Raw genomic sequence first — 70,573 nt, forward strand, 5'->3', positions numbered from 1 at the left:
ACTCAGGCCCCGGCTCTCAGACTCACTTCTATACAAAGAAGCGCCTTCCCGGGCCCTCCTAGCTCTGGAGACTTCGGTCAATGTGTGCGCACGCACAGGCACATGCAGGTGTCTGTTAGAATGAGATCTTTGTTGGGGCGCCTGGGTGGCTCAGTCAATTGAGCGCCCCACTTCAGCTCAGGTCATGATCTCGCACTCCATGAGTTTGAGCCCCGCGTCGGGCTCTGTGCTGACAGCTTGGAGCCTGGAACCTGCTTCGGATTCTGTGTCTCCCTCTCTCTCTCCCCCTCCCCTGCTCATGCTCTGTCTCTCTCTGTCTCTCAATAATAAATAAATGTTTAAAAAAATTGAAAAAAAGCGTGAGATCTCTGCTGAAGTCCACAGACAACCTCCCTACCTGAGCGGTGTTTCTGGAAAGGACTTTTCTAGGGACGATTGCTCAGGACCACATACTGTTAGGCCACGGTAAGCCGCACAGTGAGTCCAGTGACTAAGGATGCTCAGAAATGGCACGATACTGAAGGGAAGTGATTTTAGGTACCCGAGAGCCAGGACCCAATGACCACTGGTGAGGGGAGGGATCTTAATGGGGGAAGGAGGGGGAGGGATCTTCCCGCACACCAATTAAGCTTCAGTACTCAGCCTTGGTTTTTCTCTGTTGCACTCCTGTGCGCCTTTAGGGAGAAATCCCCTTTACAGCAAAATGCTTTTAACATCTTCCATGGGGAGCGGCCCAGGAGGGGAACACGCACAGGCCGGCCCGTGAGCCTGGCCGCCAGCCTCTCTTTTCTTGCGGGAATGGAAGCTAGAAAACTCTGCCCAAGGGACGAGCAATTGCAGAGAACATCTAGGCTATGCCGCTGTTCCCCACCCCACCCCTGACTGCCGGTCTCCTCTAAGGCCCCTGGTGCCGTGATTTCAGCTGAGAAAGAGAGGGGAGAACCGAATTTCCCACGGCCTTTGTAAGTGACTTTCCAACTTTTCTGATGGCAATCCATGCTGAGTGCGTTTGTCAACGTGTCCTAGCCCACCCACGCACCTGCACACACACACACACACACACACACACACACACACATCTGAAATGAGTAGGACACTACTTACGTACCCTTACTCTCCAGTGTGATGTGTCCTGACAGTTTCTAGTCTATTACATGTTTGAAATGTTTATTTGTTTTGAGAGAGAAAGAGAGAGTGAGCAGGGGAGGGGCAGAGAGTAAGAGAGAATCCCAAGCAGGCTCTGTGCTGCCAGTGCAGAGCCCGACGCAGGGCTCGAACTCAGGAACAGTGAGATCACGACCTTAGCCGAAATCAAGAGTCGGACGCCTAACCGACTGAGCCACCCAGGCGCCCCTATCCTATTACATTTTAAAAATAACTACGTTTTAAAAATAATGACCTACTAGACTGATTTTACAATGCACTCGCGGGTCCCAGCCCACAGTCTGAGAAACACTGGGCCAGTGCCAAGGCGTGCTGACAAGCAGAGGGTTGGGTTGGCGACCAGGGAAAAAAACCCTCTAAGACCCACAGACCTCACACTTGTCTAAAACAAGAGACAGCTGGAAAATTAGGAAAGGACAGAGTAGCTGGATGTGTTGGTGCTATTCGGATTTGGGGCACAGCACTGAGTGGATATGAATGGTAAGATTTCTCCTGCACGGGACTGGAAAGACTATTGAAGAGAGTCAAATTCGGTGTTTCCTATTCCTTCGAAAACAAACATGCTTAAGTTTTTAAAAGGGAGTAACTTAAATGAAATCATCAGCTAAGTAAGAGGAGAGGCGGAACTCTGATAATGTGAAATGGGGAACATGGTAAAGAGTCCGATGGAAGCTACTGGAAATATTGATGGAAATCGTGGCGCAGGTGGGGAAAGTGGCCCAGGGAGCAGGGCAAGTCAGACCTGCACCCTGGAGCTGGTTATCAAGCAAGTGACAGCTCCAGGTCTCCTGGGGTCCAGCTGTTCCCTTCTCTACTCTCTGGGACTCAGTTTTGTCATCTGGTGACAGTGGCCACGTAGAAGCACCCCCACATTCTGAATATGGAAGCAGTGAGACAGGCTGCTGGCCCTTACAAGCAGGAGTGGGGCCCTGCCACGTGTACATGTGTACCCACGTTTGTAAGTGACTGTGCAGGCCTCATACTGGACGTGGCTGTGGTTACACCAAGATGATGGGACCTCTGACCTCTCCGCATCCGGGCCCTAATCACCCGCGCTGCATCGGGATTCAGCTGCACTTGGCAAGCTGGATGGGGTCCTACCCTGGGTCTTACAAGGAAGGATTCGTTTGTGGGGCCTCTAACACGGTCTTCAAAGCCCTCCACGGATGGTAAGTAGCAAGCCGATCCTGCATTTGCCCTCTGCAAGGTGAGTGGCCACAGGCCCCACACATAAGACGGCCTGTTGCTGGTGGTGTTTATAAAGGCCTGTCACACGCCCCACCCCCGTCGTCCTGGCTTTAGAGGGGGCGGACAGGCGGTCCCTGAGTCTTTGTTAAACTTGAGAGCTCAGATGGATGTAGAAACACAAGTGGAGCCAAATCATATGTTTAAACAGTTAAGAGGAAACCAGGCTCAGCAAGGAACTACAACCCAGGATTTAGCCTGGGTGAATTTTCCTTCTCTGGGATTTCCTGTCCCGTTTCTGGATGTTTCTATCTATCAAATGTTCGCTGGCAGTTGGTTTAAGGCGATCAACTCCGCTGTGAAAGAAAGCCTTACACAGTACTTGGGCTTAGCTGCTAAAATATGAAGGGCTGCTGAATGGTGTGGCCCCAAGCCTGGCTTCTAGGACAGAAACTCGTAGTCTCTGTCTATCAGCCCTCAGTGGAAAGAGCCCACACTCAGAAGACTGGCCTTAAAGAACCATCCGTAACAATAAAGGCCAGCATGGGACCCCCAACAACTGCCTGGGGTGGGGGCAGGCGACAGTGGGGTTAGTGGGGGGTAGGTCCTTAAGGAATGTAAAGTAAGTGAACCCAAAAGTCAGCCTCCTGCCCATGCTTTTAGACCACAGTTAAAATTTAACAATTTTTTATGTAAATCATCTGGTATACTCAATTGCATGGGTTGTGGGGTGGGGGTGGGGGGGGCGGGGAGAGGACAAACAATAGGTTTGAGATTAGATAATTTAGTTAGTGCGAAAATTCCAGGAAGTTTGTGTTGATCTGGGGCCTGGATCTTGTTACTTTTTAGCTCAAATCTAAATCTTTATCTTCCTATTATAGTTGAGAGGACTTTTTTTTTTTTTACTTAGTCATTTTTACAGTTGTGATTTTTACCCCCCCTGTCATCAAATACAGCCAGTTAGATTAGCGGCTCTTAGCACGGACATGAAAATATTGGTAGGGCCCAATGGGCCCTGTTTTGTTTATTCTAACGGAGCAGGCTTTGATCTAAACATATTTCCTGGGGTCTGGACGAGATGACCTAATTCCTGTCTTATCCGTCGTCTCCACTTTCTGTGAATCTCAGATTGCGCTTTACTGGGCAACCCTTTGAAATTCACTTTGCATTTTTTCCCACTTTGTTACCCCTCTGACATTTGTTTCACTTGGGGTAGAGTGTGTGACTCTTAGTTAAGGTTCTGATGCTTTATTTTTCTAGCAGGGCTGCTAGATTTTAACAGAGTGGGACCTTTTTCTTTTCTCCCACCTTTTTTTTTTCCCTTTTAGGCTCTCTCATTCTTGACATTCACAACACGCCAAAAACAATAAGCAAATAATCTACGGCGAGAAGTTTATGTCAATTGCAAATCATTTCGGATTTTCTGTATGAACCCTTTTTCTAATTAAAAAAAAAAACAAAACCCAACAACCGTCCCCTGTCCCCCTTTCCCCCAATTTATGAAAGTCACTCGACTAAACCTGGCCCATGAGGACTGAGATAGAAAAATCAAAAACTGAGGGTTAGCTTCAGGTGTCTCTTAACTGATCTGCGGGAACCTGTTTCTTCCCTGACTCCACCCCACTCCCACACAGCCCCTGGGCTCCGGGGGGGTGTCTTGGGCAGCTTGGGTCTGTGATTGGTCTCTCTCTTCCTTATTCCTCCCCAGGTCCTTGTCAATCACTAAACTGCCCTTGCTAGAGTATTTGCTACAAAGAAGGAAGCCCACGAGCGTGCGTGTCTGTGTTGTGTATAGGGGAGCGCAGTGCACATGCAGGGGGGAAGAAAGAAGGAACACAAAGGGATATAGGAAAAGACCGACACAGGAAGAGAAGGGGCAAGAGAAGAAGGGAAGAGAATGACTGACACAGAGAGACACAAGGGAGAAAAAGAAAAGCATAGTCAAAAAAGAAAAAAAAAAAAAGAAGAAGAAACCCCGACAAGTTGCTAACGATTGCAAATTTGAGCCGTGGGCACAAGGCGGTTTGTTCCCTTATTCGCTGTACTTTCCTATATTTTTCCAATTCACTTTTTTTTTTTTTTTTTAGAAGGAAGTGGGGGGGCACATGTCACCAAAGTCAATATTTTTAGTTCAAAAATGTTGGGGACTTCGCTATCATCATTCTGGGCGGTAGCAACCCAGGGAATTCGGTCCCCCTTGGTTTCCAAACTGCCTCCACGCATCTCGAGTGTCAGAAGGGGCAGCGGGCGGGGTGTGGCGGCGCGTTAACGTGGGCCGCCTTAAAAGAAACTGTGTTGCTTTACAAATATGAATCCATTTCTCTTCTGCGGGGCTGAGCCAAAAGGCCGAGTGTAGTAGGGAAGGCAGAGTGAGGGGGCAGCAGGGCTGAGGACGATCCTCGATTTGGAAATGAATTGGAAATGAAGGGCAAGGCGAGTGGGCAGGTAATGATCAATAGGTTAGAGAGATAGTCCATAGATCGATAGATGGAGAGGCAGGGACAAAGGCGCAGGGAAGCGGGGTGGGGGGGGGGGGGGAAAGACCGGGACCCCAGGGCTCCGACCTTCCGTTAAGGGCTTCGGCTGCCTGGGGAAGTCTGTCTAACCAAAAAGTTATCTTTGCTCCCCTTAACCCCCTTCCAGAAAAACCTAGATGGGAGGAGGTTGGTGGTGAGCAGGGAAAAAGAAACAACTGCCCTGCTCCCGGCTCGGACCGCCCGCCTCGCGGAAACGGACGCGCAGCCCGGGGTGGCTCAGGGCCTTGACCCCGCCGGCGGCCGGGCGGGTGGGAGTCCCGGGCTGGGGGGCGGCGAGCGGGGGCCGCCGGCGGGCGTGCGCCTGGGACGGTTGTCGGGGCTCAGTCCGCGGCCCCCCCACCCCCTGGAGCGGAGGGAGGGGCGCAGGGGCGCCGCAGCGCAGTGCGCCCAGGGGGCACTGCGAGCCCGCCCTTTTTGGTGGCCCGCGGCTCCGATCCCCACAGCCTGTCCCCAGGCGCCGGCCCGGGGTGCAGGGGCCGCTTCCGGGAGGAGCGCCCCGACCCTGAGGCCACGCGGCCCGGGGCGCCCCCGCGTCGCCGCGCCCAGGCTTGGGAAGGGGAAGGACGCCCCCTCCGCCACGGAAACGTCCCCTCTGGCCCGCGTAGGACAAGAGCTTCTGGCCAGAACTGCGGCCTTCCCTGGCGTCCCCACTCTTGAGCAAAGGCGTCTGTCTTGGGGCGCGTGGCCGGGACCGCGGAGGCGCAGTCCCTCAGTGTTCGCGCGGCGAAGTGTCGGGCAGATCTCCGCACACCCGGACTCTGAGCACAGCCCCACCCGCACGCTCTCCTGCTTTGGGGGCGCCCGCCCCCACGTTGTCCTGCCCTGGGCCCCCAAGCTGAGTCACACAGCTTGGAGTGGCCTGCGTCCCAGTGCAGACTTCTAGTGGGAGGCGACCCGAAGCGTGTCCCTTACCTGGGTGCAGGGCCCCCGGCTGCCGGCGGCTCACCACCTCCCTGAAAGAAACAAATCGCCGACCCCTGTGGACACTAACTTCCACCCTGTCCGTTTGCTCACCCCAAAATAGTGCTCAGGAAGAAAACATGTTTCCCCTATAATAAAAGGGAGAGAGGAAGAATCAGGTTGAATTTTGATGATGAAATGCTCAAATCTTACTGGACTTTTTCTTTCAAATACTTATGTGTGTTTAAATGTTTGAAAGCCTAATTGAAGAACGTGTTGACCTCTCTGGGTTGAGGCCTAGTTTCAGAGTCAGATTATATAACCCCCCCCCGCCCCCCCCACTGCATCGCGAATTCTCCGGCCACGCTGCTCTCCCTGCCTGAAAAAAGCAACTGAATCAAAGGAAGAGAAATCAACATACTTGAAATAAACCTGAAGTCTAAATGGGCCACATGTCCCGGTTAACATAACCGCTTTTTATTTCCTTTCATTTTTCCTGGGGTTTTTTTCTGGGGGGGGGGGGGGGAGTGGGGGGGGGGGGATGTGAGCCGTGTGCCCAAACAAGCCATAGAGAACTGGGAAAATACTGAGATCCTCCAAATGAAAAAGAAAAAAAGGAAAAAAAGAAAAAAGAAAGGAAAAGAAAAAAAATCCACAGGTCATGCAAACCTGTTTCTGTGACGCCTTTTACAATTCCTTATTTAGAGAGAGAGAGAGAGAGAGAGAGAGATACACACTCACATACACTACTTACTAGTGCCTGGGGAAATGTGAAAATACATTTCGGGCCCTGGCTACATAGAAATGCACTCTAAAAACACAGACACAGTATTTTGTTTTATCTGTTGCAAAAAAAAAATGTATTTGATTACTTGAGTAAAATTACAGTATCTCTGTTGTTAGTAAGTATTAAATGTTAAAGAAATTGGACCCCCCCTTTCCTTTCAACTTTCCAAGAAAGTGCATGTAACAGTCCAATTTTTTCCTTCCATACCTAATACAAAATAAACGAACACTATACCTGCTCTCTTGATCAAGAAGAAGCATTTGCTCTTGTAAGGAACATATGTACATTTTAATGAAAGTGATATTTCTTATTGTATATACAAGAGCATCTACATTTTCTCCACTGAAGGTTGTTCAAGATGCTATACTTAGCAGCATTGTGAAATTCCAGCACAAATTTTCTATTGTGAATATACCTACAAGGCAAAATGTTACGTCTCAGTTTCAACTACCAAAACAACACTTGTATTTTCTCTAAAGAATTCTGCGTGCTTATTACTGTACAGAAACTTATCAACATTGAGGACGACTCAAGTAAAAAGCACAATACAAATCGCAGTTCAAAACGGAAATGGTTAAATCTACCAAAAAAAAAAAAAAAAAAGCAGGTTGAATTTTAGAGTAAAAAAAAAAAAAAAAACCCAAAAAACCAAAAAAACCATAAAACAAAACAAAAAAACCCCAAACCTTTCAAAGAACCACATTGATCAGTCTGTACTTCCAGTCCTTTGCTTAAATTTGTTTAGAAAGATTAGACAATGTGTTTGCTGATAAAATTTTCCAGCAGGATCAAAGTGTACATTTATATACAGACTTTATTAGAGATCTAATGCATCACTGAGGCATTGCATTAACACCAGATTCATATTAAACCGGATATAGAAAATAAGTTAATGCCAGATTAAGACCGCCTAGCAGGGCAACTTGTGATTGCCATAAATGTTACAGCGCTCTAGTCAATTAGTATTTAGTCCAAAATACAGAAGACCAAAGTTAACGCTTGCATTCTGTTTGCAAAGCAAGGTTATATCACTAATAAATAAGCTTTCTTATAACTCTAGAAGTTGAACAAAGTACAAAAGAATGTCTTCATCATGTTGTAGTTCATAGATCTGGGGGAACCAGGAGGGAAGGGGTAGGGGGGGGGTGGGGGAGGAGGCAACAGTGGGTCTCCTTCTGGAAGGGGGTTGTTATTTCTCCAGCCAGGGTTGCTTTAACTTGTGACAATCTCTTTGCTGTCCTCCACGAAGCGGGTGAAACGGAAGTTGGTTCCGTTCTCACTGCTGGCCATCTTCTCCAGGCCGGCCAGCGGAGCGCTGGGCTCTGAGTTCTGGAGCTTCTCCAGATTTCCCGTCAGCCCACTAATAGGTGAGCTGCTCCCGCTGCCGAGGCTTCCAGGAATTGGAGGGATGCCGCCATTCTGAATGACGGAGATCTCATTGGCCTTCATCGCCAGCCCGTTGGAGAGTGCCGCTGCATACTGATTCCAGAAGCTGGAAGGATCCCCGCTTCCTGACCTTGCCGCCAAATCCTTCTGGAACATTTCTGGGAACTTGACAGGATTGCCTCCTAGAAATGTCATGGGGCCATCCACAGAGAGCCGCCGACCCCGTCGTGCAGGCGTGCTATTCCACATGTGAGTGCCCATGTGTACCTGAGAGGAGGGCAAAGGGGCGGGGGTGGGAAGGGGGCAAAGAAAAAAAAAAGGGGGGAGAGAGAGAGAGAGAGAGAGGAAGGGAGAAGCTTAATAGTCGAATCTGTCTCCGCTCATATCCCAACACCCGACAAAGCAAGTGGCCTACATGTCTATTCTTATTAAGTGCCAGATAGTGGAGAAGGTAACGGGAGCTGTCCACTCCGGCCGCCTCCTAATAACGCGCTCGCTTCTCCCCAGCCCTGGGCCGCCTTCCCTCTTCCTGGGCAAAGATGCCGGCCTTACTTACTCTTTTTTTATTACCCGTATTTAGTTTATAATGGCCTCCAGCAGGCCAGTCTGTCGCAGATAGCTCCTTTCAGGGTTAGAATTGTTATGTCCACTCTCATTGCAATGGTAAGTATTGTATCTGACACCCTTTACCCTATAAACGTCCTCTGCAGATGGGAAGAAAGTACCCCTCGCAGATTGCCCATCGGAGGGCCCGTGCGCGGCGAGAAAGAGCCAGAAAGTAATTATTCATCTCACATTACTGGCAGCGATCTCTAGAGAGATACTCTGTCAACAAAAAATGTACACAGTGAGAGCACTCAACTGTTGCTCTAGAACCTAAGCATATTTGCTTTATTTCCAACACATATCGGGAGGAAATGTATAATCAATTATCATAATACCCATTTAGCCGAGCAGTGACGTGATGGTTTTTAGGAGAGCAAGCCACGCTGGGCTGCATACTTGCGAAAAACAGATGCATCCGCCGAGGAGGACTGTAATTATTAAGTGATACGGGCTGCTCGCAGGCCACGTGGAGGTCTTTAATCAATACCCCATGGCAACGCCGGGCTGTCGCACTTGGTAGGTGAGGCAATTCATTTGGTGCACTTAGCGAGACAGCAAGAGATGGGCAGCTGCTTCGCTGGGGCACCAAATTATTCAATGTGCTCTCACGTCCAGCAGGCTGCGGCCCGCCCCGAGACACCTGCCCCGACCCTGACCCGCGCGGGCGCCTGGCCGCGGTGGGCCACGTGCGGCAGGTGCCCCGGCGAGAACGCCCTCTGCCTGCGTGGTTATCGGGGCTGCTGGCTGGCTGGGTGGGTGGGGGCGGGGGGGGGGGGTGTGAGGGACAGACAGAGTGAGGTACCTTCAGATTGCCTTTTGTCGTGAAAGCTCTCCCACAAATAGTGCAAGCAAAGGGTTTCTCTCCAGTGTGAGTTCGCTCGTGAATCTGCAGGGCACTCGACGAGGAGAAGGTCTTGCCACACGTGTTACAGTAATGCTGTTTGGGGGTTCTCCTGGGCAGAGCCGGGAGCAGAACTGGGGACGTGGCAGAGGAGGACAGAGGCCCAGAGGGGACGTGACCGGTGGAGGTGTCCTTGCTGTCCTGAGGCGTGACATGCACGAAGCCGTTGACCTCTGTCTTGATGAGAGATGACAACGAGCTGGCGGGGATCGCCGCCGAGTTCTGATTGGGGCCGAGGTTGGGGCTGGGCTCAAAGAGCTGTGATGGTAGGTCCCGCATCTGATGTGTCAACATGTGCTGCTTCAAATTACCCTTTGTGGAAAAGCCGCGATTGCAAACCGTGCAAATAAATGGTCTCTCTTTGGTATGACTTCTGTAGTGAATGTCCAAGGCACTCTGACAAGCAAAGGTTTTGCCACAAATGTCGCAAGCAGTATTTTTAAATTTACCCCGGTCTCTGAAAGGGAAGAGGATCCCCAAAGAATCTTCCTTGATGATTTTCTCCGCGTGGCTGGACGTCAAATCCAGGGCCCCACCGTTCACCGGGGTGGGGGACGGGCCGTTGGCGAACTCGCCCGGGACTGGCCTCTGGGGCTTCTCCTCCGCGCCGGGGGACTTGCGGAGCTCCTGGGTGCTGTTGGACGGGGACAGAGCCTGCATGGAAGAGGTAGACTCTGAGATGGCCGGGCTGCCCGCACTCTGGCTCTCCATATCGCCGCCCACCGAGGACGAATCGTTGGTCAGGACGTCCCCCTCGACGGAGCCGTTCTCCACGGACTTCAGGCTGGCCTGCAGCTGCTCCGCCAGGCCGGCGCTGATCATCTTCATCTGATTTTCCAAAGCAGCGATGCTTGACATCTCTAGGGGCAAAGGCGAAGAAGATAAGCTGTCCTGGGACGCGTCCGCGGACTTGGGCGTATCGGGGATGCTGCCCTCAGGACAGTCCTCCATGTTTTCGTCGGAGAAGGTGTCCAGGTCGTCGAAATTCTTCTCGTCAAAGGAGCCCGTGTCGGACTCCATGGACTCGGGGTAGCTGTCGGGGACTGGGGTGTTGGGGATCTGACCTCCCATGTGCATTCGGATGTGCTGCTGCAGGACCACGGCGTTCGTGAACTTCTTCTGGCAGATGGGGCAGGAATGCTGGACTCGGAGCGGGGGCATAGCACGGTGGACGCTATAGTGGGTTTTGAGGTTCCCCTTCGTGGTGAAGGCCCGGCCGCAGATCTTACACTTAAAGGGCCTCTCCCCGGTGTGCGTCCGGTAATGCATCTTTAGGGCGCTCTGACAGCTGAGGACCCGGTGGCAGATGATACACTCGTTGGGGTCAGTGGCCTTCTTGTCAATGTTCTCTACCAACTGCTGAAGCTTGGAGGTCTCTGATGCCTGGGCCGAGTCCAGGAGCCCCCCAAAAGGAAACTTGGCCTTGAACTGCTCAGACATGAGCGGCAACAAGGGGTTGGTGAAAGCGGTGGCCCTCCCGGGGCCACCGTCGGCCGTCGCCACCGCCGGGGAGCTCAGAGAGCTGCCGCTGGCTGCCGGGGCGGAGCTGGGGGCCACGGTGCCGTCCTCACTTTTGCCACCGGAGGGTAGCACGGGGGGCCCTTCGGCCTCCTCTGCGAGCCCACCCGGGTTTCGCGTGGCCGCCTCGGGGGCCCCGGAGTCACTTTTGACTGAGCCCGGGGGGCTGCTGGCAGAATGGCTGATGGGGATCGGGGCTGGCTCTTCGGTCTTGATGAAGGGTGTGAGGCTCGGGAGGGTCGGGGGCAACGGCAGGCCGACCGAAGTGGTCAGAGTGGGCAGGACCGGTTTGGTGTCTAGCCAGCTGGTGACCGGCTTCTCCGGAGGAATGGACATGCCGTACGGGATGCCGGTGCTCGTGGGGATATTGTCCAGATGCTCAGGCACGGGATAGGGGTTCATCTGGATGTGAGGGTATTTCTCTTTGTGGCGCTGAAAGTGGACTTTGAGGTTCCCCTTGGTGGAGAACCTGTTCCCACAGATGTTGCACTTGAACGGCCTCTCGCCGGTGTGGGAGCGCAGGTGGATCTGCAAGGCACTGTCGCTCCCGAAGACCTTCGCGCAGAACCTGCACTTGTGTTTGAAGAACGCCTCATCCGAAGCGCTCTTGGCTTCGAAGGCGGTGACATTTGGTGGCTTGCTTTTTCTTTGCTGGGCCAAGGCGGACAAGGAGTTTAAGTCCTCCGCAGTCGTTCCGATGTTGGGCAAAGGGCTGGGGAAAACCGAGTTAGCGGGGGCCGGCTGAGGTAGAAGTGCACTGGACGCAGGAGTTAACAAACTGCTTATTGCAAAAGCTGGTGACGACGATGCCGAGGCTGCGGGGTGGCTGGCGTGGGAGGCGCCGGCGCTCGAAGCCGCTTTTTCCGAGGACGGGGTGGTCACCGCTGCCGCCAAGATGTTAATGCTGGGGGAAGCGCCGCTGTTGGGTGGGAGGGTGTGGCCAGAAGTGCTCTGAGGTAGCTGGAGGGGGGGCAGCTGTTTCACACCGCTGATGTTGGCAGACTGGCTGGCGAGGCTCTGTGCCAATCCAGCTGCCGCCGCCAGCTGCTGAGATAAATGGGAGCTTAGTGTGGACAAGGGGTTGGCAGATGTTCGTAAAGTACCTTGAGAAGGACTCGAAGATGTTGGCAAGTCTGCGTTCTGAGAAGCCAACAGCAATATTTGGTGACGGATCTGCTCGATCAGCTGCAGCTGGTGGATCTGCTGTTGCTGCAGGGCGAGGAGCTGCTCCATGAGGGCCGGGACGGCCGGCTTGCCTCCGGAGGCCCCGCCGCACCTCGCCTCCTGCGAGAACTGGGCCACCGCCACCTTGGTGCTCTGCAGGTTCTCGATGATGACGTTGCTGTTGATCACGGAGAAGTTGCCCAGTGTCGTCAGGTCCCCGAGTTGAGGTAGAGAGGTTGTGATCGCTGAGGTACCTGTGGAGGGGCCGCCGCTGCAGCCTGGGGTGACCCCGCTCCCGCCCCCCCCCAGGGCGCCACCGCCACCTCTGTTAGCCGCCACCGGGGCCTCCACCTCCATGGACTCTTCCCTGTCGCGTCCGCCGTGTTCCGGAAGGTCGCCGCCGTCGGCCTGATCCGTTTTGCTCACGGTGTCATTCATTTGTTCGTCGGGGTTATCGGGAGGGGGACTGGGAGTGAAGGTGTCGGGCGGGGTGGCCGGGCTCTCATTGACGATGAGAACTAATTGATTTTTAGTGCAGTTCTTCTTGTGGAGGAGAAGATCCGATAACTCAAAGAACTCGGCACAGCACCGGCCACACACGTGGGCGTCCTTGCTCTTGGTGGTGCGATTTGGTTGACCTTTCTCTGCGTCTCCTGCAAACATCAAAAGGGGCAGGGTTAGAAAGGGGGCCGGGCCACACAGGGTCACCCGCGCCTTCGCAACAAGAGGGAGGTTGATCCGTTGTTTTCGGTCTTCAAAACTCAACACGCTTGCCCCTGGAAAAGCAGTCGATATTACCCAAGAACGTTCATAATTAAATCTTAGGGGTGTGGAGGAATCCCTATCAATCCGGCATCTCAGAGAGCCACGGTCTTCAGATAATCCATCAAAATATAAAATACTACGAACTGAAGACATCAGTGCATAATGCAATTCCATAGGCCACTATTGATTTCCAATATTTTATACACCTTATTGTCTACTCATCCAGAGAGGGTCCAGCAACCATTCTGAGGACTTATTAGGCTCTTGAGTTTCTGTCAACCTTATTCATTTTCAACTGATTCAGAGATATCTGTGACAGTTTGTTCTGTCACTAAACTAATTTGTAGTCATTCAGATTCCAATCAGTTGTTGACAAGGGAGGGGAGAGAAATGCGTATCACCAAGCTGGAGACTGACAACTTAAAAATCACCTCCAGCCCCTACCTAGAACCTGAGCTGAGGCCTACCCGTGACAAACACGCTTTAGCCACACCAGTAACAAATTCTCCAGGCTGCTCAAGACTCAGTTGAATACAAACAAGAAGGCAGCACGCACGCACGCACGCGCACACACATGCACGCGCGCGCACACACACACACACACACACACACAGACACAACGAAGAGAAACACAGTGATCATAATCCGTTACAAGGCCTGCCTGGCACCTATATATCACCCCGTGGCATGTTTATTTTTAAAATTAAAGAATGCAACCCTGGCTACCATTCCACTGTTCAACTTATATATGCCATTGTGCTCCAAATGGCAACGTTACGCCTCTAAATATTTCATCAAGAGTGCTCTCTGTATCTATAAAAAACTGGCACAAGATTTACATTTCTGATTCAACGTCAACTTATAGAAGGATGTGCAGTTAAGGGGAAGGGAAGAAATAATTCTTGGTTTCGAGTTTGCAAATGCTGTGCCATTCTCCTTGTCTGAATGCCTTTAAAAACAGTTGGCTATTCGGTGTTATCAATTGTTTAACAGATTGTCCTGAACCTTTCATTATAAAAATCCCTTTATTTCATGTTTGTTTCCACTGGTTGCTCAGATTTCTTCTCACTAAGATCCATTTGTAAATTAAACATAAAAATCTCCAACTGCAAGCTAACATCCTATTCAAAGACAGGATGGAGCCTTATTGTTTGCCCAGCATGGGGAACACCAACTTCTGTTGTACAAATGGTGTGTGGTCATCTCCGAAGGCTGTGAAAAAAAAAAAAACTGTTTAATTCAAGGATTACCTCCCTGCATGCTTTTCTGCAGAACTGAATCAGATAATAGTTAGTTTCCATGACTTCCAAATTGAATCTCCCAAGAAAACTTGCAGGGGGGGAAAGAAAAAAACTAATTGCAAATATGAATAAATACCAACTCAAAATGTTGCTTCTTCGGTAAACATAAGAGGCAGCTCCTAAGGGTCAGCCATTTGCCTCTTTGTAGTAAACATCCTAAAAAGCTTCAGTAGTGTGGCATTCCGGAAAATACAATTAATACCTAAATACTAACTTCTGGAAATTCCTTTAACTCTACTGGCCTTGCGTGGTGCCCGCGTCGATGAGGAACCCGGGTGAAGTATGCCAAATGTAGGCACACTTTATTCACTGTGAGTGTTATCTGAGTAGCTAAGTTATACTCAACAAGCTAGCTTTTCTAATAACACCCATCTTTTAATCTCCACAAGGGTATGCAGCAAAATGCACTAACAATACCAAACAAGTCTTGGCTGTGGCAGAAAATACCAATAATGATTCAGTTTTAATTTAATGTTTAATCATCTTAATTGGCACCGGGTTCCTGTGCACATTCAAGGTGCTGTTTTAAGCACTTTCTGTCTCTCTCCCTGCCTTAAAATAATGTAAACAAAATATTAAAGGAAATTCGCTGCAGTTACGTCGCTTAACTTGGGACAAAAATAATGTGACAAAAATTCTGTTTAAAGCTTCTTATTTTGACAACCAATTTTAAATGATGCATCCATTTCAGATGCTTATTTTAAACTAGGAAATGCAATTCCTAATATATTCAACAGAAATGTTATTTCTTTCTCTTTGCACATTTCCATATGTAATGGTTATGTTTCCATCTACTTTTACAGCCAATTATGAAGGAACAAAAGCTATTCTGTTTGTTCACACATTTTCAACAAAATGCATTAAAACTATTATGTCAGCATGTTCTATTAAGCTCTGCATTCAGTGGAAAATACTTTTCAACCAGCTCACATTTATCAAAACATAAAGCCACTTTAAAACACAGTTTTGCTTGGTCAGCTGGGCTTAGACAAATAATGACAGATTCAGGACTAAATAACTAGCAAGGGAAATCAGAAAACTGACTTCATCAATTGTACACATTACAATGTAGTTGCCTTCAAATATTTAGCACATCTGTGTTCACGATTAAAGGGCATTTTAATTCTTTATAACTTGCAAACATCTGATATTCTCATAATATATCGACAAAATGAAAAGAAGCTTACTTTACAGGATTTCGCTGATTATTACTTTCCTGGGCTTGAATTCTACATTTGGGCTGCTTCAAGACTCACTTGAGAATTTTCAAGTTTTTCCAACCTGAACATTTTTGTATTTCGGGCCGTGCTAACCGGACGGAAAATAGAGGTGCTTAAAAATATGCCTGCTTGCTTCGAAGAAAGACGGTGTTAAAAAGCTGCCTATGTTTCAGCTTGGATTTTCACAACATTTTAATAAGCTGACATGTGATTCCACTGCCGAGTCAACTAATTTAATTTCCGGATGTTTATGAACACCAAAAAAAAAAAAAAAAAAAAAAAATTCTGGGTATCTATTTTGATTTATTTCAAAAGCAGGTGTCGCTGTACTAAGAGTTAATAGCTCTTAACTTTAAATGTATCTACATTCTGAACTGAACTCCAACAAAAACGCTCAACAGCAACAAAGACAAAACATGAGGACTAGTTTGAATCTTTAACTACCAAAGGGAGTATTTTAAGTTGTAAGAGACACACACACACACACACACACACACACACACACACACACACACACAAACACACACACACAAACGTGTTCCAATTCATTTTTCTGACCGGCTGCTATCTTGTTTCTCAATAATCTGTTACACAGGATTGCAACTGGTGATCCCATTATAGTAAATACAGTTGCCTTGTTCCCTGTGCTATGGTGAAAATAACATTCCAGTTCCTTCTCTATGGGTTTTGCATCCAAATTAATTTTATGATCCCAGTCACAAAGGAAGAATTTAAGAAGGAGTAGTTTTCTGAGTATGCACACACACAAAGATCTCTGGCATTTTTCTGGGATTTTTTTTTTTTTAGAGGATAAGGGGGTGAACTTGTAGCTGCATTCAGTTTATGCTAAAACCCCGGATGTTTCGGTTCTCGTACTATTTAGGTACTTGACCCCCAATTCAAATTTGTCAGTTTTTCATCATCTCAACCAAACATTGCAGAACAGGAGGCAGAAAATGGAAGTGTTCCAGTGTATCTGTCTACTGTGAAAACAAAAATAAAACTATGCCCCACACGGCAAGGTTTAGCCAAGCCAGGAAAAAACCAAAACAAAACAAAACAAGACAACCCTATTCTACCACATTTAGTTTTCTTTTTTGGAGCTCTTCAGAAAGATCTTTCCCTTTACTTTCCACGACCTTAAGATCACATTAACGTTTTTAATGGAACCCCTCGTGATTGGGATTGTGGAGCCTATAATTTTAACAGGCTGTGCTTTCCCGGAGACCCATTTGGAGAGGCCATCAGCACCGTTTCTGACTGATTGGTCTTTCACCTTTTTATTATCATCATTATTGTTCTGCACCGATCTGGGAAAAGCCTCCACCTGAATGTCCAGCTCAAGATGCCAAAGAAATTTTAAACACTGCCCCATATGCTCTGTATATTCTCCGTAATGTCTGAAGTTTCCTCTATGTGATATGCAGCCAAATGACACATTTACTGGCCCGCTTCAACTCCCTCCGTGTTCTGACCGGGATTAGTGGATTCTTGAGTGGAAGACTACAAGCGAAGGCTCTGGAAAAAATAACAACACGGTCCAGACACGCCTTTTGAAACAGTGATACAAGCCCACCTAACGTACACAATCTGTGTTGGGGGAAAATGTCTTCCCCTCGGATGAATCAAACTGAACGCTAGATGGGGTTCCAGTTGCAAGGGTTTTTGTTCAAAAACTTCTTTGTGGCTTTCCTATTCCAGTGACGCGTAAAAAGAGAGACTCCTTAAGGCGAGATCTCAACTTTGACTACATAAACATTGGCAAAGGCACAAGAAACTAAATCCCTGTTGTTTGAGGGTAAAACTGAGCTATGGGAACTACCTGTCAATCTTCCCCTTTGGGGGTCTGGCATCTGAGGGTGACAGGGGAATAAGGTTAGGAAAAGACACCAAGCTGATAAGGTGAAACTAAAATAAACTACTAACTTCCTGCTAAGTGACTAGGAAGACTGAATTTGGGGGTCACTGGGAAGATACTGAAGGACATATTATGATCTGGACCTTGTCACCTCTGCATGGGAGGAGGCTAGCAAAGGTTAAAACAGCTCGACACATTAGCTTTTGGAAAGCCTGGCACACACACTTTTTTCTGCTGGGGGGAGGGGTGCTGGGGCTTAGGATAATTTACCATCTTTGCTAAACTGCTAAATTGCTGCAGCTTTGGTAATCGAAGAATATTTTGGACGACGTGGCTAGCTGTACCAGGACAGGTCTCAGAAAAACCGAATTAAGACCGCACGAGGACTTTGTTCCGGTTATGAGCTTGGCTTTTAACCATTTCAACAAACTTAGCAAAATGCGAGTCGGGGCGGGATCTCTCGCGCTCGCACTGAGATCCCCACATGAGAAATGTGGGTTTCTGCCTTCTAAAGGGCTCTTGGTGGAGATGAACTGCTACCTGCAAACGCAGAAGTGAAATAGAGTCCCCAAAGAATAACCTACAAACTGGCACTTGCACCTACAAACCACAGGAGAAACTTGATGTACAAGAAACCATGAGCTGTTCACTATCACAGATTTACTTTTGCATCCAGTCTCTCGTGCCCCACTACACTTTGCTTGCTGTGTGTGGTTTTGCCATTTTTAGAAAGTATCTGTGGCCCGAAGCAAATCCCCCAAAACTGCATTTTCTCACCCAGAATCTTCCATTATGCCACAAACTTAAAATAGGCCTGATTACCCATGAATTCTTTCCAACTGCCTTATCTTGCAGGTGTCGGTTTTTCAAAAAAAAGCAATTAATTATAGTTCTCTGTAACCTTTTGGGCCCAGAAATCAATGTGTTGCCATTAAGCTGCTCACAATGAGTAAATTACTTTGGTAAATAATAGAATTTCATTATTAATATAAATAAGAGGAATGTTTATGATACTTTATATGACTCAGTGTTTTATCTCCAGTTCGTGAGGTTTTTATCTTTCTTCCAATATTATCTTCTCCTTGAAAAACTGAGCGCCACAATACTTTAATAAATGAATGGAGTCTGAATGGGGCCATCCCTGCAGTTACTTGAATCTCAGAACCACTACCCAAGGAAGAAAACCCCAAAACACACACACACACACACACACACACACACACACACACACACACACACACCCTCTGAAACCCAGAGCTTAGTAAAGAACCCACATAGAAATCATTAGATTCAAATAGTCCCCTTCCTCAAGAATGATTTATCTCAGTACATAATTTTTCCAGTGGCAGTCATCTTTCTACAAATGATTCCAGGCTCACTGAATATTATTTAAAAGACAAGTTAATATGTGCCATAATGCTGGTTTCATAAGACATAGAAAAATTCCCAACTTTAATGTAGGGTGTCTGTGGCATTACAGCTGCACCCAAGTAGAATTAAAACATGAACACTGGAAGACTGACCAAGTAATCTTGTTTTCTTGAACTTGTTCTGATGGAGTTATCCGTGTGGCTGTTGAGCATGGCTATGGCTTTCTTTGTATGCGCGTGCACACACATGCGCGCACACACACACACACACACACACACACACTCATGCTTGAGTGAGGCACTGTCTTCTAAAAATTTAGGAACCTGTATACATGTGACAAGAGAAACCCCCAAACAAAACCAAAAACCAAAACAAACCAAAGACAACACTCCAACCCCATCAACTCTTTCAAGTGTGTGTTATGTGTGGGGACGTGAACAGACACTGCTGAATTCCTTGTGGCAAAGATGGTGACTTTTGAAAGGGAACTCCCAGAGATGTCATCTACTCTGAAGTCCGTTTATCTCTCAACTGCACCCAAATAAAAAGATGGGGAGAGTGCAAGGCCCTCCTGTAAGTCAGACGCTGAGAAGGATTAGTTGTGTACTAATATCATTACAACATACTAAATCCTGTAACCCTATTACAAAATCTACCCTCTAGGCAGCTTCCCCCAAACTTATTGTTCAACCATGTAAAAACAGTCATAACCTAAAACCATTACCACGGAAGAAAAAAGGGGTGGGGGGTGGAGAGAGGTGAGAAAGAGAGGAGAGCGGCTCTGGACACAGTGCCCCTAACACTTTACTGCTTCTTAGGACAATGAATCAGCTTTAGGGGAGAAAAAAAAAAAAGGAAGAAAAAGGAAAGAGATGGAGGGAGGAAGAAAGAATGAGGAAAAAAAGAAAAGGAAACTTGATTCAGTTACTTAATTAACTTACCTCAAAGCTCAAAGAAACTAAAAAAAAAAAAAAAAGTCTAATAAATAATAATGGTAAGAGGTAGTGAACTCCTTTTATACCATCGCTTTATGAGAAGCCTTAACTATTAAAAATTCCGGATTCAGAAGGCGACAGGCGAAAAGGCAAAGATGTACCCAGACATCATTTCTTCCCCAAGCCCGAAGCCCCGAGTCTTTGGCTCCCTTTTTAAAAATGTGTGAAATCGGTACAAATTTACAAAACAAAACACAAAACCAAACCAAACCCGAAAAAACGCTTTCTTCTCCTCCCGTTTGGTTTTTCCTACAAATATTGGGAACTTGAACAGTATTCCGGGGCGGAAGGGCTCACCAGAAACTTTAGGAAAGGTGGGTGTGGGGGCGAGAAGAAGAAACCAGCTGAGAAAACCGGGGAAAATATTCGGAGCTGTTGCTGCGGCCTTGGGTAAATTTCACCCCGCTTTACCTCGCATCCCCGGTTTGGCCTCGGGTGGAAAGCGGGGTTCGGGGGCTCAGCTCAGCGGACTAAAATCGCAGAGACTCGGGTAAGGCTTGAAGCTGGGGAAAGTACTGGGCTTGGGGGGTGCAAATATTTGTAAAGCCATTTTCTTAACGGGTCTCAGTTCTCCCCAATTTCTCACAGGGATCCCTATGCCAGCAGTCTCCTTTCCCGACAGCCGGGGTGCGGGGAGTGGGAGTCCCGGCGACTTTGCCTCGGCTCTGCGCGGGTCCCCCGAGCCCCAGCTCTACTGAGAAGCAGGCCTCTGGGGAAGGAGCCCGGGAACCGCGGGGCCCGGGCGGCCGCAGAGTTTAGTGGACAGAGGTGCCGATCCCAGGCCACACTTATGAGCCCTGTCGGGTCCAGTTCCCTCCTCCATCCCCCAAAAAGCCGCCCGGGACTTGAGCATTCCGAGTGGCGTCCGGAGCCGCGGAGCCCCCGCCGGGGTTGCCCTCGTCCTCCCGCGGCCGAGAGGCGAGCATCGTGCCGGGGACCGAACCGGGCGCCGCTCCTTCGCCTGCGGCGCTGGGCCTGGGAACTCGGAGGCCCCTAAAGAGAACCCCCCTCAGGGACAAGGAGGGACTCGAGGTGTCCTCCCTCCGTACCCTAAATCCCCTGCCGGGATCTCTCCTACTCTCGGCCTCAGCGCTCTCACACAAACTTTGTTCTAGACTTGTTCATTCCCTTCGGGACCCCGCAGTGGTCGCCTCCACCCGAGAAAGCCAATGCCTCTGTTTCGGGGGGGAGGGGGTGTTCTCCTCTGGCCGGAGAGCCCCCCGCCCCCCCGCCCTGGAAAAAGACCCTTACGATTCCTGGAAGCACGGGGTACCACCATCCTCTGCGGGAGCACACCCAATCTAGAGATTTCTTCGGGGCTGGGCAGGGGGTGCATGTACTGGGAGAAAAGACGCCGGGATAAACTTGGGTAGCCGGCCCCCAACACTGTCCCCCGTCCGCCTGCACTGTGTCTCGGAAGGAACCAGCAGCAAAGAGCACCCTCCACCCCTGCCGCGACCCCAGCAGGTCGGGCACGGGCGCCCCGACACAGGTCCCCGTCTTCTGGTAGCTCTGAGCCCCTAAAGTCACCCCATTCCGCCGCGCCGGCCCAGGTGGAGTGTGAGCGCTTTGGGGGGGCGCGGCACAAGGGGGCTCCCCCACGCTGGGAGTTCAGCCCGGAGCACCAAGTAAACTTCCTTCCCGCGGGGCGGCAGGGCCGGCGCGGCGGAGGCCTGCCCGGGGGCCCCGGGCGCAGCGCGGGGAGCGCAAGGGGCCCCGCGCGGCCGACCTCCGCCCGCCCCGCGTCCAGCCGGCTCCCTGGGCCCCGGCCGCGGCTCCCCGGAAAAGCCGGGCCGGAGGAGCCGGGCCTGCCTGGCCGAGCTCCTCCCCACCCCCCACCCCCTACCCGGGAAGACCCAACAACTCCGGAAAGATCCTGCCGGGAGAAGTGTTTGCTCTCCCCGAGCCAGGGAGGGAAGCCCGGCGCAGGCAAATTGGAAATTTAAAAAGAAATTAAAAAAAAAAAAAAAAAAAAAAAGAAAGAAAGAAAGAAGGAAGGAAAGAAAGAAATACGCTGAGTGGGAAAGGCGAACAGGGACCCGGCGGCGGCGGCGGTGGCGGCGGCGGGGCGGTGGGCGCGGAAACCAGCCGCGTGTGCGTGGGTCCGGGTGTGCGTGAGTGTGAGTGCGAGTGCGTGTGTGTGCGTGTGTGTGTCCGCGGCGCGGGCCGGAGCACTCACCATCTCGCCGGGGGAGCGAGGCCACTTCGGGGTCGGATTGGAAATGTTGAGGCTTCGCTTGCTTCCTCCGCGACATGCTGGCTCAAACATCAGCTGGGGCAGAATAAAAAATTACTAAAAAAAAATCTTCTCAAAATTACGGAAATCGAGCGGCGGCGGCGGCGGCGGCTCCCCCCGCCCGCCGGCCCGCCCGCCCCCTCCCCGGCTCCCCGGCCCCGGGCGCAGCGCGCATGTGTCCTGCTATAATTATGATTATCAATAATGCATTGCGATTAATCATAGAGGGGCTCTTTGAAAGGCGATTGGCACCGGGCCAGCGCTATTCAAACCCGCTCGCCTTAATCAATTAGTTCGTGATTTGCTGCAGACCCCTGTCTCTCCGCGCGCTGGCCCAATAAGCCGGCCGCGGGGCTGGCTCTGCGCGCCGCGCCGCCCGACACTGGGTTAACCCTCTTCGCGACCGCCCGGGACTCCGCGGCCCGGCCGCCGCGGGCCTGCCTCCTCGCCTCTGCGCGCCCGGCGCCCGGGCCCGCGCCCCCCCCCGGTCCCCCCCCATCCCGGGCTGGGCCGACCCGAATTAGCATGCCCTCCCCGGAATTAAGCCTCCCGGGTGGGGGGTGGGGCCGGGCGGCGGGGGCTGGAGACCCAGGCTGCGGGCGCGCGGCGAACTTCCCAACTCCGGCGCTAGGCGCGCCGGACCGCGGGGGGAGGGAGTCCCGTGGCGGGATTTGGGGGGAGGAAGTCCCGTTTCGTGAGTGTTTCTTCGTTTCTTTAAGAGCTACCAGAAAACAGCCCACCCCCACCCCATAAAAAAAAAAAAAAATAAGCGAGTGGGGAAGAGCCAGCCCCACGCCGGTCCGCCTCCCGCCCGCGGCCCGGCCTCCCTCCCGCTCGCCGCCTGGCTCGGCGCTCCTGCGCCCCGAGTTCTCCATCCCCTGGATCGCGGGCTCGCGGGGGCGCGGAGAAGAGGACCGAGGAAAGGTTTGGGAACGTGATGGGTTTGGGGCTTTTGGGGGGGGGAGGGGCAACTCTCCCGCCACCCCGTTCCTTCTCAAAGGGCCCCGATCCTCCAGCCTCTCGTTGCTCCCTCGCTCCCTTTCTCTACCTCGGACATTCCCAGGACAATTAGGGCTGAAGTTTTCGGGAGAAGCAGCCCCGAGCCCGTGGGATAAGGGGCGGCCCGGCTCCGCCCAGGACCCCTCCCGGACCTCCCCCCCGGCTGCCCCGGTTGGCTGCAGGGCGCGTCACTCCGCGGGGAGGCGGCGGCGGCGGTGGCGCCGCCGAGCCCGGGGCGGGCGGAGAGCAGGGACCGGCCTGGGATCCGAGTTCAGCTCCAGCCGGGGGGAGGGGAGGGGCCGCCGCTTACCCTGAACGCTGCAACCCGCCCCTGGCCTCGGGAGGCGCGGCCCAGGCCGGCCGGGCCTTGGGCAGAGCCTGTCCCCAGGACCCCTAGGCTCTCCGCCCTGGGGAGGGGGCCGCGCCCCAGGCTCCTGGCAACCAGGTGGCCGTGCTGAGCCGGGAATGGTGGCGGCGCGCGTGGTGGTGGTGGGGGGGGGGGGCGTTGTGGGGGTGTCCGCAGCTGTCTGGCCCGGCAGAAGCTCGTCTCCATCTCTCCGGCACTTGCCGAGCGCGGCACCCAAAACTTTTCGCACCAGCTCCATCTCCCCAGGCTGGGATGCAGCCTCCCTACCCGCACCCCGGGGTCCGGAATCGGGACCCGGGTCCCGCACTCCTTCCGCTGGGCTCGGGCGCCCGCGAACCTGAGGCTCAGTCCTCGGCTCAGCCTAGCTCTTTCCCCTTGCTCCTCAGGGTCTCCTCGCTCCCAGGTTTCCGAAGTCCTGCGCCCGAAGGACAAACTCAAACTTCGTTTGAGTAATGGGGGAGGAGGGGGGTGCAGATACACAATCCCTGCCCTATCTCGCTATCAGGAGAGGAGAGGGCTCATAAGGACGCCCCAATTCGAGAGCGCCCTGGAGTCCGGAGAGCACCACAGTCGGTTCGCGCGAAGTGGGCACCAATCTTTCGAGTGGAGTTTCGGGTGCTCTGGACCCTTACCGTTCTCCCCCAAATGACTCTTCTCTCTTAGTTACGTTGGTCTTTGGTCTTTGGTCTTTTTTTTTTTTTTTAATTCTAAATCTTTTGTGTGCGGGTGAATATGAATGTTTCTGTTTTCCTCCTGGCGACCTTCCCCCCACCCCCCTTGGTGTAACTTCTCCCTTCTTTCTTATTCCTGTTCGCCCTTTCTTCACCTTTTCTCTTATTTTTCCTCTCTTCTGCCCTCACTCGGTCCCTGAAACACACACACACACACACACACACACACACACACACACACACGCTACACTCCCTTTCCACTCGCTCTCCTTTCCTCCCCAGGTCCTGTTGGTTACAGTAGATTTTGATAAAAAGACAAACGAAGCTATCAGTGGGGCTGATGTTGAAGAATGAAGATAATAATGTTTCCATAGGTGGTGCTTCAAATGCCATTATTTCTCACTGAATATTTAAAGAGATCCCTCGGCAAAGATGGATCTGCGTGCTCCTGGGGTGCGAGCCGCTCGCTTTCCCCAGACCCCCGGGAAAGTGTACCGGAGCACGTGCAAATCCCGCACCCCCCACCCTTGCAAAACGGCGGTCTTCGCACACACCAGCCCTCAGTATCCCAGGTACACTAATGTGTCCGTACATGTGCACTTGCACACTCGTTTCTCCGAATATGCCCGCGTTTGGAGCCGCCGCATCCGTCTCTAACACTCTTGGCTTCTTGAAAGTCCGGGCCTCCGGGTCACCGCGTGCTGCCAGGAACCGAGCCGAGCTGGCGATCCCGCAAGCCCTACTTCCCCGTGCGCGCCGCGTGCGCCACGGGAAGCTCCCGGAATAGCTTCACACGTGTTCGTTACTTGCTCTGTGTTTTAAGATTAAGGGGGGGGGGGGAGAGCCTTCCCTCCCCCCCAACACCAAAACAAACAACCAAACGAAACGCGCACGCCAAAGCAGCTTCGCGATGTTTAATTAAAAATGGGCGAGGAGAGACGAATTAATTGGGGGGATCCAAACTTTAATAACTTTTTTCGTTCTTTTGCGTCCTCGACGGCGTAGAGGCGGGCGTCTCGCTCTGTGCGCAGCGTCCCCCGCTAATTTCTTGTTTGTTTTCTTTCCCTCTGTGGCCGGGAGAGCTGAGAGGGGAGGTGGAGGGGGGGGGGGATGGGAGGAGGGGGGATGGTCGGGATGGCGGGGAGAGAATTGGTCTTTATTGTTGATGGCAATACATCAATTACGGGCCATTGTCTGGGGCCCAAGTTCCGTGGTTCGCTGACGCGGGCGCTGCGATGTCAGGGCGCGGGTGAAGCTTCGCGTGCCGCGAGGCAAAGAAATAATTAAATTAATGAAAACGGAGACAGAGTGGGGGTTGATTTTTATTTTTGAGCCGGTCGAGAGAAGGCAGCGAGTGCAAGTGAGGTGCCACAGCTGGAGCCTGTCCCCACGCCTTGCTCACCCTAGTGACCTGCGCGCTGTATAGGGGGTCGCGCCGCCCCAGCCTAAGGTGGGGCAGCTGCTGGGCGAATCGGGCCGACGGGGCTCGGACTTGCCCTTTCCACCAGAGGACTTAGCACTTTGGGGCTGATTCACGCTAGGGAATGGGGGGTGGCCCGAAGTGTGGCTGCTGCTGCGCCAGGGTCGTGACCTCGTGGGCCAACAAGAACCGCACCCGGGGGAGGCGCTCGGCGAGGTGGGCGAACTCACGTTTTTGGGGGCTCAATGGCCATGTTTCTACTAATGCGTCTCCTCGGTTTTCCCAAGACCTAGAACGCCTTGGTGGGTTGGCGGACCGAAGGGCTGTGCCCCAAGGCCACGGGCCACCGCTGAGTCCCCAAACAAGGGGTTTCGCCGGACCGCCCCGCGTCATCCCGATCCTGGGCAGGGGAGAGGGTGTCGAGCCTCGTCTTTCCGAGGCCTGGTTCTCCCACTCGCAAAAAAATCTTATGCCGGCCCAGTCTGACCCCAGGTTCGGGATGGAGCCTGGAATGAGGCCTGGCCTGCGCCCGGGACCCTCCTTCTCTTTCCGCGGGCGCTGGTTGAGCACCCCAGAACTGAAGGACGCCCCCCTCTCCCCGAGCCCTACGGGTGCCCCTGCTTGCTCTGCCCCAGGCCCCAGTCCCTGCGGGCCCCTGGCCAAGGGTAGGAGGGCACTACGGGAGGTTTCGTTTTCTTCTGTCAAGCAAAAAGCGGCGAAAAGGCGGCAGCGGTGCTCGGGGGGCGGGGGTGGAGGCACATCGATGGTATCAGCATTATTGATGGGGAAACGTTTGGGGCAGGAGCCCGGAGATCAGGTTCCCAGTCCCTCCTCTACCAGGAGGTGGGAGGGACGGAGTGGTGGTGGTGGTGGTGGTGATGGTGGGGTGTGTGTGTCTGTGTGTGTGTGTGTGTGTGTGTGTGTGTGTGTGTGTGTTGGGATGGAGACGCCTGAACGCGCCCGCAGGAACCACTCCTAGGGGTTATTTGTATTTTTCTGGTCTGAAAGTTTTGGGGGGCGGTGGGCAGAGAGAGCAAGGACTGATGCAGTTAGTTACCCTAGCCCTTAGAACTCTTGCCCCGGGTGGGGGCTAGAGCACTGAGGGAGAGGGCAGAAAAAATGTCCCAGAGCAAAGATCAAGTTTGGAAAACCCACCGTCGGCTCGATTATTTTCCACGCCCCGGGACTTCGCTTTCCCGAGAGTTTCAGAAACTCCTTCCTTAACCGAACGGCTGCTGCTCAAATCCCAACCTCTCCTCCGCCACGGGAGAGGCTTCGAACCCGAGGCCTCGGGGAGCAGGCTCGGGTGGGTACCCCCGGTTCGGGCGGAGTCGATCGACGCAGTGCGCACTCGGCGCGCTCGCTCCCCAGCAGCTAAGTCCCGGCGGCGAAAAGGCGCACTTTCAGGGGGACTCCCGCCGCCCACAGCCAAGGGCTATCTCCAGACCGGCGCCGGGTGCAGCGCGGGGACCAGGCGCCCCGGCGCCGGCTCCGGCGGGAAAGTCATCCGTGGCGAGCGAAGGGCGGGCTTGGTAACCACCCGCACGCATCCCAGCCAGAGGTCCCACACAGCCTGCCCGAGGCAAACTTCATCTTCCTTCTCTGGCAGGGCCATCCCCACGGCAGCATTCACAAACTGACTTTGCTGGCGACTGCAAGTGCCCGCGATTTTTGCTTTCCGTCCACATGCAGCGTCTTGCGCTGAAATTCACCGCGCCCCGCATGCAACAGTGCCTCGCTAAGGGGGTCTCTGGGTATAAAATTCTTCCCAAAGGAAATGTCTCGAGGTACAGAAAGTGGGAAAGACTAATCGAATTTATAAAAAGAAAACCTTTGCTTCCCTTCGGTTAAAATCCCATTGAGGTTTTCTCAAAGTGAAAAATAAAAAAATAATCATCCTCCTGCAATGAATAGAGTGTAGCTAATTCCTGGAACCTAGAGGTCGTAGGACCTTTGGATCCAGTGAAAAATGGTGAGATCTTGTGTCATCTGCTGGGAATAGGTGTGATATCTGTGGAGCCCTTGACTCTGTGCTTTTGGGGGGTGTGAGGGGGGTCTGCCAGGAAACTCATTTTCCTTCATACAGGAGATCCTCTCAAAAGGAGTCCCAATGGGAACTCCTAGATAAACTAATTTAGCCAATCTCCCATAACAAACTTAAAAAAAAAAATTATCGGCTGCCACTTTCTGTAGCACAATGTGCCCCTTTCAAGAATAGATCAACGATTTCCAAAGAGATGTGCATTTGATTTTACAAAAAAGCTCATGTGCCTGGGGATGGTCAGCGTTTATGGGGGGTGGGGGGGGGGCAAGGCACCTTTTAGTTTCTGTTTGGTAGAAATCCGGATGGCCAACTCTGGTTTCAGGACTGTCCTGGGGTCCTGGCTCTTGTCTGCCCAGCAGCCTTGTGAGCCAGGCCTGTCTCTCACATTATTGGGAATTTACAAACCCTACCGATCTCAGCTGCGCTCTGACTTTCATGGGGAGATGTTTCTCTGGCTTTCTCTCTACTCCGTGAGGGAGAGACGTGCTTCTGCTTGGAGGGTGCTGCTTGTCAGCGTTTTGACTCCCCCCCCCCCCCACCCCGTGCCCACAAGCAACTTCAATTCCATCGCGCTGCTAACACCTCCATCCTTTCTGGCTCCCTATGTGTGATGAGAAAAAGGGGGGGGGGGCGATGGATAGCCCACCCACCTCTTCTTCTCTCCCCTTTTCCAGCTCAGTGAAGTTTCTTAATGATCGCACTGTCATTTCTTTCTCTTTCCGGCCTGGCCTCCACTCTTTCATCCTGAGCGTCCCCTCCCCACCCCAGACTCTCTGACCTGTTTTGTACTAAACTCCAGTCCCTGAGCAGCCCTGCTCAGAACTGTGCTCAGGCCGGAATGGACGTAACCTTTGCTTAGGTCTTGCTGTGGCCTTTCACCCAGGGACTGAAAGACGGGAAGACGCCAGCGAGCCTCTCCTTCTCCAACCCAAACAAAATGGTTTCGGGAGAGTTGGGGGGCAGCCTCCACTTTCCAGATTTGTTTTTATTTTCTCTTTCTTTCCTGGACCCCACAGCACCTCCAGTTTGGGAGAACAGCGCTAAGAAAACTGGCCTTTTATCCCAGGCCCCTAGACAGTGTCTTGACTGCTTCATCTCCAGTAATTGCCCCTGGCCAGCTTTATTCGCACGGCCTACCTGGGCATCAGAGTCAGGCTGGTGGGGTTCACATCCTGGCTGTCATTTAACCGTGTCCTGAGGACACAGTGGGTACATACGCTTGGTCCAGGGAGTATCATGACCCTCCTGTCTCCTGCTTCATAAAATGTAGCTGATGGAGAGGAAGCACGGTGCCTCATTCAAAGCAACCAGCAAGGAGTCAGCTCTGCCTGCTTTGAGCAGCGCGACCTCCAAATACCTCCAGCAGTTTCTTCATCTGTTTAATGGAGATAATAATAGTCCTTATTTCATAGAGCTCTCGAGGGTTAAAAGAGTTAATATGTATGAGGAATTTAGAATAGTGGCTGGCATATAATTAGCATAAATATAAGTGTTAACTATTATTGTTATTCCCCTACACGTTGTTAGGATCGGATGCTACGGGATGGTTAAAAATATCATTCCCGGTTCACCCATCCACCCATCTACTCCTTTATTCATTTACTCTGCAGGGTAACATGCCAGGCATGGGGGAGACCACAGAAACATTGTTAATCCCTCCCTTGCTTAAGGGCAATTAGTCACAGTGTTTGTTTCCGGGGAGGGTGTTACTGCCTGGCTCAGTGTTGGGGAGGGGAATGGAACGGCATAGGAGCAAGGGTAAAAACAGTGCTGGATTTCAGGGCATGTCTCCCATTTCGCAACTAATACCGAAAGTTGAAACTAGAGCAGGTTGTGCATGAGCCCAAGCTGAATTGTTCATGTGGGCCAGGGACAGATCATCCGCCTGCTTCTGGAAGGTTCCTGAGCACTAGTGACATGCATGCGGCCTGTGGCTTAGGTCCCTGCCTGTATTCACTGCGTTGTTTTATTTGGCTCCCACATTTGTGTTTTGATTGTGTGGACTCCTCTGAATCGGGCACAAAACAAAACAAAACAATGAAACAGGTGCTGTTTCTCTTTGGGCCCCTTGCAAGGTATAAACCGTGCGCAGTGTTGACTCAGGCCTCGTGTCGCTGGCTTTTCTGGCTTTCCGTTTTTTGTCGGATTATAAAAATTGAGCATGGTTGTAACGACAGAGCATTCTGTAGCCAAAGCTAATGGTCGGGGCAGGAAATCCTCCTATCGGCCTGTCCCTGTCGTCCTTCCCCGCCAGGTGTGTGTCTTTTGGGTCTGGATGCTGACCCTCTACGGCTGCGGCCCCCGCCTCGTTATCCGTATGAGAACCCTGTTGTGATCAAAGGTAATTTCACATTTACTGTCGGAACGCAAAGTGCTCTTGTGAACTCCCCTCCCCTCTGCTCTGCCTCGCGATGAAAACACTTTGTACGGTTAAGATGTAGAGCAAGAATGAAAGTCTGAGCAAAAAATACCCGTGAGTGGTGGCGGCGTCTTCTGTAAAATGGGAGACCGTAACCCATGTGTACGTTTTCAGGGGAATCGCGGCTTCTTCGGGAAGCGTCTGACAGCAAATGCAGCTTAAGACATTCACAGATGTCAGCGCGGGGACGGCGAGGTTTCTTTTTTCTCTGGTGTTGAAGGAATAGACTCGATTTAATCTGTCACTGGATGTCCTTCTCCTCAAAAATAGTGCCCGGGGGCCCTCAGGGGCTTTATTTAGAGGCTCTTAGGAGCTTGGCAGTATGTAAATTATGCGTGAGTGTCCTTCATAGTTCCCGGTGGTCACCGTCAGAGGGGTTTCAACATGATTTAGCATTTGGGATGATTTGTAGGAGAGTTAGAGCCAGCCAGTGCGGTGGGGATAGCCCAGGCTGGGTTTCTCGCCGGTGCATTAAATGGGTCTCCATGTCTCGGCTGCTCCTTCCGTTCTCCTCCAGGCCTCTGAGTTGATCTATGAGTAGCTCCCAGCATTGGTGGGTGGCCTCCCAAAAGTCACTGCTGTATCAAGGAGTTCTGAGATTTTTCGAAACGAGAAGGGCCTTAAAACTTTACAAAAGCACAACTCAACCTTCCCATCAATTCACTGATTCACTCATTCAGTGAACCAACGTTATTGGGCACCTACCTATGCCGGTTAGTACTTTAGGCATGAAGGATAGACTTGTGGAAAGACAAGAGAAGGTTGGGGCGCCTGGGTGGCTCAGTCAGTTAGGCGTCTGACTCTTGATTTCGGTTCAGGTCACGATCTCACGGATCGTGAGTTTGAGCACTGAGTCAGGCACTGCAGCCCGGAGAGAGAGGATTCTCTCTCTCTCCTGTCTCTCTGCCCCTACCCTGCTCATGCCCTCTCTCTCTGAAAATAAATAAATAAACCAGGGGCGCCTGGGTGGCTCAGTTGGTTAAGCGACCCACTTTGGCTCAGGTCACGATCTCCCGGTTGGTGGGTTCGAGCCTCGCGTTGGGCTCGCTGCTGTCAGCGCAGAGACATTTGGACCCTCTGTCCACCTCCCTGCCCCTCCCCCTCTCGCGCACATTTCCTCTCTGTCTCTTTCTCTCTCTCAAAAAAATAAATAAATATTAAAAAAATAAATGAATAGGAGCCCCTGGGTGGCTCAGTCAGTTAAGCGTCCAACTTTTGGTTTTCGGCTCAGGTCATGATCTCGAGGCATCGTGAGTTCGAGCCCCACGTCGGGCTCTGCACTCACGGTGCGGAGCCTGCTTGGGATTCTCTCTCTCCCTCTCTCTCTGCCCCTCCCCTGCTCACTGTCTCTTTCTCTCTGTCGCTCTCAAAAATAAATAAACTTACAAAAATTAAGGTAAACAAATAAATAAACAAACTCTGAAAACAGATGGGGAAGGTCTCTGGTGTTCCGGAGTCCACATTCTGGAAGGGGATAGACATTAAAAAAAAAAAAGATAGATTGGCTAAAACCCAAGACTGGGAAGCATTTTGGAGAATCTAACGCCGCGTAGCATGATGAAGAGTGACTTGGGTGGCAGAACAGGGAGGGAGAGGTGGGGGTCAGGACGGCCTCCGAGGAAGTGACCTTCACACCGAGTCAGGAACGAGGGGAAGGTGTCCGCCATGCCGCGATCTGGGGACACGAGCATTCTGGGCCGAGGAGAGAGCAGTCGCAAACATCCTGAGGAGGGACGGGCTCGGAAAAATGTGCTCCTTTTCCCTTTGCTTCCTCTCCTCCTCCTTATTCTACTTTCAGGAGGATTTGAGAAATTAAATACGTCCCTTTTTTTTTGTATTGGGCTTTCTAGTTGAATGGGTAAAACAAATTGTGAAAGGTCCACGCAATGGAATACTACTCAACCGTAAAAAGGAATTAGACACTGATACTTTCAGTGAGGTGGCTGAATCTCGAAAGTCTTATGCTGAGTGAAAGAAGCCAGGACCAGGGCGCCTGGGGGGGGGGGCGGGGCTCAGTTAAGCGACCGACTCTTGATTTCGGCTCAGGTCATGATCTCACGGTGCGTGGGTTCGAGCCCCACATCGGGCTCTGTGCTCACAGCGTGGAGCCTGCTTGTGATTCTGTCTCTCTCTCCCTCTCTCTCTGCCCCCTGCTCACCCTCTCTTTCTCAAAATAAATAAACTTAAAAAAAAAAAAAAAAAGGAGGAAGAAGAAGAAGCCAGAACCGAAAGAGTACGCAGGGCATCATTCCACTTCTATAAAATTCTAGACAATGCAAACCAATCTGTGGGGACAGAAAGCAAATTAGCGGTTGAATGGTTGCCTGGGGACAGAGGGGGAGGGAAGGAGAGACTGTCGAGGAGTCCAGGGAAACTTGTGGGGGTAATAGATGTGTTTGTGCTCTTGATTGTCCTCGCGGTCGCACAGTTACATACACATTTCAAAACGGATCAGATTGTACACCTCACACATGTGCGGCTCGGTTTGCTTCAGTCGTATCTCCACAACGATGAAAAACGAGGTTTCTCATTTTGGAACATGCTGGAAATGCACGGTAGAGATAAGGAATTTAAAAAGACATTTAAATGGAAGTCGCCACTGTCGTATGTAAACACTCGACCCCTATAAGGTCTTCGGGGCTTGGTCACGTTTGATCTGGGAACAAGTATTTGCTTGGGTAGTTCTGGGACCGGGGTTGGCACTGAGCCAACTACCTTGACCCTGGAAAAAGCATAAAGTTTTCCTGGTGTTTTTGAGTCGTCGTGACTTTTTTCTGTGATTCTACCCAGAAACAAAAAGCCCTTTGAATGCCAGGTGTTAATCTAGTCTTGGAATTAGAGGCCCCATGGCTGGTGAGAGAGAGAAGGTTCGAGCCCCAGCAGCTGGTGCGTCCAGATGGAGTTTCAGAGTCTGAAGCTGGACCGACACTATTCACGCTGACTTGTAGTTTGCCGACGGGAGGATTAGCTCGAGATGCCGCGACGCAGTTGTCAGGAAGGACCATCTCGGGTGAAGAACGAGGTGTCTCTTTCCAGCCTGCCACGGACAGGTTACGAGAAAAACATGATGAAGAAGAAACACGCAACAGAAAACAGAGTCACACAAAATGTAAGCTCGAAGTTGTACCACCTCAAAATCGTTCTGGACTGCGGCTCCAAAGATTCGAATTCAGTATGTACACAGTGAGGGCCAGGGCTCTGCCTTTTCATCAATACCCTAGTTACACCGTAGTTGACTTTGACGTGGGTGTCCCAGAGTTCCCATTTTGGGACGCACTCACGCAGACAGGGGAGGTGGGTCGGCGGTGGGGCTTTCTCTATCAGCGTGTCCTTGCGACCCTCTACAAGCTAAATCGAGGACCAGAAATTAAGCTGGGGGGTGCTTCCCTCTGTGTTCTTAGCTTCAGCAAAAGACCCTTTAATTTCAACAGACAAATCACTTTTTAAGGGGCTCGGGGGGTGCTCATAGATTCCTTAAGAGGGCAAGAGAATCAGGCTCAGCCTGTCTAGATCTGGTCTCCAGAAGAGCTCCTGAGGAGATATCACTCTCACCAACGGAAGCAGTCCCAATGCTGACCCTGCAGAAGCTGGGTGCCATAGAAGCTTCTGGGCGTTGGCTGTACACTCCTGTGACGTCTTCAGCAGACTGGATTCCCTACAGGCCTTGGCTCCGGAGTCAAAGTCTTCGGCAGGGCATTTGGGGGCTGCTTCATAGCTGCAAGGGAGCCTGGGGGAATAGATGCCTGGCATTTTCAGCTTCTGTCTCAGGGGGATCTAAGGCTCGTGTAGTGGGGAGTTCCCTGAGCTTTGGGAACCAGAAGAATGTCAGGTGTCTCTATGACTTGTACGGCCCCATCCTCCGCCTGAGACGTTCACCGCAATCTTTTTATTTTCCTGAACATCACAGAAGGTCCCCAGAACACACGCTGGGGATGGCCGCAAGCTTTACTTCAGGCATCTAGGGCAGCAACAGCCCTTCTCATGTTTATTTATTTTTGAGAGAGAGAGAGAGAGAGAGAGAGAGACAGAATGCAAGCGGAGGTGGGGCACAGAATCCGAAGCAGGCTCCAGGCTCCGAGCTGTCAGCGCAGAGCCCAGCGTGGGGCTCGAACTCGTGAACCACGAGATCATGACCCGAGCCCGAGTCGGACGCCCCACCGACTGAGCCACCCAGATGCCCCAGCAACAGCCCTTCAGTTGAGTTCACCCTCTGCATTTGAATGGGGCTCTGCCTTCATCATACCCCTTCCAGCTCAACCCAGCATGTCAGAGGATCCCTCAGAAAGACTCCTCAGGCACCATCCATCGGCCCTCAGCCACCTGCTGGAATGTTCTCGGAAAAAAAGGGAGGGAGAAGATAACCGCCACGGTTGCATCCTTGCCAGGACTCAGGCTTGGGGCTGAGCGCCGTACTCACATTAATTAGCTTCCTGAATCCCCCCAGGAACTCTGTAAAGCAGTTCCCATGTTTCCCATTTTACAGATGAGAAAACCGAGGCACTTGAGTAATTGCCCTGGAATCACAGGGGTTTGGAGCCACTGGGTGCCTCACGCCAGGTCTCATGACATCTTTATGAGAGGACAAAAGTAAATGAAACCAAGTGAAACAAAGTGATAACAAAAAAACGTCTTCGGGTTTTAGGAAGCCCAGGTGAGGAGGGGACTTGGGACAGGAGTTGGCGTGGGCACAGTCTGGACCTCTGTTTTGATTTAAGATAACAGAGCTGTGGTTGCTTTGTATTTTTCTTTCTTTTTTTTTTTTTATGGATGGTCTTTAAATGCCTTTGATTTCGAACTGTGCAGCTGCTGGAGAGCTTTAAGTAAATCCACCCCCATGAATTAAACTGTCTCTGATTCTAGATGAGTTCTTTTTTTTAAGTTTATTTATTTATTTTGAGAGAGAGAGAGAGAGAGAGAAGGAGAGGGAGAGGGAGAGAGAATCCCAAGCAGGATCCACACGGTCAGTGCAGAGCCCGATGTGGGGCTCGATCCCACAAACCGTGAGATCATGACCTGAGCCAAAGCCAGACACTCAACCTCCTGAGCCACCCAGGCGCCCCTCTAGATGAGCTCGTGACGCAAGCTGGCAATCGAGCCAAGCGCCCCCCACCCCAGCCCCCAATCCCGCCTTCAGGATGACTGCGTAGTTAAGACAGGCAGAAACTTCTGTTTCTTCTTTTTGCCCTGATGGCTGTGGTTGAAGAGTAGTACGGGTGTAGAAGAAAGAGCTATAGAATTGAGGAAAAGGGTGTTGGAGTTGAAACCCTTCTGCTCTGGTTACTGGTAGCAGGCTCTTACCCCCAGGCTCGTAGGTGAGCTGGTGGAGCGTCATTATCTATGTAAATCAAGTGACTTCCTCTGTATAGTCACCTGTCTGGGGGTGTTGGCGAGGGTGCCCGACTGTTGGCTCCCCAAGGGCGGGACACATGGTTAGGTGTTTGGTAAATATTTGTTGAATGAGTGGATCTGGGGAGAGACAGGCTGGTGAAGGGCATCTGTGCACGCTCTAAAATGCTGACAGATGTTAGCAGCCCCGTACTGTTACGAGAGAGAGTAGTGTCTCAGCCTTCGGTGCTCTCAGAAATAACCCGCGGTGGGAGGGGGACACCTGGGTGGGCAGTCGGGGAAGCGTCCGTCTTCGGCTCGGGTCATGATCTCCCGGTTCGGGAGTTCGAGCCCCGCGTCAGGCTCTGTGATGAGGCTTCATCAGAGCCTGGAGGCTGCTTTGGATTCTGCGTCTCCCTCTCTCTCTGCCCCTCCCCTCCTCGTGCTCTCTCTCTCTCTCTCTTTCTCCAAAATAAATAAAACATTTTAAAAAGTTAAAAAAAAAAGAAAAGAAAAGAAAAACAACCTGGGGATCTTGTTGGAATGTAGTGGGAGGTCGGCAGTGGGGCCCGGGGTTCCAGATCTTCTAACAAGCTCCCAGGCGATACAGGTGCCTCCGGGGCCCCGGACCGCCCTGCGTAGCGAGGGTGTTCAGTGAGCGGCCGGCAAATGTTAACGCCAAGCGTGGTAGGGATGGGGTGACGGAGACGAGATCTTCCAACAGGAGCGTGGCTCAGAGGTCCAGCTCGTCCAGCGTCCAGAAATGTCCCGGCTCCGGCACCGCACCTGTGAAGGAGCCAGAAGCGCATTCCCGTGTGCTCCTGCAGCATCGAGGGTGGCCTGGCCACGGTAGCTCGCGTTTGCCATATTTGGTGAAAATGTGGCTCTGGCTGCCCGTGACTCTGAGTCACCAGCGCGTGGCACCAGCATTAATAACCTCTAATACTTGTTAGACATGGTGTGTGTTGAGCGGCTGGTCCGCCCTTGACACGTCCTGTTGCCATTCCAGCAAAGGTGGCTGCTGCTGATTGTTTTATGAGACCCTTTCACATCTCCTGAGTCCGTTCTCTTGGCAATGACGTGGGTATCAGCTGTGTGGGCTCTGGAATGTTTACCCCAGATCCCGGACACCCGGGCTTTATTCCCACCTCTGCCCCTTTGCTGGAGGCAGGGGTTTCTCCTGGGGGCAATCTCCACCCTCGGGGACATTTGGCAGCCGGTGAGAACATTTTGGGTCGTCGTGGCTGGGGTGTGTTCCTGGCACATAGTGGAGTGGAGACGCAGATGCTGCCGAACACCGCCTGGGACGGTCCCCACTATAGTCACCGGGCCGAAGATGTCATAGCGCTGAGGTTGAAGAAACCCTGGTGCAGAGGGTGCCTCCTCCAGAGAATGCTTTTGCGTAGGCTTCTCGGCTGACTGCAGAGTGGGAGAAGAAAAAAAAAAATCTCGTGTTATTTTTCTTTCTTTTTTAATGTTTATTTATTTTTGAGAGAGCGAGAGACGGAGCATGAGCGGGGGAGGGGCAGAGGGCCCACAGACCCCCGAGGCGGGGCTCGAACCCGGGAACCGCGAGATCACGACCTGAGCGGAAGTCGGACGCGTAACGACTGAGCCGCCCAGGTGCCCCGTCCGTGTGTTATTTTTCTAACTTTCAAGGCCAATAGCCTCTTGGGGCCGTGGGTTCAAACCAAGGCCGGTGGGAGCGAGCTCCTGGCCATCCTTGCACCTTACCCCTCTGCCTGGTACAGGGAGGGTGTTGTGGGTCGGGGGGGTGGGGTGGGATTTTGGTTTTCCCGTCCAACACGTGGAGGGAGGAAGGGAGCCAAGAGCCCCGCTGGGTGTGTGCCTGTGCCGTCTATTTCAGACCTAGGCCCTGAGCGCTTTGGCCACTGCCCGTCTCTCTCTGGCTCGGATCAGCAGGAGGAAGCAAAGTGCTTAGAGCCACCTTGGCTGCAACAGCCAGACTTGGCTCCCACCCCCCCCCCCCCCGCCCCCCCTCCCCCAAGACAGAAGAAGAAGAACGCACGCTAGACAACTCGTTTGGCAGAAAAACACCTTTTCCTCTCCAAAAACCGAGGCACGCCTAATGAGGTGTGGCCTCCCTGGAGTAATTGAATTTGGAATGCCTCTCGGCAGCACGTGGGTCCCTCCGGCGGGAAGCTGCCCCGAACCCCTCCGGCAGCAGGCTCTGGGGGCTCTGCTCTCCTGCCAACGCGTAGGAATAAAATGGGGCGGTGGGGGGAACCCTTGGGGATGGCCCGGCCAGCGCCAGGGACCCCGGGAAGGCTGTTTCACAGCACAAGGAAACGTCAGTGGGCAGGTGGCGGGCAGGTGCCAGGCAGGCGGCGTGTTGCATCCTGGAAATGGTTTCTTTGCTGCAAGCTCGTGCGGGAGGCAGAAGACGTTTGTCACAGAGGCAGAGACGGGCGGGCCCCACGACGGGATGAGCCTTGATTCTGTCTCTGGCAGCCTTTTACTGCGAGTGATAGGTGCCATCTGGGTCTGACTTGAGAAACGACCGTGCTGCAGGCGCTTCCATCCGTGCAGCTTATTGATCGGCTGTGTCCCACCTCCCTGGAGGAAGGGGAGAGAAGGGAAAAACTCAGGGGCTGCAGTACAGCCCCCGCAGTGTGGTGCTGGGGGCTGCGGCTGCCCCCCCATGGTGACAGTATACGTGATGGTCCTTACGGCTTCCTCCCTCTGATCGCCACGCTGTGCCCCCACAGAGACAAGCCAGGTCTGCAGGCACAGTGACCTTTCAGAAAGATGCATGCGTCTTCTGATTTGTTTTCCTCATCAAAATGGTGTGGCCGTGATTCATTTTTCCACCCTTGATACGCTGGGCCCGAAAGCCATTCATCTGGGGCGGAACACCTGAGGATCCCATTCATAAATAATCCTTTTTTTTTCTGGGTCCCCCCAGCCGTGGGGTGTGCAGGGAGATTTACACGCCTGGAGCCCACAGGCCACACTCACGGGGGAGAGTGCGTACCCGATCCTCTGATTTGGCGTGTGGGATTAAACAGTCTGGATCAATATATTGCCATCAGCCCCGAGGGGACATGTTTACGGCATGTACATGAGAGTTAATAATGTAGAAGAGACAGGATCTGCCATCGGCCGCAACCGGGGCATAAAACCCATCTTCCAAGTAAACACGTGAAGGCACTTTAGCAAAAGTTCTGTCTGTGGCTGTTCAGCCTGCAGAGAGAGAAAGGTCTGTGGAGGATAAGGCTGCCTGAAATGAGTCAGGAGGGGTGAGTGGGGTGATGGGGAGAGGGGCCTTCCTGGCGATCGGGCTGTACAGCTGAGTGGCTAAGGGCCAGGTCAAGCGCCTCAGTTTCTGCAAGTCTCAGTCTATTAATGACCATAATAGTACCTGGCCTCGTAGGTTGTTGGAAGGATCTATTGGACTAATGTGTATAAAATGTGTACCCTGTCCCTGGGGTTTAGCGATGGCTCTGTGAATGTCAGGCGGGAGATGACGATGCCGTTGATGACGTTGCTGTTGGTGGCAAGGGATCACTTGATGCCCGGAAGGTACCAGATTACAAAGTAAAGTCACATGCCCTCACCTGACTCCTACTACCCTGTGTCAGGTAAGAAGCAGCCTCTTCTCCTACTTCAAAGCGTGCTTGGCGGCCAGGAGGCCAGGCAGAGCGGTCGCAGAACGTGCCCGCGGTGGGATGATTGTTTGAACTCCAGATCTGGTCTTGACCTCTGCCCTAGAGCCCTGTCCTTCGCTGCCCTGGCTTCCTCAGGCGGTCTGTTGGCCGTGGGGCCCCGAGGCTGTAACGTGGTTTTCACCTTCGGCTAGCAAACTCTGGGTAAAGGACACTGGTCGCCGAAGTCGTCACTCAGCATTCTTGTTTGCGTGGTATTTTGGCCTTTGGATGGTCTGTGTCTTCATTCTGTTGTGTTCACCGAGTGTTGCCAATTCATGGTGAATATGGCAGGCGGGAGACCCCAAGCAGCCAGAGCCTGCGTGTGGAGGGAAGGTTGCCAATTCGGCAACTAGGATTCTGTGTACCCTTTTTTGGTCAATTAAAACCTTGTGTTTAACTCAGATCATCCCTTCATGGGGCCATCTGAGTCCGTAATAATCTCAATGGCTACATGTGCTGAGCCAGGCATTCACTGAAACGCTTTACAAGTACAATCTCAGTTATAGGCTTTGCAGCAGCCTTACAAAGAAGGCCCTTTTATATGGCAGCGTTCTTGGCTGCAATCAACCGAAGCCAACCTGCTATTCCAGAAGGACGGAGTTTGTGGGAAGGACACTGGGGCTTCCAGAGTGGTTGGAGGGCTGAAACACAAGGCTGCGGCAAGGGGCAGGGGCGCGGTGGATCCCAGAGGACCAGGCAGCAGGGGAAGGCTGTTCCGTGTGCCGGCTCAGCTGACCAATCCCCTCCGAGTCCACTCGATCAGGATATGCTGGGCTTACGTCAAGACCTGCCGTTTGGGGGGCCTGGCTGGCTCAGTCAATAGAGCATACGACTCTTGATCCTGGGGTTGTGAGTTCAAGGTCCATATTGGGTTCTAGTAGTGTTTACTAAAAAAAAAAAAAAAAGAAAAAAGACTTGCCATTTGGCCGGGCCAGGGGAGGAACAAAAGATCTTGCCTTTCAAGCACCAATAATGCCCACTGGGGAGTCCCCAAAAGGAGTTTTGAATGTCGGTTGGTGGCAGGGAGGGCTGGATTCTCCATAGCCCAACGTGGCAAATAACCACCACAGGAACATTGATGGCCCCGTTGTATAGATGAATAAACTGAGGCTCAAAGGGTTGGGCAAATTGCCCAGTTTCCACGGGCATCCAATGGCAGAGCTGGGATTTGCCCTCAGAATTCTCCTCCTCCAGACACTAAGCTGCTAACCACTGAGCGGTCTGCCTCCCGTTAGGGACTTCCTTCCATCGATGAGGATGAGCTCAGGGCTGACCGTCACAGGATGGTCTACTCCAAGTGATCTGAGAGTAAGGAAATTTAGTAGCTCCCCTTCTCAGAGTGGGTTAATCCAGAGCCTCAGTCATGACATCAGGGACCCATGCCAGTCTCATTGTAAGGCTGGGTCCCCTTGTGGCTACAGGGTGACAGTCACGGGCTTCAAGTCTCCTTGCTCTCTCGTTCATGTCCCACTGGGGAAAGTGAGAGTAGGCTGTCCTCTCTTCTCTCTCTCTCAAGTACATGAAAGAACTTTCTCAAAAGCCTCTGGCAAACCTCTCCTGGAGTCTCACTGGCCAGAACTGGGTCACATGAGCACTATTAAAACACATGCTAGGTGTGATTAACCTCAGACCTGTCCCTGGAGATGGCCGCAAACCCCAAACTGCATGGCCTTTCCCAGATGACGGAGGAGAGATACAGATATTAGAGAGTTGCCCATGGTCCACTAAAGGGAATAGCAATGCATTTAAATATCCATTATTTATAACGAGGACCCAGGCTGGTGACTAGATTTCCTATACTGATACCTGTGATCAGGTTTATCTCCTTCTCTAGTTAATAAATGCTTTCGCTACACAGCAGCGGTATAAAAAGAACGAAGATACATTATTTGTTCATTGTTCTTTCCAGCCCGGACTTTAGAAGCCGACCAGTCTATGGCTCGCACATTCTCTCACAGACACCCCGCCCTGGAGCTCTCCTAGCCACCTCTCATTGCCTTTACAGGCTCGTTTTATTTGTCAACGTCGTTTTAAAACACAGCTTGCCTCCCAGTGCAGTCACTGGTGCCATCCATGAGGAAGGGTGGTTTGGAGGAAGGGGGAAGGTAGGGCAGAGAAGAAACTTCGCCGAAGGCATGCCATCTCCCCGGTGGAGAGGCTTCTCAGAGCGGGATTGCGCCGTCCGTCGGGGTGCTGTGGGTTGCAAGTGACAAAGGTCCAAGTGGACCCTGTGTAAGGAGGAGAGGGACTGAGTAGGGGCTGGAGTACCTCGGCAAAGGTGCAGGCAGACTTCAGGAACCAATGACACGAGGGGCTCACGAGGCCTCCCCACACATTCCCCTCTCATTCTGCTTCTCACTGTCCTTCCTGTCCACTAGACCGGCTTCCTCCACTTCTGACATACCCTCATGGACAGAAATGCGGCTGCCTGAAACGCTCTCTGCCTTATTCCAAGATATTAGATGCTTATTTTGTTTTTTTAAGAGAGAGAGAGAGAGAGAGAGAGAGAACCCCAACCTGAGACAAAAATCAAGAGTCAGACGCTCAACTGACTGAGCCACCCAGGCGCCCCTTTTTCAGTTTTCATTTCAAGGATCCCTGAAAGGCTGTCTGTGGTTCAGTGTGGCTCAGTGCCAATCCCTGGCCAGTCACCTATGGTCAGGAGTCACGCAGTACTTACAAAGTGATTCCCAATGGGGAGTGGGGCAGTTCTGGGAGGGTGGTCCCATGAATTCCATCACAACTATCTTAGTGGCATTGAGGGGAGGGTGGGGGGAAGGGAGCTTCCTTTGTGAGTCTGGGGACTTTGGCTCTGCCTGGAATTTCCCAAGGAGACTCAAGTTCTCTCTCATCTCACCCCTTCCTCTGGAGGATTCTCTGGAAGCTGCTGGATCCCTCAGGAAATGGTGGTTGACAGAGCTGGACAAATGGACACAGCACAGTCCCCGCCCTCAAGGAGACTAGAGACGGGTCAGGGAGACGGATGCGCACACAACTTCGGAGCCTTCCCCGGGACTCCTGGGGACGTCAGCTGTGACACTCACCAGGCGTCATGGCAGTTTCCTGCGCAGGGGCTTCTGCAGAATCTCTGCCACGTCCCGGACTTGGCTCTGTGCCGCCGTGGCAGGTAAGTGATGGGATGAATACCCCCCCCCCCCTGCCCCACCATTCAAGGCAGAATCAGAATTGCCAGAGAGAGGTGCAAGCTGGCTGCCTGTGAGAGGGGAGCCGGGGACTGGGGAGGCCATCACAGATGTGGCCTGCGCCGAGCTGTGCCACAAGGGGCCAATAGATGGGAAGAAATGGCCACTGAGAGGAGGTGAGGTGGGAGGTCAGCTCCTCCTGAACGGCTCTGCAGGCTTCTCGGTGTTTCTGTCCCCGGCCTGGGCTCTGACAACCCAACGTGCTCCCCAGAACGCTATGTGAATCACAGCGATCAAACCCGAGTTGTCCCTGAGATCCAACATCTGCCGGTATATGCCGCGCCTTCTGGGTGCTCTGGGTATTTCCAACCAGCCAGTCCTACTCATCTTCACGATGAGTACCAGTCTGTGGCACTTTGTCACAGCAGGCCGGACCGACCAAGACAGCACAGATTGCAGAGGCTGCTGCCTTTCCACTGGGCTTTCAGAGAGAGGCCCTCAAGTTCCCCCCGAGGCTGGCCTGCTCCTGAATGGGGATGAGACATGCTTTTATAACTGGTGTCAGAACTGGCCAGGAGCAAGAAGTTGGGACTGAGCCCCAGTGTCCCATGGGGACCTGGAACCAGTGCAGCTTATAGGAGAAGGAGGGCTGGATGACAGAGGAACCAGTCAAGGTGTGTGTGGAAAACCACCTGAGCCGCAGGGTGAACCAGGTGAGCGGGTTTGCTTCTGAAGGACTGAACCCTGGTGGGCCTTCTGCAGAATGGCGACACTGTGGGGATGGCCCCAGGACAGCAAAACATGGTCCCAGCAGCCAGAGTGCCCCCCCCAACCCCCACCCCCGGGGAACTGAAGTCAGGAGCCAGGGCGACAAGGGACAAGCATGAACCCGGGCTTTATATCCAAATATTTTAGAAGGCTTGGTAGGACAAATCAAGGCCAAGGTGAGGCTCTGAATGAATCCTATTTCCTATTCCACATAGATTTTCTTTCATTTATTTTTGGTTTTCATTCAGGTATTTGCTGGTTTGTTTACTTTCAGGGAAGCCACGGTTTCCCAGCAGGGTTCACTGGACCCTCGAAGGATGAGGATTTCTAAAGAAAGTTCCTAAATTTCTCATCTGGGGCTTTCCGCTTCTGAAAGTATGACCCGCTCTTAAAAGAACACATTTTATAGCAGGATCTGGGACACATGGACAAACACATCACTGAAACAAGGGTTTCAAAAGCCAAAACTTGCCCAGAATAGAGGTGGAACAGTCTTAGCATCGTGGTGCTCAGAGAGTGGTCCCGAACCAGCAGCAGGTACCGCCTGGGATCTTGTTGGAGAGGAGGACTCCCAGGCCCCACCCCACATATGCTCTATGGGGGGTTTTTGGAACGTTACCAAGACTTCCATGTGATTCTGATACATTCTAAAGCTTGAGAACCACTGCGTTGTCATATAATATACTATGCTATTCTAATCTATTAATGAAAAAAAACTTTATTTTTTAAAAGTTTATTTATTTGGGGGGGGGAATGAGTGGGGGAAGATAAGAGAAAGAGAGGGAGAGAGAGAATCCCAAGCAGGCTCCATGCTGTCCGAGCAGAGCCCGATGTGGGGCTTGAACTGATGAACTAGGAGATCATGACCGAGAGTCAGATGCTTAACCGACTGAGTCACCCAGGCGCCCTGGAAAAAACACCTTATTTTTAAGCTACAAGTTTGGGGGTAGTCTAAAGGCTACCTAAAAAACCCTCTGAGGCTCTGTGTGGGCTCCCACCTGCTTCCCTTTCCAAGTTCATCTCGTACTATCTGCCCCTGACAACCTTGCTCTAGCCAGCCCGCCTCCTTTCTGCTTCTCAAACTCAGCCCTTTCTAGAAGCTCCTGAACCTCTGCCATGTTGCACCCCTGCCGAGAGCCTCTCCCTGCGGCTCTCACAGGACTTGCTCGTGCTTTAGAAGGAGCCGTGACTTAGATGCTCTTCCTCAGGGAGACTGCCCTGGCCAGTCTGTTTCCTTTTTGGTAGAGCCCTTAACACAGCTGATACCTGTCTGCCTCCAGTTGAAGGTAAGCTGTGTGGAACGATGCCTGGCATATAGTAGGTCTTCAGTAAATATTTGTCGAAGGAAGGAATGGATTAATACCTTTCAATCCGACGGACCTGGTGGAACACCTCATGATCACCCGCGGAGCATCTTCAATCCACAAAGCCCCGCTCCCCCTCTGCGGTGTGGTCCTTTGGGGATGATATGGAGAATCCCCTGTCCCGATTCCTGGCTTCCCCTGCCCTCCACCATTCTTCGTATGCAATATCTTAACCAGGAAAATACAGAGGGAGTAGCACCAGACTCGAAGTTAGGGCACAAGGGTTACACACAGAGTTCAGTCCGGCCTGGCCATTTGACCTTGGGCAGGTCTCTGAGTGCCTTTAGGCCCAGGGCAGTTGGGGTCACAAACCTGCTTATAAGAGTCGTCAAGAGTGAGATGGGAGAGAGCTTAGGAACATGCCGCTTATTACGAAGGACTCACAAGCTTCCCACCTGAGGTATTGACCCATAAGCCGCATGTGCGACACAGAGACACAAGACCCCCAAGGAAGCCTCCGGAGCGTGGGCATACAAGTCCGTGGTGGGAGCCCGTAGATGTGAAAATACTACCACTGGTCCTGTGAAGAGTCCCTGAGCCTCAGGGTCTAAAAGACGGCTTTGCTGATTTGCATAAGGATCTGCAGAGCCTTTGCAAGTCATTGGAGGCAGATGGGAATACATCAGGATCCATAATACTCTGGCAACCATCGTTGGCCCCTTCACCTTCACGGCCTCCCTGCTGGAGCCCAGCCTGGAAAAATGGCGGGTTGGGCTTCCCCTGGGGGCTCCCGCGGCCGCCCCCTCCTTCCAGAAGCGAGTATGGGGGCTTCCGAGGCACTCCAGTGCCACGCTGCCTGATGGATGGCAGGCCTTCAGCGTGACTGAGCTTTCACAGTGGAAACCATTAAAGGGTGTTCTCCTTTTAATTCTTTGTGGTCGTTCTCACTCCTTCCTCGGAGAAACCTCTGATTTTTCACTTGCGAGACGCTTGGCTGCGCTTGTCATACCCTAAAAGGTGATTTCAGTTCTCCGATGCCAGGGAACCTTTTCCGCTGATCAAAACACAGCTGCAGAGGCCCGTGTGATCTGCTAATGGGCACCCCAACTCTGGGGTATGTCTCTCCATACCTGGGAAAATAGATATAATTAGGATAACGGATATCATATGTATATGCAAATGCAGCAGGTAGAAATGACTAGCAGTGAGACAGGGCTTGACTTTGCCAAATCCCGTCAGGCCGGCGGTGCAGGTTAACCAGCGGCGACACCATCAGGCCCGTGCCCGCCCCGGAACCAGCTCAGGTGTCTCCTATCATCCCTCTGTCTCCCCCGGCCTGGACCCCTCCTGCAAATTATGTGTCCTGTCCACATAAAAATAGATCGCTCCAGCTCCTATGAGGCTGCAGGGATCCCCGCATCCCAGAGAAAGTGAGGAAAAGCGGGACAAGAAGAGAGCTAGCTCTCTTCCCTGTTTGGCCTTTGAGAAGGCTTCTGTCCCCAGAGTGGTGGCGACTGGACCAAAGGGGACCTGGCCAATCATTGCTGAACCCGAGCTGCCTGTTTCAAAAAGGCTCACCTCGTTAGGAGCGCCTGGAGGTCCGGTGACTTACCTCTCTGGGCCTTGGGTTCGTCGCCCTAAAATGGGCAAAATAATACCACCTGCCTCAAAGGGCCTGGTAAGCCGTAAGCCTCAGCTAATGTGATCCTCTACCGTGGGTTCGTGGCGGGATGAAGGCAGTATACTCTCCACTGTGTCCCTCCGTCTGCGTGCTCTGGGATAAGTCACTTTACCTCTCCCAGCCTCGGTGTCTCCATCTGTAAAATGGGCGAATATCACCTACTTTCCCGGGCCACGGGAGGGTCACATAGACGGTGGATGGGTGACGTAGTTTCGCATAACAGGAAACGACAGGAGCTAGTTGTACATGTGGAGGATGAATGTGTTCTGGGAGCCCCGAGCCTGTTGTGATGGGGAGAGCCTCGCTTGTGAAGCTCTGAGTCTGATAGGCGTTGAAGAGGTCCATCCAGTCCATCAAAAGCACCAGAAAGCTGTGCGGGCACAGAGCACGGGCACTGACTTTTTCCAAGCCGTGCAGGCATTCAACATGGGCATCCAGCTGCTTCTACCAAACTGCGACATCTGACTTTTGGGTTGGGGGTCAGGGCTCAGGCCTTTTTCTCTTCTGTACGCTCTGTGCCTAGCACAGTGCCCAGTTCGTCGTAGACGCTCAAAAAATATTCATTGGCTGCTGAACTACACCGTGAGCTAACCTCTCTGCCCCATGGGGGGGTGGTGAGAATGCTGTCAGAGTCTTGGCTCCTCGGCCGGTGGCGGGGACAGTGCTTGTACGGTGCGTGTGGACTTTGGGGTCAGAACCACATTCAGATGGCGGTTCTGCGGCATCCTAGCGGTGACCGTGCTTGAACTGCGGTTTTGGAAAACCTGCTGACCATCGCTTTGCCTCATCTGTACAATGGGGATAAAAATACTGCCTTCTTTATAAGATCACTGTGCAGGCTCCTTAAACTTGCACACGTCAGTGCCTGGCATGTGTCTAAAAGGAAGGTGGCTGGACTGAAGTGAATCTCCTCCCTCCCTCCACTCCCCTCCCCTCCCCTCCACTCCCCTCCACCCTCCTTCCCCTCCTCACTACACAGATTCCAGGACATTTCGTACCCAGTCTGGTCCCAGGCCCCAGAAGTGAAACTGATGCTTTATCTAACCATGGCATTGATGTTTCTTATTCTGTTGAAGGCATCAATATTTGTTCAATAGTATAAGTCTTAAATAAGCGTCTAAACGACATATTACAGATGATGAAAGTCATTTCCGCACAGAAGATTATCTCACACGATCATGTTTCCATCGTTATCTGGGGCCTCTGTAGTTGGCAAATCTCCACAGCTACTTAAATGATAACATTAGTCCTAATACCGTGTAAAATGACTAGTTCCTCGGGGTAGGTTTATTTTTAATAGTGTATGTCAGCAGCAAATAGCCCGGAAGATCCCAGAGGAAAATGCACAGCTCACGCTCTCGCCGAAGCGATGATATGGATATATTTAATATCTATGTTAAAAACCTTTTAGGCGCCATGGTGATATTGAACTGGATAGTTAGATCGTGCAGACAGAATCCTTGGCGGTTTATAGGGCCTGATGCAGGGTGCATTACAGAGACCGTTTGAGGTTGTTCCAAGTCAAATTTGGGCTTCAAAAATCTTTGACAGACATTTGACAGCAAGCAGGTAGTAAAATACCCTGAAACACAAGCTGGGAGAATAAAATCACTTCCTTTTTTTTTTTTTTTTGGTGAGTCTGTTGATAAGTTTGCTGCACTATTAAGATGCTTAATCACTTGCCTCCAGCAAGAACAACCTTCCACCTGAAGTTGTGATTTATTAGAGTGCCCAGAACATACTTGCTGTCCACCCAAAAGATGGCCAGGGGATCCTTAGAGGGAAAATAAGGACCATAATTTGAATTCAGGCATATAGCTACCAATGAATGGGGTTGAAAACCAAAATTATTTTGGAGTTGATGTCAGGGGACGTAATATAAAATTTGTGCCCAGATGCACAGGGTTAAGAGATAGAGTGGCCATAGGTCTGGCTTAAACCGTCCCTGGTCTAATGGCCCTGGGACAGTCGTGAAGGGAGTGCCAGGGGAGGGGACAAGGGGCAGCAGGGGGCGGGGCTGCCTGCTAGGGACATCCACCTTCCAAGAAGAAGCATTCCTGTCTGCTTCGGGAGAAGCCCAGCTGGAAAGGGCAATGGGCAGATAGATGCCTGGTTTCAGTGGATTGTTACCCTCAATGGATTGTTACCCTCAATGTCTCTTCCCTCTGGTCTTTGTAAGTGTGGATCTCACTCCCACTTTCCACATTGAACCCAGGGCAAACTGAGTTCAGGGGCAACGCCTCCGAGGCAGTGAGGGTGATTGAGGTACCCAGTTCCATGGACCTTACTCTTGGAGGAAGGGATGTGGACGCGAAATAAATAAACTTAAAACAACACCAACGGCACTGATTTCACTGTTTAACTTCGTGTTTTCCACGATGATTGGACTATGAATTCCTTTCTTGGTGGAATGTCTGTCATCGTTTTGCCATCGTGAAATGCAGTTTAAGAAGCACCCTGGGGTCAGCAGAGTTCGAAAAATACCCCTTGCCCCTTTTCCACATTCTCTTCTTCAGATTATTCAAGCAAACCTGAATGCAGGTACTCTTGGGAAGAGATTCTGCAGGTGGAATTAAAGTCCCAAGTGCCTTTGACCTCGCAATGGGGACGTTCTCTGGGTGGGTCTCACTCCATCAGTTGAGCCCTTGATTGAAAGAGTCAGAAGGATCTGAAGTCCCCTCGCCAGCTTTGAGGGTGAAGGGGACCACGCGGGAGGGAATGTGAACAGTGCAGGGAAGCAGAGAACAACATTGGCTGGCAGCGTGCAAAGTGGGACTCGACCCCACACCCACAATTACCAGCCACGGAATTGTGCCAACGACCCGCAGGACTTCGGAGGCAGATCCCTCCAGAGCCCCCAGAGAAGAGTCCAGTTTGGCTGACGCCTTGCTTTGGGCCTTGTGAGATCGTGCGTAGGGAACACAGGTGAGCCCGCCCGATTTCCGACCCACAGAGCAGTGAGATAAAAAAATGCCTGCTCTTGGGGGCGCCTGGGTGGCTCAGTCGGTTAAGCGTCTGACTTCGGCCTAGGTCATGATCTCACAGTTTGCAGATTCGAGCCCCGCGTGTCATGATCTCACAGTTTGTGGGTTCGAGTCCCGCGTCGGGCTCTGTGCTGACAGCTCGGAGCCTGGAGCCTGCTTTGGATTTTGTGTCTCCCTCTCTCTCCCCCGTTCATGCTCTGTCTCTCTCTGTCTAAACAATAAATAAACATTAAAAAAAATTTTTTTTAAATGCCTGCTCTTTCAAGCCACTAGATTTGTGCTAATTCGTTGTACAACAATAAGAAATCCATAACTGTGGGGGCGCCCAGGTGGCTCAGTCGATTAAGTGTCTGACTCTTGATTTGGGCTCAGGTCGTGATCTCACACTTTGTGAGATCAAGCCCCACATAGAGCTCCGTGCTAACAGCACAGAACCTGCTTGGATTTCTCTCGCGCGTTCTCTCTGCTTCTCCCCCGCTTGCACTTCCTCTCTCAAAATAAATGAACTTTAAAAATAACAGAAAATAAAACAAAATAAAATGTTAAAAAAAAAACAAACCGTGACTGTTGGTTCAGAGAAATCCAAGCAGAAATAATTGTGGTACCTTTGTCCTTACCCCGTGACGTTTATAAAGTGTTTTACCCGTTGCAAGCACTTTAATCAGGTATGGGCAGGGCAGGTGAGGAAACAGACTCGGGGAGACTGAGGGGCCTGCCCAGGACACTCAGCCAGTAATTGGAGACAAGGCAGCTTGGATGGGGCTTTTCCTGTGACTTAGGGTGGGGAAGTTTCCTTCACTCTCTCTTGCTTTCAAATGGGAAAAACGCGAGCATTGCCTTGCGAGAAGCAGCTTGGAAAGGAGGGTGAAAAAAAAAATCATAGAAGGACACACCGGGCAAAGAATTCCGCGGCTTGGTGAGAGAGGCCCTTTCTTCATCGCTTGTGTCTGACCAGAAAAGCTTGTTAGGAAAAAGGGCTCACAGCTGTGAGCCAGTGACAATGTGTGGGGGCAGGGTGTGGAGGCCGCCGGAAGCGGACTGCTGGGAAGCTTTATTTGGGTGACTGAGAGCAAAGACACACAGGCCTGGAATACCAAGAGGAACGAAGTTTGCCGGCTGACCTCCCAGACGGGCGGTTTGCAGAGGTGGGATTGCCCGCATAATTAGTTTGCCTTCTTTGCCTCTAGTTCCTACCTAGGCAGCCGCACCCCTCTAAGGGGTCCCTGACTTAGCATCATGGAGCACACAAGTCATCTGGGACCACCCCTCATGGGCGCCAGTGGACCCTGAGTTTCTATTTCCAACACACACACACACACACACACACACACACACACACACACACACACTCACATTCTCTACTTAGCTGTAATATCATGGCAACTCTCCATGTTGGTTACTGATCACTTCCTGATGGAGTAGAGCTCCTTACCAAGCACATTTAGTGTGCGTGTGTCCAGCATGAGTCAGAACTATGTGTTTACTATTGTCCTAATAATAATAAAGTCCAACCCTGATACAGTGCAGACCCAGGGCTGGACACTGTCTTCAAAGTCTGCCGGTTAACTCACTTCTAACAGCGAGCGCACGAGATCCTGGAGAAGCCATCCGGGTTCCTAAACATGTTTCTGCCCAGAGGGAGGTCGAGGTTTTGTAGGCTCTGAAGCTTATACAATCTTGCCGGTCCTTTGGAAGGGGGAAAAAAAAGTTACAAATATAAAATTAGGTAGAGGGTCTTGGAAGGAGCCCAAGGAAGGAGGGGCTCTGGAGCGTTATAGTAAATCTGCCTTGGTTTCCCTCTTTCTCCTTGGCACATGTTAGCTTTGCCTATTCCTGCCCCCTGTGAAGTCAGCAAGGCCGCCTGACTCACACTGGTCAACCGAATGTGAATGAGCTTCCTTTGTGTCACTTCCAAGAGGAAGTTTTTACCCTCGGCGTGTGATTCCCGACTCTTCTCCCCTCTCTTCCTGTTCACGGTCCTGCACTGATGGTGGAAGCCTGTGACAGGAAAGAATTGCCTCTGCCCGGGGGACTCCGAATCATTAGAATGATTGGAGCATCTCCCCGTGTCTACCCTGCCCCGTGTCAACCGGCAGTGAACACAGAGCGTTCAGTGAGAAATGAGCTTTTGTTATATTAATTGACCAAGATTTTGGAGATTAGTTTTTTTTTTTAACCACAGCAAACCTGACATCACCTAACTGCTATAGATAGGGTACTATCATTGTTCCCGTTTTCTAGACGACAAGTCGAGGAACAGAGAGGTTTAGTAACTTGCTCATGATCACACAGCTGGTTAGTGGTTGACTTGGGATGAAGTGTCCTGGTCTCCCAGTGACACCAGGGAAGGGTGGGGGCTTTATTAACTAAAGATATTGGTCTCATCTAGAGGCTGCTACTCAGCAGAGAGTAGCTACTCAGGAACAGAGAGAGACTCCCAAGCAGGCTCCACACTGTCAGCACAGAGCCCGGTACAGAGCTTGATCTCGTGAACCGTAAGATCATGTCCTGAGCCAAAACCAAGAGTCAGACACTCAACCCTTTGAGCCACCCAGGTGCCCCGTTGCCAGATCTTTTAAAAGAAAGGCTGTCAACCCAGAGTTTCCATGTGAAATCCCAATTATTATAGACAGGCAACTTGTTGAAGTCTGGTTTGTTTTTGTTTTTGTTTTTGTTTTTTAACACCATGAGGTCAAGGCATCAGTGACCTTGATTTGGTTCGCCAGTTTGAGATCTTATGACATCCAACCTCTCATTAAGAAACAAACAAACAGGGGCGCCTGGGTGGCTCAGTCGGTTAAGCATCCAACTTCGGCTCAGGTCACGATCTCGCTGTTTGTGAGTTCGAGCCCCGCGTCGGGCTCTGCGCTGACAGCTCGGAGCCTGGAGCCCGCTTCAGATCCTGTGTCTCCCTATCTCTCTGCTCCTCCCCTGTTCATGCTCTGTCTCTCTCTCAAAAATAAATAAACATCAAAAAAAATTTTTTTTTGGAAAGACACAAACAAAGACAACTGTGAATTCACGCTGGTAACAGGTACGTGCCACATGATAGGCCTGTAACAGACACAGCATTTCCGGAGTGCTTCAAGGCACATAGCACCTGCCATGAACGATTGCATTCGGATGCAGCCTGGAGAAGAGAGGTCTCGTATAGCAAGATGATGAAGGTTAAGGGTGTTCCCGGTGTAGAGAGACTAACATACGTTTTCAGGGATTCAACCACACAGAAAACGTCTTGTCAGAGGTACTCAAATTTCTCTATGAGCCTGCCATCCTCACATGCTAATAGTCCTTGAGGAAACACTAATTGTTCCGTATGATGAGTATCTGGAAGCTTGACTGTCACTGTGAACGTGGGGGTGAAGCAGGATGTGGTGGGTTGTCACCCAGCCAGAGAGACAGGGGGCTATCACGGAGCAAGTCTTTCCAGAAACTGGAGATCGGCTCGGACCCCAAACTGGCCGCTCCCTGATGAGGTCCAGGTGTTGACGTCCGACTTGTCTCTTCTTCAGCTTTGTCTGTGGGGCTCAGCTTACTCCCGGGGAGCGGGACAGTGAAGAATAAGAAGGTCCTGTACCCATAATTCCTAAGACTAAGGCTCTGACAAGGAAAGTCATGGTCAGATGAGACTCGCACGTGTCCGAGAGCATCTGACCTCCTGCGTTAACCCAGAGGTTCCCAAAGCATAGAGGGGAACACGAAATGCCATAAGAATAAATGGGCTGGGGGCACCTGGCTGGCTCAGTCAGCAGAGCATGGGAACTTGATCGCGGGATCGCGAATTCGAGCCCCACATTGGGCATAGAGGTTACTTAAAAAATAAAAAAAAAGAATAAATGGGCCATCTATGGAAATAGAATCTTGTGATCAAAGACAGTTGGAAAATTGAGTAGCACGGCAAAGCCTAAACCCCTTCGCTGCAGGACTTCTCAGACCTTTAATATCCCACGAGCACTGGTCATCTGCAAGGGCAACATGCACCCTCTGCCTTGTCATGGAATCTTTTTTTTTTTTTTCCAGAACCTCTTAGCAAAGCATGTCATAGAGAACATTCTTTTGAGACCCGCTGTCTGATTTCTCGTTTGTGGCTTCTCTCCTCACCTCTGGATATCCTTGCCTCTTTCTTTCAGGTTTCTTTAAGAATTGCAGTTTTCTCTTTCCAGGAAATGGGTCATTCCTAGGCATCCGTTAGTTTAAAAGATCGGGGGACCGGTGGAGACCGGGGGACGTCACCGCCGATCTGTCACTGAATCGCCTGTCCCTGGGCACTCTGGGCTTGCACTGCGTCTCCCCTGTTCTCCACTCAGGAGTGACTTTCACAGAGGGAATTTCCAGCCCACGGGGGGCACTTCAAGGCGCTTGGGAGGTAGCAGCAGTCGAAAGGAAACACTCCCTCTGCCTGGGGACATGTACTGGGGAGGAGGAAAAGGAAGAGGAGGAGGGAGAGGAGCCCCTGAGTGGTTGACCAAAAGGGGCCCCTTTTATGGCCTTCCTGTTTATGGCCGAGAAGTAAACAGCTCGGGAGCCAGGTTGTCTCTGACGGCAGCTGGGGCACTGGCTCAAGCTGGCTGGGGACCTTCTCTTTCTGGGTGGCAACGGGCGGGAATCTGCCAGTCACGCTAGCCTCAGGGGGCATTGTTTTTTATTTACTGGCATCTTGGGATGTTTTCCCTTCACCTCACACCATCTGCTTCACCCACATTATTGGTCCTGCTGCTTTGCGGGGGGTGGGGGGCAGCTGGGGATCTGTGGCCACAGGCTCGGGGTGCAGATCCCAGCTGTGCCACTTAGCAGCTGTGTGACTCGGGCAAGCCCTGAACCTCTCTGGGCCGGCGTCACGCGTGGTGATGAACAGGAGGGATTTGGGAGGAGGGGGAGACTGTGCCCGTGCACAGCGGTGGCGACCCGCCTGGCATGCGGTAAGTGTCAATACGTGTTTAGTGCTATGATTCTTATGTCGACGGCCCCCCTCGACTCAGCCCCCAGGGCCTGGGCAGGGGAGTGGAGGGCTGGGGAGGTGGTCAGGCCCACCTCTGAGAGGTTCCCGGCCTTGGTCGATGCAGCAGCAATCTCTCTCCGGACTGGAACCTTGAGCACTTTGCCTCCCGAGAAATGCAGGCTGTGATGGACGAGAAGGGGCCCGGCCGGATGAAGAACACGACGCCAGGGGCGACAAACACCAGGAGAATCAATAAACTATAATTATCAGGAATGGTGTCCGTGGGAGGTGGAGCATCCTGGGGCCAGAGAGAGAGAGGGGAGGGGCGGGAAGGTGCCAGAGAGAAGGACACACGCGCATCCTGATGGATGCAGAGGAAGCGTGCATGGGAGCAAGCATCTGCTCGCACGGAGAGCTGGAAGCGTCTGGAACGTCCGGGCCCTCCGGTCCCGGCGGGCGGGCCTGCCTCTGTGGGCAGCACGGAAGCAGTGGGAGTGGGAGCTTCTCGCCTATTCTGTGCAGCACTGACATCCGTGTGTCTATCCACGCGACCGTGTGCATTTCTTTAATTCCCCCAGGTCCTCGCCCACCCACACCAGTCCTCTGAATTACTAATAAAAATCCGAGAGCCTCAGTACAATATCCCTAAAGAGACCGTATTGACTCTTCAACGGGAGGATGGAAGTTTCTAAGGCCCCCTTACAGTGCCTCCTCTATTCAGCTCGGCTGAGACCGTAAGACGGTCTGGGTTGTAACGTATGGGGTTAGAAATGCCACTTGTGTCATCACCAGGGTCGTCACCGTCTCTGAACTGAATGCTCCTTCCGGGGCCCTCCTCTCGATGCAGTTTCTGCTGTAGAACTTCTGGAATCTGTGTGTGACTCTATCGCCGGCCGTTGAAGGCAAGCCTCAAGGGCCCCCTGGCCATTGGCGAGTCGCTCGGCTAATGAGACCTCCTCAAAAGTTGCCTTTTCTCTACCTCCCCCCCCGCAATACCTGCCGTTGTGAGGCCTCATCCCCAGACAGTCTGTGTGTGTTTTCTTGCTCCTTCGCCCGCCCTGGCCCCCACCCCCCACCCCTTTGATCTGGTGACCTTTACAAGCACGCAACTGGCATTGACTAAGGCCCTTGGGGGTTGACGTGCCTCCTGACTGCAGTAGCGGGACCCTCACAGGAGGAACCTCTTAGTGACCCTCCCTCCAGTAGGCTGAGTCCCCGCCCGCCTTTTCTTAAAGACAATACTTTTGGAGGCAAATGCATGCGAACAAGCTTGTCTCACTTGGGCTTTGTTGCGTGCCAGGCGCTGAGCTGTGTCCTACAAGCAGGGTCTCAGCCAGCCGGCCTAATCTCAGTGGTGCCAAAAGGACCTATTTACCCTCGTTTGCGGGTGGAGGTGCTGGACGGACGGAGTCCGCGCCTCCCTGGCACAGAGCCCGCAGGTGGCCGAGCCCCAGGATGTCCAGGCGGGTCATCAGCATTGCACTGTTAAGTACAGGGTCAACACCCCCTTTCCCAGCAAGGAAACTAAGGCCCGGACACGTTAACTCCCAAGGCCTCACGGCTCACGGTAAGTGGACCAGAGTAGGTTAGATCAGGCCCCCCCAACTTCCCCGAGGAGACGTTGATGAGAAGATGGGGGTCGCACAGTACATCCCGTCCTGCATTAGGGGGTCTCCAGGGCCTTTCTCACACATCCACCGGCCCTAAACCTGCCTCATACCCACCACCCACTACCTTGAAGGATGTACACCCCCGCCTTCCCTTGTCACCTTCTCCAGCCGTAGCTGACACATTTTACAAGCAGGTCAGCCTCCTGGCCCTCAGCGGGGGGGGGGGGGGGGGGGGGGGGGGGGGCGGGGGGATCACGTGGCTGCCCCGGTTCCCAGGGGGCCGAGGGCAGGAGCACGGGGCCAGTGGGCCTTCTCCCCCTGTGCTTGTCGGGATTCTGCCTGTACTCTCTGGGCGGCACCATCTGGAAAGATCCCTGCTGTCTGGAAGCAGAAGGAAGAATTTTTTGTGCGCCCACTTGGCTGGGTCGGGGAGGGACCCCTCGGTAAGAAGGCTGTGGGTTTGGGGTGGTCCAGCCTGCCCACAGGTGGGCAGATGTCCCTAAATGGTTCCCCCTTGTGCAGGAGAGTGGCAGGGAGAAAGGAGAGTCCCTGTGCACGAAAGGGGTTTGGATTTTTCTATAATCACTGAGCACAGCCTCTGCCTCCTGGAAGGAGAATATGACCCCTTCCTTCCTGTCTTCTCCTCTTCTCTTCCCTTCTCTTCCCTTCTCTTCTCTTCTCTTCTCTTCTCTTCTCTCTCTTCTCTTCTCTTCTCTTCTCTTCTCTTCTCTCTCTTCTCTTCTCCTCTCCTCTCCTCTCCTCTCCTCTCCTTCCCTTTCTTTTCTTTTCTTTTCTTTTCTTTTCTTTTCTTTTCTTTCCTTTCCTTTTCTTTCCTTTTCTTCTCATCTCTTCTCTTCTCTTCTCTTCTCTTCTCCTTTTCTCCTTCTTTCTTTCTCTTTCTTCCTCCCTTCTTCCCTTTCTTTCTTTCTTTCTTTGGTTATTTAGGGTTGACATGGTGACCTTGGGCAAAGTGCAGCAGGGAGCTTCCTTTTTCATTCTTATCTTTTTGTTTTGTTTTGCATTGTTTTAATCTGTACAAAACCAGGAGAGTTTCATTTGGGGACGATGAAGCCAGGTATCAGACACAGAAATTACCTTCAAGCCTCGGAGTTTTAAGAATTTGTAGGATTCTTCCCCTTTCTAACCTCAATACAAATTTTTCATTTGGTAACTTATTTCCTTCCTTGATAGGATATCACTAGAGAAAGGATGGATAAAAAAGAAACAGCGTGCACACGCGCCTGTGTGTGTATGGGTGTGTGTGTGTGTGTGTGTGTGTGTGTATGTGTGTGTGTTTTCCACTTTAATTAAAAGAAAAGGTAAAACGTGGAATGATAGTCTGCTGAAAAATAGGCTTCCTGCTCGGCCAGTGCCACCCTCCGGGTTATTTGCAAGTGTACAAGGGCTCTGGGTTTCTCCAGTATCTTCAATTTCCACCCCTAATCGTGTTCACTCTTAAACAGTTCAGGAATACAAATGTGAAACTTTACAAAAGGCTTAAATATGTGCAGGATTGGAAGGAGCATTGCTTCGAATTTAAGGGAATTTTAGTTGTGTTAAGTGGAGTCCATTTTCCCCGCAAATTCAGTCTGCTGCTTTTTCTTTCACTTGAGGGAAAGCCCTGACTGTGGAACCCCAAGCAGAGGAATCGTTTTCACTAGAGGTATTCTTAGCTCGCCTTACACAGAGGGAGATGTCTTGAAGCTCAAGAAGAATAAAAATGTCAGAAAAAAAAAATAATGCAAGTAATTACATCTCTGTGTCTTTTTTCCAATCTGGATTTTTCTCTTTCTTTCTAGATAGCTCCCCATCAGACATGGTAGACCTTGCGACATCCCCCCCCCCATTCCTCGTCACCCCCCCCATGCCCTGCACAGAGCGAGGCCAGATATCTGTTGGCCTGGACGCCCACAGGTGAATGGGGGGAGGGGATGGGGATCAGGGAGAGGAGGCAGACTTGGGGAGCAGAGCAATTCCTCTAAGCAGATTGGGGGGCTGAACTTTAGCCACGATGCCAAGGGAGAGATGGGTCTGGAGGACAAGTTACTTCTTTCTTTCTCTGATACTGAGTTCAACATCTCAAGACCAGTGAAATCTCCCAGTCAGGATGCTTTATAATATGGTTATATAAACTACAGTGACCGGTGCTGGTAAGTTTTTAAAAGCAGAATCTGTGCCCTTTTTTTTTTTTTTTTAATTACTTTGATGCTAGCCTTTCGTGGAGGCGGGCAGGAAAGATACAGAGGCAGGATTTGGTAGTTATTGCTGAAAGTTATCACAATCTGTGTGGTTTTCTGCTCTGGACTGCTTTTTTTTTTTTTTTTTTTTTCTGCTTACAATACTTTATTCTCCTTTCCACGCTAGCATGCGTGCATTAGAAGGATTTTTGCTTCTCTTTCATTCCTTTTCTTTTCCTGCCTCAAGATTTTGAATCTCTGCTCCAGTGCTCGGAGATATAAATTGACGCACGCACAGTGGACTTGGGCACGCACGTCTCGCTGGGTGACCCCGATTTCCTCTGTGGCTTCCCCTGAGGCCCCTTCTGTTCCCTGTCCCCCTTGAAGTTTACAGGTGGGTAGCCCTTATGCACGCTAAGGATTTCAAGCTCATCCCAAGTTCCAAAAATGTCTCCCTCCCCCACGCACCCTGGGCTTCTCGCTGTTGTCTCTATTAGCATGGACCAAACGCCCTGCTTTGCGGGCTGATTTATGGTTGCATTAGGGAAAACTCCACAGAGGGTATAAAATACAGTGTCCCACGCTTGGGCCTGATCTTACGTGTTATCGGTGATTCCAAGTGCGTTTTATAACCCCCGTGCCAAATCGAAATCAAGGTGATTTGCGCATCAATCTCCTGGATAAAATCAGGGCATGCTCTATTGCGGTTTGACCTTCGTGGTGCCTTTGGCTGGTCCGACTTGTCTAAGTCGCTTGGACAATTACCCAGGGACAGTTGGAAAATGCACAGATAATGGCCAGAGCTGGGATTACCAGCTGTATCAAAAGGCTTAACTGCTCACCCCAGAGACTCCTGAGCGCCAGAGAAAAAGCCCTAGGAGGAGGCTCGCATCGTCTTTAAGAAAGGCAGGCTGCAGGCAGAGACGGGGAGCACCTCGGACCCCTCTTCTCCTGCACACTTAGAGTGAACCCCTAAACTCTGTAGCCCATCTAGAAAGCAAAACTTGAATTTTACAAAAAACTGGCAGATAACTGGGCTTCAGAGAGCCCAGGCGGGCCCTCCTTGCCTTGTTTATAATCCCAAGAGCTCAGCCGACTGCAGGTCAGAGACGTAATTAAGTTTCTAGAATGAACGGAAGGCAGGCATCGGAATGAAATCGGTGGCAGCCGTTTTGTCCTGCCCCCGCCCAAAGTGGGTTCTCCTTCGCGATTTTCAAAGAACGTGGTCAGGGGCTGCTGAAAAATCTGTCTCCTCCGAGAAAGTTCAAATCTTAACCCCAAATTTTGATGGCATTTTAAGAGGCTTGCAGGGTTAAGGCTACATTGAGCAGGATTCGTGGAAATTGTAGATTTTTAGAATCTGAAGGCTCTTTGGTGATGCTCAGAGGGTGTATTTAGGATAAATATTTTTAAGTCAGGGTTTTATGCCTATAATCTGAGTTTCTCAACTTATATTTAGCCCAAACTTCTTTTTAGAGTAATTTCGTCTCTTTTGCATCTACACCCTTTCATAGTCCGAGGGAGGAAGTTCAGATGGATCTTCAGATGCTGAAGCCTGTTTTACAAACCCCTTTAAGATATGCTAATGTATATGGGCTGATTATTAAGATAAATACCTTGTGTTGGAAACTGGAGTTAATTATAATATGTATAATTAGTCACTGGTCAGCCTAGAAGTTATAATTTATTGTTCCCTGATTTGCATTTATTATCAAAGATATTTAATTTAAAGGCATTACCAAAAAAAATAGCCTCGTTTGAGTGGTTATGGAGATGGTGGGCATTTAGCAAACTTCAAAACTCTTCCCCCCCTCCCCAAACCTTTTCTAAACCCATTATGTACAATTTCAGGAAATAACACACCAGCATTAGAAGATGGTTCCTGCTTGTTGATTAAAAAATGGGAAAGCCATTTTTGTAAGAAGAAAGAATGCCATTTTCTCTTCCAGACCCTCCTTTTTGGAACACTAGGTAAGCTTGCATGATAAGAGGCTCCAAGTCAAGTAGAATTACGGAGCTTGGGTGGTAAGGATGCCTTTTGTGTCATGCTGGGGGGAGGACAACAAGGTAAAATATTGGCTGCTTTTTCTTGCGGGTCATCATTTCTCCCTGCACAGTGAAAAAGAGACCAGCTGTTTGTTACAGATGCAGCTTTTGTGTAAAAGGAGATTCTTGTGCCTTTGCGTCAGACTCTTCCTTCCCGAGAGGAAGGAGTTGACCATCCCGGGGTGAGGTCTGTAAGAATCCACCTTCCAGGTTTCTGTGTCTTCTGATGGAGATGATCGCTGCGCCATTTGGACACTCTTTTTGAACTCTTTGAGGGCCGAGATCGGATGATCCTCTCCCAACCCCCTGTTTCTTCAGGGGTCCGAATTGGGGGTCTCTGATTCAATGGCTTTCAAAAGCCATGAGGACGAGACCTCAAGCAGCCCTCATGCGTTTCCGGGGCAAATCCTTTTGGGTGGTGGAAAACACAGAGACCATTCAGAGTCCTCACCTCCACGGGCTGCAGACCACAGTCTTGCTCAGCCCTTTCGTTTCTCCAGAGCTTGCTTCCTTCCCTTCCTCGTGCACACCCCCAACAAATCCCAGGCATTCAGTCTCCTGTCTCAGGCTGTGCTACCCGAGAACCTTCCCTAAGTCATTTGACCTCCGGGCAGGAACGCTCTGTCCGGCGAGAAAACTTGGCCTCTGCTTTCCTGGGTCCACCTGGAGTCCCAGCGTGTCTACACGTCTCCTCTCTTCCTCGTCGCCTGCCAATCGCAAAATGGGTTCCCGATACCGCCTTGGACTCTTCGGGCGCGTTTAACGTCATCCGTGGGCCCGAAGAGTTACAGAGCGCTGTGTGACCCTCAGGATGTCAGAATTCTTTTCTCAAGGACTCTGAAGGCCATGACCAGCCTCGGGGAGGCAGGATAATATGAGTTTTGTAGTTCAACAGACCTGGGTTTGGCCCAGACTGCCATTTACTTCCTCTGCAAGAGCGGGTATGGGCTTAAGCCCAATGCCACCCTCCCCAGGTGATAAGGTGCAGAACGAGCATTTGAACCCAGGACCTCCGTTCCCGAATCCCGGTGTTAACCCCCATCCTGTGCGTAGCACAGCCCCTGGGTGCTCATGGGACGGTAGCAGTGAAGATGATTATCCCACTGTTGACATGATGAAAGTGATGTCAGAAACAAGGTAGAAACAACAAGATTCACGCAGGTTGGTAAGATTCTTCCCCGTGGGCTCCTTCTGATAAGAAAAAAAACCCCTAAAAAACCCCAAACCCCAAACCCTGGGGGGGTCCTGAAATAAGCATTGGCCTTGGAGTCAGAAAACCTTGGAGTCAGATACCAAGTTTGGGTGAGTTCGCTTGTCTAAGCCTTGGTGTGCTCGTCCGTAAAACTGGTGTCGGGATTACACAGAGATCCTGGGTACAAGTTCCCAGCAGCGTGGCTGGAGGGGTAGGTGCCCGGCATACGTCCGAGGGAAGGAAGAAGGCAGTTCTCGGGGACTCTGGAAAGAAGCAACGTGTGGAGCACTGCTACCACCTTGAGCGCCCCCAAGGAAGTGAGGAAGGGAACTTGCAAGAACTCCCGGGACCCCGGTAGACAAAGACTCGTTCCTCTGACTTTACAGCGGTGGTTCCTCTGTGCTCCGGGACCCTCTCCTATTTCCATGCCCTGTTTTCACACCTATGGCCGTGTTATCTTGAAAGTAAACTCCCCAAGCAAAGGCAGGGAGGGCAGAGAGTTTAGTCTATATTGTTCATCACTGCCCTCGCAAGGGCCAGGACTGAATGAATGTGGCAGGGACAAGCACCCCACTACGTGCCGAGAGGTCTTAAGGCGTGTCCTTTCTCTGCTCTGTGGCTTTGGAAAAACGACCTATCCCCTATGGACTTCATCCATCTAGCATGCGGGGGACACCAGCTCCACCTTACAGGGTTGGGATAATACCATTTGACTCTTACTGGATCTTTGAATTTTAAGAGCTATGAAATCGACTTGAAAAGAATAACTGAAGGAGATCGAGCTGGTTCTAGAATTTACAGTGGATAACATTTCTAGAAAACGTGCTGCAAACTTTCCCTCTTAGAAATGCAAAAACACCTTTCCAAATAAACTCTTAGGTTAAGAAGCCAAAACTGAAGTGATTGCACTATTTAGGAATTAATGGCACCACAGGCCAGAGCCCAAGGAATGCAGCTAAAGCAGTACTCAGAGAACAATTTATAGCCTTAAAGGGATTTATCAAAACATAAGATTGAAAATAGATGAACTGATGAGGCGCCTGGGTGGCTCAGTTGGTTAAGTGTCTAACTTCAGCTCAGGTCATGATCTCACGGTTCATGGGTTCAACCCCACATCAGGCTCTGGCTGACAGTGCAGAGCTTAGAGACTGCTTCAGATTCTGTGTCTCCCTCTCTCTCTCTGCACCTCCCCCACTTGTGCTCTCTCTCTCTCTCAAAACTAAAATAAATAAACACTAAAAAAGAAAGAAAATACATGAACTGAATATTCAACTCAAGAAATGGGAAAACAAACACCACCACCACCAACACACACAGGCACACACACAAAGGAAGAAGAGTTTCCAACTGAATTTTTTCATAGAAAAGTCTTAGGAGAGTGGGACATGTTTCTACCAGGAGATGTTTTCTTTTCTTTTCTTTTCTTTTCTTTTCTTTTCTTTTCTTTTCTTTTCTTTTCTTTTCTTTCTTTTTTTTTTCTTTTCTTTTCTTTTCTTTTCTTTTCTTTTCTTTTCTTTTCTTTTCTTTTCTTTCCTCTTCTCTTCTTTTCCTTTTCTTTTCTTTCCTTTTTAAGTTTTTATTTATTTGTTTATTATTTATTTATTATATACAACTTATTGTCGATTTGGCTTATGTACAGTGTATACAATGTGCTCTTGGTTTTGAGGGTAGATTCCCATGATTCATTACTTACATACAACACCCAGTGCTCATCCAACAAAGTGACCTCCTCACTGCCCTTCATGCATTTCCCCCCGTAACCTCCCATCAACTCTCAGTTTGTTCTCCACATTCAAGAGTCTCTTATGGTTTCCCTCTGTCTCTGTTTGAAACTATTCTTCCCCTTCCCTTCCTCGATGGTCCTTCGTTAAGTTTCTCAAGTTCCACATCTGACTCAAAACATGTGATATCCGTCTTTCTCTGACTGACTTATTTCACTTAGCATAATACCCTCCAGTTCCATCCACGTTGTTGCAAATGGCAGAATTTCATTCTTTCTCATTGCCGAGTAGTATTCCATAAACCACATCTTCTTTATCCATTCATCAGTTGATGGACATTTGGGCTCTTTCCATAATTTGGCTATTGTTGAAAGCGCTGCTATGAACATTGTGGTACATGTGTGAATCAGCACCTATACCAGGAGATTTTCTGAAAGTGGTCACCAAATGATACATTTTCCATTGGTCAATAATTTGTAATTATATAGTGCCCCATGGAGAGAATGAAGCTTTCTAGAGGATATAGCTATTCTGTAATAGTCAGTCATGTTTTATCTACATCATCCTTGGAAAAGCACCAATCAAGGAAGACGAAGGGAATTGTGGGGAGCAGACCCTTGATCATGATGTGAAGAGGCATCTTGTTACGTGATGCAATTTGTACAATGTGATAATGGCATCGAGGAGCACCTAGACACCAGAGTGCAATACGCAGGGTCCTGTGGGGAGAGAGGACCTTTAGCCACCAGCCGAAAGTTCCATGGGGGTAAAAAGGAGGTAGAGGGGGAAGAGTGTGCCGGCTTCCTTTTCTAGTTCCATTTGATAATCTGATGACTAATAGGAAACCAGGCCCCTAGCTCCCTGAGGATGTCATCTAGACAGGAGACCACTAGAAATTGCTATATGGGCTGGAGCAAAGAAGACCTTAAACTCCCATTTCTTTAAACAACGCTTGACTCTAGACTCGCTCACAACAGCAAGAGAATTGGGCCAAACACCTTTCTTCAATGTTTTCTCCACACTGGTCTGCACCAGAAAGTGCCAACACTTTCTCTCTTGCCAAGAGGGAGGAACCAAGAAACAGGAAGCTTTCCAAGCCTAAGTCATCAACCCATGCATGGGGCTGCTGGTTCCTGTGCACCACTGAGTGGGGTCGGGTCCCCGGGGTGACTGGAGTCTCCCCTTAACTGGCGGGTGCCTGGAACCAGACACACGGTAGGGGTGCTGGTATCTTTAGACTTGGGGACCCAATGGGACCTGCGCTGACTTATTTAACCTCTTGAAGCCTTGTTTTGTTTTGCATTGTTGTTTGTGGGAGTTTTTTTAAATCTTTCTTTTTTTTAAATTCTAGTGTAGTTCACATACAGTGTTATATTAATTTCAGGTGTACAATATAGTGATTTGACAATTCCGTATATTATTCAGTGCTTATTGTGATAAGTGTGCTCTTGATCCCCATCACCTATTCCACCACCCGCCCCCCCTCCCCACCTCCCTTCTGGTAACTTCTGTCTGTTCTCTACAGCTAAGAGTCTGCTTTTTGGTTTGTCTCTCTTTTTTCCCCCGCGTTGTTGACTTGTTTCTTAAATCCCACATAAGAATGAAATTATATGACATTTGTCTTTCTCTGGCTGGTTTATTTTGCTTGGCATTGTACTTTCTAGATCCATCCATGTTGTAGCAAATGGCAAGATTTTATTCTTTTTTACAGCCAAATAATACTCCATTGTGTGTGTGTGTGTGTGTGTGTGTGTGTGTATCACATCTTCTTTATCCATTCATCTATTGATGGGCACTTTCATAATTTGGTTATTGTGGGGGAATAGCTCAGTGGTGGAGCATTTGGCTGCATAATTTGGCTATCGTAATTAGCGCTGCAATAAACACGGGGTGTTGGAAGGGGGGTGGCAGAGTGACAGAGAGGATTTCTCCGGAGCCTGTTTTTTCTTTTTTTAATTTTTAAATTTATTTTTGAGATAGAGAGAGACAAAGCATGAACGAGGGAGGGTCAGAGAGAGAGGGAGACAGAATCCGAAGCAGGCTCCAGGCTCTGAGCTGTCAGCACAGAGCCCGACACGGGGCTCGAACTCACGGACCATGGGATCATGACCTGAGCCGAAGTCGGACGCTTAACCGACTGAGCCACCCAGGTGCCCCATCCGGAGCCTGTTTTATAAGGGCACTAAATCCCATTCATGAGGACTCCACCCTTACAACCTGATCACTTCCCAAAGGCTCCAGATCCCAATACCATCACATTGGGGATTAAGATTTCGACGTATAAATTTGGGGGGGTGGATGCAAACATTCAGACCATGGTGCTACCTCACAGGCTGTGGTAAGTTTTCAGTGAGGAAATTACATAAAGCATTTAGATTAATGCCTGGTTTCTGTCCAAACTCAAACTACATAGTGACTTAGCCCTTTTGTGCCAATTTTCTCTTCGGAAAACAAAAGCGGGTAAAGAATAACTGTCATGTCCGAGTTCAGAAAGGAGTTTAAATATATAAGGTGGAGGGACACCTGGGCGGCTCAGTCGGTTAAGCATCCGACTCTTGATCTCGGCTCAGGTCATGATCTCAGTTTGTGAGTTTGAGCCCCGCATCAAGTTCTGCACTGACAGCACAGAGCCTGCCTGGGATTCTGTTTCTCCCCTTTCTCTCTGCCCCTCCCTCACTCTCTCTCTCAAAATAAATGAATAAACCTAAAAAATATTTATATATATAAGTATTTATATAACTATATATATAAAATATAAGTATATATACTTATATTTATAAGTATTTATTTATAAGTATATATTTAAATATAAGTATTTATATAAGTATATATAGTACTTATATATACTTTATGTATTTATGTATAAGTATATATATACTTATATATACACTTATATATAATTAAAGTATATATATATATAAGTGTATATATAAGTATATATATACACTTATATGTATATAAGTGTATATATATACTTATTTATATAAGTGTATATATACACTTATATACATATAAGTATATATATATTTGTAATTATTTATATATAAATATATATATAAGTATATATATACACCTACATAAATAAGTGTATCTATATATATATATAAGTATATATACACTTACATAAATAAGTATATATATACTTATATACATATACGTATTTATATATACTTATATATAAATATATATAAATAAATATATATAAATAAATATATATAATTAAAGTGTATATATATGTGTATATATAAGTATATACATACTTATATGTATATACGTGTATACATATACTTATTTATATAAGTATATATATATACTTAGGTACATATAAGTATATATATTTATACTTATTTATATATAAATATATATACTTATATATATAAATATATATATACACTTATATAAATAAGTATATGTATACTTATTTATATAAGTGTATATATATATACTTATACATATAAGTATATATATTTATACTTATTTATATATAAATATATACTTATATATATATATACACTTATATAAATAAGTACATGTATACTTATATATATAAATATATATACACTTATATAAATAGGTATATATATACTTATATACATATACCTATTTATATATACTTATATATAAATATATAAAGTATATATAAATAAGTATATATAAATATTATATATAATATATATAATATTTATATATAATATGTATATAATAGATATACATTATATATATATGGTCGAGCCATATGAAATTGTCAACTTTTGATCGCTTTTGCCCTATACAGATAGTAATTTTGTGTGAGGCAATCTGATGAAATGTGGTAGCTTAATTTCCACCTATCGGGACTCACAACCAATTATAAATAAGAATTGTTACTTCGTTCCCTCCACACCTTCTAGTTCTACAGTGAAGCACACCTCAGGGAAATGACAAGACCGAACTTGGGTCTTTTTTTTTTTTTCTCTCTCTCTCTCTTTGTTTCATTTTATATTCTCCCCCCCTCCTTGCCCATAATTATATTTCCCAGCACTCTGTAGGGACAAGCTCTGCTAATCAGAAATATCCCATAGAAGCCAGTAGATTTGTTATTTTCAGCGTTAAGTTGTTAATTGATTTGATAATTGCCCTGGGAGACACACACACATACACATACGCAAAACAAATGTCAGGCCGCGCACTTTTCTCTCGACAGTAAGATGAAGGTGTTTTAGTTATTGGAACTCAGATGTCACCTAGAAGAATAAGAGGAGGTACCAGGGAAAAAAGGGGGGGAGTGGAAGCGGCGTGGCGGGGGAGGCAGGCCATCCCTCTTGGTTATCAAGCGAAATGACTCCCCAAATATGACAATAAATCACTGCAGGAATCAATCAGACGGGAGGCCACTGCTCCACGCTGATAATGCATCAATCAATATTTAATGTTTACACTTTAATTAATCCACACATGGGAAGCATTCTTTCAGTGACAAAAATAAAGGGATGAGAAATAAAACACCTTTTATATCAAGGAGCAGTCAGCACACTGCCTATCTGGGTGGCTTTGATTGGAGCTGTCATTGATCCCCTCGAGCCTGGCCAGCTCCTGAGTCACATTTGGATAGCAAGCTAACGTGGGGGAGGGGCCAGGGGTGTCAGAAGCCTGCTGGGAAGATTGTGACTCCCTCAGAACTGCTTCCGAGTATGGATTCCCGCGAAGGCAGAACAAAGCCAGGGCAAATATCGGATTCTGAACGTTGGTGACACCTTCTCCCCAGAAGTGATTTCTGTCTGCAGATAGTGATCTATAACTCTGGGGGAGGCAGGGTGAGCGGAAAAGACATTTTTGCCTCTGTTTTGAAGAGGCTGAGTGTCATTTCGGACATGTGGGCTGCACTCTCAACCCCCAGGACTCGTCGGGAACCTTCGTTGCCCAGCCGCACGCTTCTCAGGCTCTGCTCCTACTTCCTATCACGCGCTCGAAAATACCCACACCCCGCATTACTTATAATTCAGGTATAACTGCACACGAAGCTGTTCGACATGAGGTTGACCAGTTGACCGCCTCTCCTTTTTGGAGCATAGCAGTGAGGTGACGATCATAGATGTGAAAAACTGCCACGAGTCTTGGGTTGGGTTCTTCTAGAAGGGGAGCCCGAGGTAAGAATTGGAGAGCACGTGGTGGATACGTGAGGCGGGGAAGAAAAGGCAGTCAAAACGAGGAGGAGTGGTCACTGCAGGGAGATGGGACTCACTCCCACTGAGACCTCGGGAAGCCACAGCAGAACACTCCAATCAGAGTCAAAGCTTCTGGAAGGTGACAGTGGTGTCAAAGCAACACGTTTCAGTTGCTCTGCCCTCTTCTCAGTAAATCCAACCCTCTTCGAATTTCCTCCACGTGTTGGAAGACGGCACCCTCGGTCGGCTGAGCGGTAGGTGAGGTAGGTTGGGGGCTGTGTGTGAACGATACGAGGTTACCCCGCTGCACGATGCTCACCCAGCCTGAACACGTTGAGGCCGGCAGAGGGGCTGGCTGGCTGATTCATGAATCCCACTTCACGCCCCTTCTGGGGCATCCAGTCCTGTTTAGAATTCTCTTTGTCTTTCTCCTTCTCTCTCTTTCCCGAGCTTTCTTAGCGACGTTGAGCCACGTCAGTTCTTGTACGGTCCAACAGTTCTATACAAATTTACGAACTCTACTCCCTAACACAAGAAGCAAACTACACCCAGCCAAGGTAGCGTAACACGCTCACGATTCTTGGCACAGAATGTTTTTTGTTTTTTGTTTTTTTATTTTTTATTTTTTAATATATGAAATTTACTGTCAAATTGGTTTCCATACAACACCCAGTGCTCATCCCAAAAGGTGCCCTGCTCAATACCCATCACCCACCCTGCCCTCCCTCCCACCCTGTCCTCCCTCCCACCCCCCATCAACCCTCAGTTTGTTCTCAGTTTTTAACAGTCTCTAATGCTTTGGCTCTCTCCCACTCTAACCTCTTTTTTTTTTTTTTTCCTTCCCCTCCCCCATGGGTTTCTGTTATGTTTCTCAGGATCCACATAAGAGTGAAACCATATGGTATCTGTCTTTCTCTGTATGGCTTATTTCACTTAGCATCACACTCTCCAGTTCCATCCATGTTGCTACAAAAGGCCATATTTCATTTTTTCTCATTGCCACGTAGTATTCCATTGTGTATATAAACCACAATTTCTTTATCCATTCATCAGTTGATGGACATTTAGGCTCTTTCCATAATTTGGCTATTGTTGAGAGTGCCGCTATAAACATTGGGGTACAGGTGCCCCTATGCATCAGTACTCCTGTATCCCTTGGATAAATTCCTAGCAGTGCTATTGCTGGGTCATAGGGTAGGTCTATTTTTAATTTTCTGAGGAACCTCCACACTGCTTTCCAGAGCGGCTGCACCAATTTGCATTCCCACCAACAGTGCAAGAGGGTTCCTGTTTCTCCACATCCTCTCCAGCATCTATAGTCTCCTGATTTCTTCATTTTGGCCACTCTGACTTGCGTGAGGTGGTATCTGAGTGTGGTTTTGATTTGTATTTCCCTGATAAGGAGCGACGTTGAACATCTTTTCATGTGCCTGTTGGCCATCCGGATGTCTTCTTTAGAGAAGTGTCTATTCATGTTTTCTGCCCATTTCTTCACTGGGTTATTTGTTTTTCGGGTGTGGAGTTTGATGAGCTCTTTATAGATTTTGGATACTAGCCCTTTGTCCGATGTGTCATTTGCAAATATCTTTTCCCATTCCGTTGGTTGCCTTTTAGTTTTGTTGGTTGTTTCCTTTGCTGTGCAGAAGCTTTTTATCTTCATAAGGTCCCAGTAATTCACTTTTGCTTTTAATTCCCTTGCCTTTGGGGATGTGCCGAGTAAGAGATTGCTACGGCTGAGGTCAGAGAGGTCTTTTCCTGCTTTCTCCTCTAAGGTTTTGATGGTTTCCTGTCTCACATTCAGGTCCTTTATCCATTTTGAGTTTATTTTTGTGAATGGTGTGAGAAAGTGGTCTAGTTTCAACCTTCTGCATGTTGCTGTCCAGTTCTCCCAGCACCATTTGTTAAAGAGACTGTCTTTTTTCCATTGGATGTTCTTTCCTGCTTTGTCAAAGATGAGTTGGCCATACGTTTGTGGGTCTAGTTCTGGGGTTTCTATTCTATTCCATTGGTCTATGTGTCTGTTTTTATGCCAATACCATGCTGTCTTGATGATGACAGCTTTGTAGTAGAGGCTAAAGTCTGGGATTGTGATGCCTCCTGCTTTGGTCTTCTTCTTCAAAATTACTTTGGCTATTCGGGGCCTTTTGTGGTTCCATATGAATTTTAGGATTGCTTGTTCTAGTTTCTAGAAGAATGCTGGTGCAATTTTGATTGGGATTGCATTGAATGTGTAGATAGCTTTGGGTAGTATTGACATTTTGACAATATTTATTCTTCCAATCCATGAGCAGGGAATGTCTTTCCATTTCTTTATATCTTCTTCAATTACCTGCATAAGCTTTCTATAGTTTTCAGCATACAGATCTTTTACATCTTTGGTTAGATTTATTCCTAGGTATTTTATGCTTCTTGGTGCAATTGTGAATGGGATCAGTTTCTTCATTTGTCTTTCTGTTGCTTCATTGTTAGTGTATAAGAATGCAACTGATTTCTGCACATTGATTTTGTATCCTGCAACTTTGCTGAATTCATGTATCAGTTCTAGCAGACTTTTGGTGGAGTCTATCGGATTTTCCATGTATAATATCATGTCATCTTGGCACAGAATGTTTGCGATAGCTGCTCGGCGCCGACCGTATTGACTTCATTTTTTTCTTCTTTTGCATTTATACTACCTGCCTCCTCCGCCATCGGATTCCCTGGAGAGTTAATAAATTTACTTCCACCGTATATGTCATTGACTGTACCATATTTCTGATTGGTTGAATAGATTTAATTTTCCGAAGTTCTTGTTATAGGAAGCTGGTTCCATCTGTGTCAGTCACTCTTTGAGTTTCCAAGACTGTATTATGCGTCCTCCGGTTGCAAATAATAGACTGTGCTTCATTAACAAGGAGCAAGAAAAAGAATTGTGGGAGGGTCATTGGCTAGATGCAGAGCATGTCCAGTGATCTCAGCTATGACCCATCTTTCTCAAGGGCAACCATCACATGGCCAAACTCCAAACACCTGTCCCTATGCACCTCTACTTAAAAGCCAAACTCTCAGGAAAAGACT

General features: G+C 50.1%; 1 protein-coding gene and 2 long non-coding RNA genes across 6 annotated transcripts; 1 reads left to right on the forward strand and 2 right to left on the reverse strand.

Moving 5' to 3' along the window:
* Positions 1-7,369: 7,369 nt before the first annotated feature.
* On the reverse strand, positions 7,370-22,961 carry SALL1 (spalt like transcription factor 1). 4 transcript variants are annotated; one of them, XM_053906097.1, is made up of 4 exons: positions 22,943-22,961; positions 21,838-21,930; positions 9,364-12,801; positions 7,370-8,222 (listed from the first exon to the last, which is right to left on the reverse strand). In XM_053906097.1, exons 2-4 carry the CDS (start codon positions 21,911-21,913, stop codon positions 7,786-7,788), a joined length of 3,951 nt encoding a protein of 1,316 aa, XP_053762072.1. In that variant the 5' UTR covers positions 21,914-21,930; positions 22,943-22,961; the 3' UTR covers positions 7,370-7,785. The 4 variants fall into 4 exon arrangements, with proteins under 4 accessions (XP_053762072.1, XP_053762073.1, XP_053762075.1 ...); XM_053906098.1 differs by lacking the exon at positions 22,943-22,961 and adding an exon at positions 22,207-22,360; XM_053906100.1 differs by lacking the exons at positions 21,838-21,930; positions 22,943-22,961 and adding an exon at positions 21,672-21,756.
* On the forward strand, positions 22,396-43,580 carry LOC109270943 (uncharacterized). The gene is made up of 3 exons (XR_008423369.1): positions 22,396-22,818; positions 41,679-41,934; positions 42,993-43,580. It is a non-coding gene; the product is annotated as an uncharacterized LOC109270943 (long non-coding RNA).
* Positions 24,831-26,953, reverse strand: LOC109270944 (uncharacterized). Its single transcript, XR_008423370.1, has 2 exons — positions 26,507-26,953; positions 24,831-25,013 (listed from the first exon to the last, which is right to left on the reverse strand). It is a non-coding gene; the product is annotated as an uncharacterized LOC109270944 (long non-coding RNA).
* Positions 43,581-70,573: the final 26,993 nt, after the last annotated feature.

Source organism: Panthera pardus, unplaced genomic scaffold, assembly GCF_024362965.1.
Source record: "Panthera pardus isolate Hobbes unplaced genomic scaffold, ASM2436296v1 HiC_scaffold_18, whole genome shotgun sequence".
NCBI lineage: Eukaryota > Metazoa > Chordata > Mammalia > Carnivora > Felidae > Panthera > Panthera pardus.

Coding starts and splice junctions, on each gene's coding strand:
- SALL1 (XM_053906096.1), bottom strand. CDS start 20,994: ATGCACCCCCTGCCCAGCCCCGAAGAAATCTCTAGATTGGGTGTGCTC. Junction 12,802..20,909: donor ACCCCGTGCTTCCAGGAATC/GTAAGGGTCTTT, acceptor TGATGTTTGCAG/GAGACGCAGAGAAAGGTCAA. Junction 8,223..9,363: donor AAAAGGCAATCTGAAGGTAC/CTCACTCTGTCT, acceptor CCTCTCAGGTAC/ACATGGGCACTCACATGTGG.